The sequence below is a fragment of the Tachyglossus aculeatus genome, chromosome 22, assembly GCF_015852505.1.
Source record: "Tachyglossus aculeatus isolate mTacAcu1 chromosome 22, mTacAcu1.pri, whole genome shotgun sequence".
Classification (NCBI taxonomy): Eukaryota; Metazoa; Chordata; class Mammalia; order Monotremata; family Tachyglossidae; genus Tachyglossus; species Tachyglossus aculeatus.
In genome coordinates, this window is record NC_052087.1 from 9,998,741 (window position 1) to 10,070,829 (window position 72,089).

A 72,089-nucleotide genomic window follows, 5' to 3' on the forward strand; every position below is an offset into this window, starting at 1 on the left:
AATCCCCATTTTGTAGATGAATAAAAAAAAACAGAGTAGTATTTGTTAATCAATCAATCAATAGTATTTATTGAGCGCTTACTGTGTGCAGAGCACTGTACTAAGTGCTTGGGAAGTACAAGTTAGCAACATATAGAGACAGTCCCTACTGTCTCTACAGTTAAGTGTTTACTATATGCTAGGCACTGTACTAAGCACTGGGGTGGATACAAGCAAATCAGGTTGGATGCAGTCCCTGTCCCTCATGGGGCTCACAGTCTTTAACCTCATTTTACAGATGAGAGAACTGAGGCACTGACTAAGTGACCTGACCAACGTCACGCGGCAGACAAGTGGCAGAGCCGGAATTAGAACCCTTGACCTTCTGACTCCCGGGCTCCTGCTCAATCAACTATGCAACTGAAGCCCAGAGAAATTAAGTGACTTACCCAAGTTCACAGAGCTTATATACTTGGTAGTCACTTTCACTGCCCACCCATAACGAGCTCGAGAAGAGGTTTACGAGAGCAGGCACACAGGCCTGAAGACATCCCACCGAAGGAAGCCAGATTCCAGCAGGTCACCCTGGCAGCCGGGAAAGGCAACCCTCAGAAGCCCCCCGAGGTCCCAGAAAGTTGAATGGAATTGAGGAGCCCCGACAGGAAAAGGAGGACGCACCCTCCAAATGCAGCCTGACCTAAAGGACACCCGGGTTCTAATCCCAGATCCACCATACACCTGCAGTGTGACCTTGGGCAGGTCACTTCACTCCCCTGGGCCTCAGTTTCCTCATCTGCAAAACGGGGATAAAACACCTGTTGTCCCTCCCCGTTAGACTGCGAGCCTTGGGTGGGACGAAGACTGGGTCCGATCTGATCATCTCGTAGCTCCCACATGCTTCGCCCAGTGCTCGGCACGCGCTAAACGCCCATCGAATGCTGGTGTCATTGTACGCACATGGAGGGTTGAGGTGCTGACGGATCCAGTCGGTGAACAGGGCGACGTTGGTATACACTCCCGGAGAGCGAGAGTTTCCACAGCCAAAGCCCCAGCTGGTTATCCCGAAGACGGCGTAGAGCCCCGAGTCGTCGAGGAGGCACACGAGCGGACCCCCGGAGTCCCCCTAAACAGGAAGAACAGAAACTGCCTTAACAGCGAGCCAGAAGGACCTGGGTTCTAATCCCGGCTCCGCCCCTTGTCTGCTGTGGGATCTTGGGAAAGTCACTTCACTAATCCGGGCCTCAGTTGCCTCATCTGTAAAATGAGGATTAAGACTTTGGGCCCCACAGGGGACATGGACTGTGTCCAATCTGATTACTTTGTATCTACCCCAGCGCTTAGGTCAGTGCCTGGCACGTAGAAAGCGCTTAACAAGTACCACAGAAAAAAAATGCTGATGAGAGGGTCTGTATCTAAGAGCTGGGGAAGAGTGAACGGCCACCCTGCTCTCCCCTAATGCTGATGTTCTCAATATACCGTGATCTCACCTATCTCACTGCCAACCTCTCCCCCATGTCCTGCCTCTGGCCCGGAATGGCCTCCCTCCTCAGATCCAACAAATAATTACTCTCCACCCCTTCAAAGCCTTATTTGAAGTCATATCTTCTCAAAGAGGCCTTCCCTGACTAAGCTCTCCTTTTCTCTTCTCCCATTTTCTTCAGTGTCCCCCTGACTAGCTCCCTTTATTCACAGTCATACCCCTACCGCCCCCCGCATCCCATGGCACATGTGTACATAGATGTAATTTATTTATTTAGTCATACAGTCTGTCTTCCCCTCTAGACTGTAAGCTCGTTGTGGGCAGGGAATGTGTCTGTTGTTATATTGCACTTTGCACACAGCAAGCGCTCAATGAATCCGATTAATGAATGAGTGAATGAATGAACTGTCTGCTGTGTGACGCCAGGCTAGCCACTTCACTTCTCTGGGCTTCAGTTCCCTCTGTAAAGTGGGAATTAAGACCATGTGCCCCATGTGAGATCCGGACTCTGTCCAACCTGATTAACTTGGATCTACCCCAGTGCTTAGTACAGTGTCTGGAACATAGCAGCAGCTTAACAAATAGCGTGGCTCAGCGGAAAAGAGCACGGGAGTCAGGGGTCATGGGTTCAAATCCCATCTCCGCCACTTGTCAGCTGTGTGACTTTGGGCAAGTCACTCAATGGAAAGAGCACGGGCTTTGGAGTCAGAGGTCACGGGTTCGAATTCTGGCTCCGCCACATGTCTGCTGTGTGACCTTGGGGAAGTCACTTAACTTCTCTGAGCCTCAGTTACCTCATCTGTCAAATGGGGATTAAGACCGTGAGCCCCACGTGGGACAACCTAATCACCTTGTACCCTCCCCAGCGCTTGGAAAAGTGCTTTGCACATAGTAAGCGCTTAAAAAATGCCATTATTATTATTATTATTATTACTTAACTTCTCTGTGCCACAGTTCCCTCATCTGTAAAATGGGGATGAAGACTGTGAGCTCCATGTGGGACAACCTGATCACCTTGTATTCCCCCAGTGCTTAGAACAGTGCTTTGCACATAGTAAGCACTTAATAAATGCCATCATTACTATTATTATTATTATCTACCCCAGAGCCTAGTACAGTGCCTGCAACATAGCAGCGGCTTAACAAATACCATAAAAAAGTAAAACTTACTGTGCAGGAATCCTTGCCTCCCTGGACGGGGGATCCGGCACAGAGCATGTGCCGGGAAAGCTCTGCTGAAAGGTTGCGGTAATATTCCCAGCAGGTGCCACGGGCAAGGATGGGCACCTGCACCTGCTGCAGTTGGCTGGTCTTCTCTCCACCTTAAAAGCCAAGCACATTTTTTGTTAGAGCAGTTTGTAGCCAGGACTCAAGCAAGTCTAGTGGATACAGCACAGGCCTGAGAGTCACAAAGAATGGGTTCTAATCCCAGCTCTCCCACTTGTCTGCTCTGTGACCTTGGACAAGTCACTTCAGTTCCCTGTGCCTCGTCTGTAAAATGGGGATTAAGACTGTGAGCCCCATAAGACAGGGATCGTGTCCAACCCTATTTAACTGTACCCACCGCAGCACGTAATACAGTGCCTGGCACGTAGCAGGCCCTTAACAAATATCTCAATTATTATTATTATTATTATTATTGTCTGTCCTGACAGGCCCCTGGGCCTCGGAGAGAAATGAAAAATGGCATCCCTTATCCCTGCTGACCAGACCCAGGATCAATTGAACTCTCTTGTTGGCTTCGAACTGATTCAATTTTCTGGAGCCCCTAACTGAAGACAGAATAATCAGTGTGGTTTAGTGGAAAGAGCCCGAGCTTGGGAGTCAGAGGTCGTGGCTTCTAATCCAAGCCCCGCCACTTGTCATCTGGGTGACTTTGGGCAAGTCACTTCACTTCTCTGGGCCTCAGTGACCTCATCTGTAAATTGGGGATAAAGACTGTGAGCCCCACGTGGGACAACTGGATTACCTTGTGTCTACCCCAATGCTTAGAACAGCGCTTGGCACATAGTAAACAGTTAACAAATACCATTATTATTATTACAATTCTGGCATCAAGGCTAAGACCACTCTACTAACCTCTAACTCTACCCATTAGTGTAAGGCCAATTCCGTGGCTTGATTTCAGTCTTAAAACACGTAGACTATAACTTTAATTCAAAATAACCTACTTCTTGTCTGAGATTAGCGGTTAGGGTAGTTTCTTCCGGGTCTTCAGGACTGAGAAATCAAACCCTTACATAGATGCAATAGCAAACGGCCCGTGATTGGATTTTAATCACATGATACTTATGATCAGAAAGTAGTTTTAAGAATATGTGTTGGAAAATCGTGGCCTTGTGGGTCTAGGAGTCAGAAGGACCTGGGTTCTAGCCCCAGCTCCACCACTTTTCTGCTGTGTGACCTTGGGCAAATCACTTCACTTCTCTGGGCCTCAGTTCCCCATCTGTAAAAGGGGGATTAAGACTGAGAGCCCCATGTGGGACAGGGACTATGTTTAACCCGAGTAACTTGTACCTACCCCAGTGCTTAGTAGAGTGCCTGGCACAGAGTAATCTTTCAATAAATACCAATTTAAAAAAATAGATTTGTTGTACTCCATATTTTGTCTTATATATTGAGTCAAGTATACAATTATGGATTTGGGGGATTTGGAGGAGTGCCTTGAGGAGGCAGGGAGAGCCCTTGGGTCTGAGACCTTGGGCTGCAGGCCCTTAAACTCCTGAAGTAATTTGGTACAGATCAGAAATGACTTGGAGATTTCCCAGTTTCCAGACAAGGACCCAAAGTCCCATTCCATTCCCAACTAAGTTGTGGTTCCCTTGACGGGTGGGGACTTGAGAAAGATCAAACCTTGAGTGAGAAGGGTCTGCCCACAATCAAAGATAATTGGAGATAGGGCTATTATCAAATTGCTTATTAATCTACAGTTCAAGCCTGCCCTTGGACTCTCTCAGTTCTTCAGAGAGCCATCTGGGTGGCCTTCTTATCAAATGCGAATATTCACTAGGAAGCCTGGGCAGAGATGGGCATGCATCTGGGAACAAAGATCAACAAATCCCCTGAATCCCCTGGTATTCAAGGGCAAAAATAGTGCAGGACGTTCTCAAAGATTTTGAGATTTTCTCTGTTTTGGCAGTCTCAGGATAGTACCATTTCAAGATGGTTCTTAGCCATTTGAGAAGCAGCATGGCCTAGCAGAAAGAGCATGAACTTGGGAGTCAGAAGGACCTGGATTCTACTCCCAGTTCTCCCACTTGTCTGCTGAGTGACCTTGGGTAAGAGGCTTTCCCAGAATAAGCCCCACTTTTCCTTTTCTCCCACTCTCTTCTGCATCGCCCTGACTCGCTCCGTTTGTTCTTCCTCCCTCCCAGCCCCAATGCATGTACATATCTGTAATTTTATTTATTGCATTGATGTCTGTCTCCCTGACTCTAGACTGTAAGCTCATTATGGGCAGGGAATGTCACTGTTTATTGTGGTATTGTACTTTCCCAAGCACTTATAGTACAGTGCTGTGCACATAGTAAGTGCTCAGTAAAATGATTGAATGAATGAAAAGTCACTTCACTTCTCTGGGCCTCAGTTACCTCATCCTTGAGAAAAGGATTAAGAGTGTGAGCCCCATGTGGGACAAGGACTGTGCCCAACCTGATTAGCTTGTACCTACCCCAGCGCTTAGTACATAGTAAGTGCTTAACAAATATCATTAAAAAAAAGAAAATTTTCAAAAACATATTTATGGTCAAGCAGATATTTGCCATGGTTCTAGAATGAACTAAAATGAATCTGAATCAGTCGCCCCCTTGGAAATTCTGTTTGGTCCAAATGCAGGTGACAGGTAGAGGTATCCCTGGAAACACAGAGGAGTCTGAGGTCCAGAAGCCCAAAGAGAACACAGTTTTAAATCATCCAAGAAGCATCTTGTTTAGGAATGGGGTGGTGGAGAAAGAAGGGGACTCATAGAAAAGAGAATTCTTCTTTCTCTAGACTGAAAGCTCATTGTGGGCAGAAAAAGTGTTACCAACTCTGCTTTTTTAGCTGTGGGCAGGGAATGTGTCTACCAACTCTGTTGTACTGTACTCTCCCAAGTGCTGATTACAGTGCTCTGCAAACTGTAAGCACTCAATAAATACCACTGATTGACTGATTCGAAGCTAATGGTAAAAGCTGTTAAGCTGGTGGAGCCCATCCAATCAGCACCAATAATAATTTTAAAAGGCCTTAAGTTCTTACTTGGTGCCAAACATCATACTAAACACAGGGGTAGATACAAGATAATCAGGTTGGGCACAAGTCCTGTCCCACATGGGGCCCACAGTCTAAGTAGGAGGGAAAGCAGGTGCTTAGTCCTCAATTGACAGGCGAGGAAACTGAGGTCCAGAGAAGTGAAGCGACTTGCCAAAGGTCACATGGCAGACGAGTGGCAGAGCCAAGATTAGAACTCAGGTCCTTCTGACTCTTAGGTCCATTCACTTTCCACAAGGCCTTGCTGTTTCTCTGGAATTTTGCTTTCCATTACCCTGGCACCTCTGGCATTGGCGGTTCATAGCCTTGGCACCTCTGGGATTGACAGTTCATTGCCCTGACGCCTCCGGACCTGACAGACATTTCACTTATGAAACTAAAAATAGAATCCGTATTTTAGATTTGTAAGCATTTTTGATGAAGACTGTAAACTCTCCCCTTAGATTATGAACCCTAAAAGAGCAAAGACTGTCCCTTACTTCTCTTGTAGTCTGCCAAGTGCTTAGTACAGTGCCCAGCCCATAGCAAGTGCTCAGTAAATACTGTTGAATGGATGAATGAAGATCTGACCTTCATAGAGGACTATACAAGCAGACTGCTCTTTCAAACCAGCTTGCTAAAAAGGAATGCCCAATGGGTTAGGTAAAAATGGTGATCCTGCCTTACCTCCTTCCCCTCCCCACAGCACCTGTATATATGTTTGTACATATTTATTACTCCATTTATTTATTTATTTTATTTGTATATATTTATTCTATTTATTTTATTTTGTTAATATGTTTTGTTTGTTGTCTGTCTCCCCCTCCTAGACTGTGAACCTGCTGTTGGGGAGGGACCGTCTCTATATGTTGCCAACTTGTACTTCCCCAGCGCTTGGTACGGTGCTCTGCACATAGTAAGCGCTCAATAAATACGATTGAATGAATGAATCTCTCAGCCCGCTCAGGGTCATTTCAAGTTTAAAAGTAAAGTCGTTTGAAGATGGGAACCACTTCCATTGCAAATTAAACTTGGGGTGGCTGGGGCGGGGGAGGTTTTGGGGCTCCTTTGTGATTGCAAGAAAAAGCTGACAGAGGGGTTGCGTACAGTACCTGGGTGGTGACTCCCCCATCCTGTGACTATGCATACACTAGAAGCACGTATCTCCTGGTTTTGCTCGGGGAGACACACTGGACGGACATAGCGATTGAACCGAAGGGGCTCAGCTAGCTGTAAGAGCCCAATATCATAATCCATGGTGATCCTGTCAAATGCTGGATGAAGGAAAATGCGCTTGACGGCACGTTTCTAGAAGGAAGGAAGAAGCAAAGTGGGAATTCAATGAGAGTTTGACGCCTGGTGATCAAACACAGTGTAATGGCCTACAAAACCTAAGAGAAGCAGTGCGTCCTAACGGAAACAGTCCTGGCCTGGAAGTAAGAGGGAGCTGGGTTCTAATCTTGGAATTACTATAATTCTAATCTTGGAATTGCTATTACTAGCAATCTGCAAGTATAGTCCTCTATGAAGGTCAGATCTTCATTCATCCATTCAACAGTATTTACTGAGCACTTGCTATGGGCTGGGCACTGTACTAAGCACTTGGCAGACTACAAGAGAAGTAAGGGACAGTCTTTGCTCTTTTAGGGTTCATAATCTAAGGGGAGAGTTTGCAATCTTCATCTAAAATGCTTACAAATCTAAAATACGGATTCTATTTTTAGTTTCATAAGTGAAATCTAGTCACCCACTTGTCGGCTGGGTGACCCCTGGGCAAGTCATTTCACTTTTCTGGGCCTCAGTAACCTCATCTGAAAAATAGAGATTAAATCCTCCTCCCTCCAATTTAGACTGTGAGCCCCATCCGGGACACGGACTTTGTCCAACCTGATAAAATTGTAACTACCCTAATCTATCAATCAAAGGTATTTATTGAGCGCTTCCTGTGAGCAGAGCACTACTCTGAACTAAGCATTTGGGAGAGTACAATATAACAGATTTAGTAGACGTGTTCCCTCATTCATTCAATCGTATTTATTGAGCACTTACTGTGTGCAGAGCACTGTACTAAGCACTTGGGAAGTACAAGTTGGCAATATATAGAGACGGTCCCTACCCAACAGTGGGCTCACAGTCTAGAAGTTCCCTGCCCTGTAGGAGCTTACAGTCTAGAGGGGGAGACAGACATTAAAATAAATCATGGATATGTACATAATACTTTGGGGCTGAGTGTGGGGTGACTATCGAGAGCTTTGGAGAATACAACAGAGTTGGTAGACACTTTCCCTGCCCACAATGGGCTTACAATCTAGAGGGAGAGACCAACTCGGATTCTAATGTTCTAATGCCAGCTCTGCCACGTGCCTGTTGTATGAACTTGGGCAAGTCACTTAACTTCTCTAGTCCTCAGTTTCCTCATCTGTAAAATGGGGATAAAACACCTGCCCTCCCTCCTAGTTAGAGACCATGAGCCCCAAATGGGATGGAAACTGTTTCCAACCTGATAATTTTGTACCTACCCCATGGCTTGGCCCATAGTGAGCACTGAACAAAGAGCATTATTATTATTATTATTATTATTATTATTGTTATTATTATTATTATTATTATTATTATTATTATTATTAAATCCTACCACGGGGGCCTGATGTGACAATGTGCTGTTCACGGGGAGGTGGGAAAGAGCAAGGCGTTTTAAACAGTGGCAGATGGGGAGATTTCAGCTAGACTCTCTGTCCAGGTCAGCTGGGAGGAGCCCACAGGTTTCCTGGGGAAGGCTGGAGGCCGTGTCCCCAGGAAACAGCACGTCCTAGTGGCTACAGCCCAGGCCTGGGAGTCCGAAGGACCTGGGTTCTAATCCTGGCCCTACCACTTGTCTGCTGGGTGACCTTGGGCAAGTCACTTCACTTCCCTGGGCCTTAGTTCCCTCATCTGGAAAATAGGGATGAAGACTGGGAGCCCCATGTGGGACGGGGACTGCGTCCAACCTGATTACCTTGTATCTACCCCAGGGCTTAGAACAGTGCTAGAGACATAATAAGTGCTTAACAAATACGAACATCATCATCATCATCGCTCTCCCAGCTGAGAGTGCAGCAGCAATGGCAGGCTCTCTCCACCCCATCCGGAAGGCTTTCCTGACTAAACCCCCCTTTCCTCTCCTCCCATTCCCTTCTGTGTCACCTTGACTTGCTCTCTTTGCTCTTCCCCCATCCCAGCCCCAAGGCAATTCATTCATTCATTCATTCAATCATATTTATTGAGCGCTTACTGTGTGCAGAGCATTGCATTAAGCGCTTGAGAGGTACAAGGTGGCAACATATAGAGAAGGTCCCTTCCCAACAGCGGGCTCACAGTCTAGAAGGGGGAGACAGAGAACAAAACAAAACATGTGGACAGGTGTCAAGTCATCAGAATAAATAGAAATAAAGCTAGATGCACATCATTAACAAAATAAATAGAATAGTAAATATGTACAAGTAAAATAAATAGAGTAATAGATCTGTACAAACATATATGGGGAGGGGAGGGGACGGAGGTAGGGCTGGGGGGGTGGGGAGAAGGAGAGGAAGAAGGGGGTCAATTTGGGAAGGCATCCTGGAGGAAGTGAGCTCTCGGTAGGGCTTTGAAGGGAGGAAGAGAGATAGCTTGGATTATGTTCATATCTGTCATTTATTTATTTATATTAATATCTGTCTCCCCTTCTAGAGTGTTAGTTCGTTGTGGGCAGGGAATGTGTGCACTTATTGTTGTATCGTACTTTCCCAAGCACTTAGTACAGTTCTCTGCACCACAGTAAGCGCTCAATACGATTTACTGAATGCATGAATTAGCCAGCTGGGACCACTGAGGGAGCCACAGCGTGCTCTTAGCTGACTAGGCCTGCACTGCAGCCTCATACGGAGGGTTTCTCCTCAAGAACCTCCAGCGGTTGCCCATCCTCCTCACCATCAAAAGGAAACTCTGCACGTTTTGCTTTAAAGCACTCAGCCCCCTTACCCCCTCCGACCTCAACTTGCTACTCTTCTACTCCAACCCAGCCCGCACACTTTGCTCCTTTAATGCTAACCTTCTCTCCGTATCTCGATCTCGTCCAGCTCGCCCCCGACCCCTCACCCACGTCCTCCCTCTGGCCTGGAATGCCCTCCCTCCTCAAAACCAGTTGATCGTTTCTCTCCCTCCCTTCAAAGCCTTATTGAAGGCATATCTCCTCCCAGAGGCCTTCCCTGAGTCCACCTCTCTTCTTCCCCCACTCTCTTCTGCACCTGCCTGACTTGTTCCCTTTCTTCCTCCCCCCCCCCGGCCCCGCCCCCCAGCCCCACAGCACTTATGTCCACATCTGGTAATTTATTTGTTTCCCTGCTCTCTGTGGGCAGGGAATGTGTCCGTTAATTGTTGTATTTTACTCTCCCAAGCGTTTAGCATAGTGCTCTGCACACAATAGATGCTCAATAAATACGACTGAATGAAAGAATGAGTGAATGAATGAGTCAGGCCAGACAGCTAAGGGGGCCTCAGGGCACCCCATGCTACTCAGGCCCTGTACTCCAGCCTCATACAGGGGGTGTCCCAGCCTGGAAGCAAGAGTTGAGGAGGGGGTACCTCACCCCTATGCCACCCACTCCTCATAATCCCCAGGCACCCTGCACCCATCTGGTGGACTCTGTTCATCGACACAAATCTAGACCCTTCACAAAGAGGAAAACGGAAACAGATTTCTCCCCAGTGTGGCGGGAAATGGGGTGTCTTACCTGACGGTGCCCTCGCTGACTCAGGTCATGGATTCCAGCAATCACGACCCACGAACCAGCGGGATGTTCCCTAGAAGATCACGATAGGACACTTTTCAGGAACGGTTTTAATTTTCCAGGGCTTCAAAACTGAAAGGATTTTTTGGAAGAGGCAAAGGGATATTGATTGATTACGGGCTTAGTTGTATTTTCTTCTTCCAAGCTCTTAGTACAGCGCTCCGCACACAGTATGCCCTCAATAAATGCCACCGATCGATAATGACGGCCTAAGACACCCTCAGTCGGCCGTCTTGGAGACGTATTAAATCTGAAAATATATTTTATATTCTACTATTTTCATGTAATTGATTTTCATGTCGGTCTCTACCCCTGCAGTTTGTAAGTTCCTTGTGGGAACACACTGCATCTACCAACTACTTTATTTTTACATTTTCAAGAGCTTAGCACAGTGCCCTGCACACAGTAAGTGCTCAGTAAATACCAATGATGGATTGATACTAGGAAAAAGTGAAAGCCAATCTGAATCTTCTGTTCTCACTGGTCATTTATTTGCAGTGTAACAGTGAGTGTCTACAGACTGTAAGCTCACTGTGGGCAGGGACCATGTCTACCAACTATGTCATGTTGTATTCATTAAGTCGTATTTACTGAGCTCTTACTGTGTACAGAGCACTTGGGAGAGAAGCAGCATCGCTCAGTGGAAAGAGCACGGGCTTTGGAGTCAGAGGTCATGGGTTCAAACCCTGGCTCTGCCAATTGTCAGCTGTGTGACTTTGGGCAAGTCACTTAACTTCTCTGTGCCTCAGTTACCTCATCTGTAAAATGGGGATTAAGACTGTGAGCCCCCAGTGGGACAACCTAACCTCCCCAGTGCTTAGAACAGTGCTTTGCACATAGTAAGTGCTTAATAAATGCCATTATAATAATTATTATTATTACAATACAACAATAAAAACACATTTCCTGCCTACAGTGAGGTTACAGTCTAGAGGGGGGAGATAGACATCAATACAAATAAATAAATTACTCATATGTACATAAGTGCTGTAGGGCTGGGAGGGGGGAAGGAAAAAGGGAGCAAGTCTGGGTGAAGCAGAAGAGAGTGGGAGAAGAAGAAAGCGGGGGGCTTAGTCAGGTAAGGCCTCTTGGAGGAGATGTGCCTTCAATAAGGCTTTGAAGTGGGGTGAAAGTGGTTGTCTGTCGGATTAGAGGAGGGAGGCTGTTCCAGGCCAGAGGCAGGACGTTGCTCTGCACACAGTAAGCACTCAATAAATACGATTGAATGAATGAAAGAGGGCTAGGGGCCGAAGGCGAGATAGGCAATAGAGGCACAGTGAGAAGGTTAACACTAAAGGAGCCAAGGTTGCAAGCTGGGTTGTAGTAGAAGGAGGTGAGGTTGAAAGGGACAAGGTGGTGGAGCATTTTATAGCCAATGGTGAGGAGTTTTTGTTTGATGCAGAGGTGGATGGGCAAGGACTGGAGTTCTTTGAGGAGTGGGGTGACATGTTCTGAACATTTCTGTAGAAAAATGATCCGGGCAGCAGAGTGAAGTATGGACTAGAGTGGGGAGGGGCAGGAGGCTGGGAGGTCAGCAAGGAGGCTGATGAAGTAATTCAGGAAGGCTAGGCTGAGTGACTGTATTAATGTGGTAGCAGTTTGGTTGGAGAGGAAAGAGAGGATTTTAGCGATGCGGTGAAGGTCTAACCAACAAGATGGAGCGATGGATTGAATACCCAGATGAGGCCCGCATCCACCTGAGAAGGTCCCTGCCGCCCTCCCCATACCTGACCTGACCTGTCCTGAAGGCAGTGAGCGGCGGTGAGCACCCAGCTCCTCCCCACGATGCTGCCGCCGCACACGGGCTCGGTGGCGATCTGCAGGCTGACCTGCCAGGGCCAGGAGCCGGGCGGTGCCTCTTCCCCTCCCACGATCCTGCTGAAGACAATCCCGGGAGGGTGGGCGGCAGCCCCGCAGCCATCCGCTGGGATAGACAGAAAGGGGAAAGCCACCTTCAGTGCCCCTCAAAGGGGAAGCTCTGTAGATAGAGCCCAGTCCTGGGAGGCAGAAGGATCTGGGTTCTCATCCTGCCTCTGCCACTTGGCTGCTGTGTGACCTTGGATAAGTCACTTCACTTCTCTTTTAGACTGTGAGCCCACTGTTGGGTAGGGACTGTCTCTATATGTTGCCAACTTGTACTTCCCAAGCGCTTAGTACAGTGCTCTGCACACAGTAAGCACTCGATAAATACGATCGATTGATTGATTGATTGATTCTCTGTACCCCAGTTACCTCATCTGAAAAATGGGGGTGAAGATTGTCAGCTCCATGTGGGACAGGGACTGTGTCCAACCCGATTTGCTTGTAATAATAATAATGATGGTATTTGTAAAGCGCTTACTATGTGCAAAGCAATGTTCTAAGCGCTGGGGATGTTACAAGGTGACCAGGTTGTCCCACGGGGCGTTCAAAATCTTAATCCCCATTTTTTACAGATGAGGTAGCTGAGGCACAGAGAAGTGAAGTGACTCACCCAAAGTCACACAGCTGACAAGTGGTGGAGCTGGGATTTGAACACATGACCTCTGACTCCAAAGCCCGGGTTCTTTCCACTAAGCCACGCTGCTTCTCTGCTTGTAGACACCCCAGTGCTTAGTACAGTGCCTAGTTCATACTAAGCGCATAACAAATACCACAGTTACTGTTATTATTTTAGAGCACAGGCCTGAGAGTCAGAAGGATCTGGGTTCTACTCCTGACTCTACAACTTGTCTGCTGTGTGACCTCGGGCAAGTCACTTCACTTCTCTGGACTTCAGTTACAGCCTCTGTAAAAGGGGATTAAGACCGTGAGCCCCAAGTGGGACATGAACTGCGTCCAGCTTGTAACTACCCCAGTGCTTAGAACAGTGCCTGCTTAACAAACACCACAAAACAAAATAGCATGAGTTCTAGGAATCAAAGAACGTAGATTCTTATCCCAGTTCCCAGAGGTGTGACTTGGGGAATGTCACTTAACTTCTCTGGGCCTCAGTTTCCTCAGTTGCACAATGGGGATTCATTACCTGTGATCCCTCCTACTTAGACTGTAAGCTCCAGGCAGGACAGGGACTCTGTAACTCATATCCACCCCAGTGCTTAGTACGGTGTTCGATGTGCATAATAAATATCATAGAAACAGACAGAGAAATAAACAAAAAAATGGGTCCAGTGTTTGGGAGTGGAAGCAGAGCTTGGCAGAGGGCCTGAGACTTGAGGGCTGCCATGTTCAAAAATCTCCCATGCCCTGTCAGACCATGTCCTATTCCTCAGTCTCCCTCTGTGCACCTTCCACCCCCTCCTCTCCCTTCAGTCCTACGCTCTTCACCCACCCCTCACCCCCCACCCTGGTCCTGCCCAAGACTACCAGAGGTCTGGTTCCTTAAGTAAGGAGCTCTCTGTACCAATCTTCCTGATGGTGGCCAAATCGAAATGGCTACCACGCTTCTCAGGAACCCCAGGCACGGGCAGAAGGGTAGTGGCCGTGACCGAGATGACCCACCCGAGTAATAATAATAATCATAACGATATTTGTTAAGTGCTTACTCTGTGCCAGGAACTGTACTAAGCACTGGGATGGATGCAAGCAAATCAAGTTGGACATAGTTCTTGTCCCCTGTGGGGCTCACAGTCTCAATCGCCGTTTTACAGATGAGGTAACTGAGGCCTGGAGAAGTGAAGTGACTTGCTCAGGGTCACACGGCGGACAGGTGATGGAGCTGGAATTAGAATCCATGACCTCTTGACTCCCAGGACCCTGTTCTCTCCGCTATAACACACAGGTGGCTGAGGAGGTTCTCAGGAAAGAGAAATCCTCAAGATTTCGGGGCCCAACCCACTGGCCCCGAAGCATTCCTCATTTGTTCCAGAATCCATCTCATGTCCCCTGGGAACAAGACCTCTCTAGAGGCCAATTCAGACGGAGCAAGTGGCAAGAGCCTGGCTCCGGTCCACCTGGATTAGCTGGAGGGGATGGTCTTTACAGTTCCCAAAGCAGCATGCTCGGGAGCTCTCTGCTCCAGAAAATTGGAACACGCCACACCTCTGATTCAAGACTCAAAGTTCAAGCCGCCATGGAGCACTGCCCTTCTCCCAGTCATCTTTTAGACCCCAGGATGCCACTGCATTTTCCAGGATTGCTCTATCTCTCTGCCTACATAATAAATACTAACAACAATAATAATCATGGCATTTGTTAAGTGCTTATTCTGTGTCAAGCACTGTTCTAAGTGCTGGGGTAGATGCCGGCTAATCAGGTTGGACACAGTCCCTGTCCCGCAGTAGGGCTCACAGTCTCAATCCCCATTTGACAGATGAGGTAACTGAGGCCCAGAGAAATTAAGTGACCTGCCCAAGGTCACGCAGCAGACAAGGAGCGGAGGCGGGATTAGAATCCAGGTCCTTCTTACTGCCAGGCTCATGCTCTTTCCAGGAGGCCATGGTGCTTCTCAAAACCAGAGTGTCTCAGAAAGAGCCCGGGTTGGGAGTCAGAGGTCGTGCGTTCTAATACCGACTCCGCCACATGTCTGCTGTGTGACCTTGGGCAAGTCACTTAACTTCTCTGAGCCTCAGTTCCCTCATCTGTAAAATGGGGATTAAGACTGTGAGCCCCACAAGGGACAACCTGATCACCTTGTATCCCCCCAGCGCTTAGAACAGTGCTTCGCACATAGTAAGCGCTTAACAAATGCCATTATTATTATTATTTTTAAAACCAATCCCAAACCTAAAGTTTCTTCATGGTGCAAACAGAAGCTACTCATATTCAGGTGTTCACATGGAAGAACTCTGAAACTCATTGTTTCTGTCATAACGTGTTCCCATTACACAGTTTGAGTAGAGTGGGATGAAAGAATAGGGGAATTCATTCATTCAGTCAATCGTATTTATTGAGTGCTTACTTTGTACAGAGCACTGTACTAAGCGCTTGGGAAGTACAAGTCGGCAACATATAGAGACGGTCCCTACCCATCAACGGGCTCACAGTCTAGAAGGGGGAGACGGACAACAAAACAAAACATGTAGACAGGTGTCAAATGCTGTCAGAGTGGGCCTGTGAATTTAATAATTTGAGGGCCCTGTTTTGGGGTAAGGGACAGGATCCTGTGAGAACAGACTAATCAGTCCTTTATTAGCATTTCAAACGGAACTAATTACAAGTATTTAAGTCAGGCTCCCTGACTCCCAGTCCCCGCTTTTCCAACTAGGACTAAGTGTTGGGAAGGATACAACAAATCGGGTTGGACATGGGGCTCAGAGTCTCAATCCCCATTTTACAGATGAGTGAGCTGAGGCCTTTAGAACTGAATTGACTTGCCCAAGGTCACACAGAAGACAAGTGGCAGAGCTGGAATTAGAACCCATCACCTTCTGACTCCTGGAGCCGTGTTCGATCCACTACGCTTTGTAGAGTTGGTAGAAATGATCCCTGCCCACAAGGGGCTTACAATCTAGTGAAAGTTGGCAGAGAGAAGTTGAAAAGTGGAAGTTGGAAAGAGAAAAGAGTTACCTAGAGGGTGACCTCTTTTGTCTATAGGAAAGAGCAAGTCTTGGTCCTTTAGCACTATTCAACAGAAGGTGAGCATTCTTTAAAGTTGTAAATAAAACTCACCTCCCTACCACCTCATGGATAGATGAGGTGAATGTCTCCTGAGGCTATGCTATTAGGAAATGAAGTCTTCTGATTGAAGAACCCATAACAGTAATGATAATAATAATAATACAATAATATTGTGGTTTTGTTAACTGTGCTTACTACATGCCAGACATCGTACTAAGTGTAGATACAAGATAATCGGGTTGGACATAGTCCCTGTCCTATAGAAGGCTCACAGTCTTAATCCCTATTTTATGAATGAGGCAACTGAGGCACAGCAAAGTTAAGTGACTTGCCCAAACTCACACAGCAGGCAAGTGGCAGAGCCAAGATTAGAACCCATAATGAGCAGGCTCAACAGGAATTCTGAAAATAGATGGCTAACGTGAGTCGTGAGATCCCGGTGACTACGAGCTTACAGTTTAGGGGAAGACAGATGTTAAAGGAAAGGGAGTCCTTGACTGATCAATCGATGGTATATACTGTGAAGTTACTTGCCCAGGGTCATACAGCAGGCAAGTGGCAGAGACAGGATTAGAACCCAAGTCTTCCAACTTCCAGACCCAAACTCTTTCCACTAAGTCATGCTGCTTCTCTACTCTAAGAGAAGCAGTGTGGCTCAGTGGAAAGAGCATGGGCTTTGGAGTCAGAGGTCATGGGTTCAAATCCCAGCTCCACCAACTGTCAGCTGTGTGACTTTGGGCAAGTCACTTCACTTCTCTGTGCCTCAGTTACCTCATCTGTAAAATGGGGATTAAGACTGTGAGCTCCCCGTGGGGCAACCTGATCACCTTGTAACCTCCCCAGCGCTTAGAACAGTGCTTTGCACATAGTAAGTGCTTAATAAATGCCATTATTATTATTATTATTATCCTGGCCACTGCGTGCTCCTCTATGATGTTAGGGGCCCATGATCACTCTGGACACTAGCGGTCTTGTTGGAAATACTATCACATGCACTTCATGACAAGAAACATCCACACCCTGATCACTCTGGACACTAGCGGTCTTGTTGGAAATACTATCACATGCACTTCATGACGAGAAACATCCACACCCTCCTTTTCACTTTTGTACCCACTGCAGACGAGAAAAGGATTTTTCCATTTTACAATCTCTTTCTGAAATAATCCTGCTGTAGGGAGACAGCAGCTCTGTGAGAATTCCATCCTCATCGCCCTCAGGAGAGACTTACCAGGAACCTGTGTTTCATTCGCCACCTCGCTCAGCGCTTCAGGGAGCCTCTCCTCATCCTCCGACCCCAAGGCGATGAGATCTAAGAGGGAAAAATGACCAATCATCCTGCAGGTCAGTGGCGATTTCCCTTCCTCCTCCCCGATTCCATTCTGGGGCTCGGGATTGGGCGGGGCAGATTCCTTCCTGACGGACAGTGGGTAGCACCATGAGATACAGAACCATTCTAGCAATTGTGGGTGCTTTGCAATATTCTTGGGAGATCCACTTTCCAAAATCAATTACTTTTGCCTTGAACTCCCGGAAAGAACGGAAGAAAACGTTGTGGTTAGTCGCGCCAGAACGTGTGTTTTCACTATGCATTTTGGGTTAGAACGCCATCGTGGAATCAAGGAGCGTTCTTCCGACAAAGAACATCCGTCTGGGTAGAACTCAAGGCGGCGTGGAAAGACCTGGTTTTGGACTTGCCCACGGCTTCGGAATACTAAACTGTGTGTTTTCCTTGTCCTGGGGTTTGTCGAGAACGCTACGATCGCATGATAGGGACTAAGGGACCAAGAGAAGCAATGTGGCCTAGTGGAAAGAGCTTGGGCACGGGAGTCAGAAGGAAATACGATTGAATGAGTGAATGAACAGAGTTCAGTCAATCAATTTTATTTATTGAACGCCTACCATGTGTAGAGCACTGTACTAAGCACCTGGGAGAGTACAATACAGCAGAATTAACAGATATGCTCCCTGTATAGAAGCTCCCCTGAGGGAGTACCTCTGACTCCTCTGGCCTACTTTCCTTTGGGAAGCATCATGGTCTAGAGGACAGAGCACGGACCCGGGAGTGAAAGGACATGGGTTCTAATCCCGGCTCTGCTTCACATCTGCCGTGAGACCTGGGGTAAGTCACTTCGCTTCTCTGGTCCTCAGTTACTTCATCTGGAAAACGGAGGTTAAGACTGTGAACCCCACATGGGACATGGACTGCATCCAAACTGATGATCTTGTATCTACCCCAGCACACAGAACAGTACCCAGCACGTAGTAAGCACTGAACAAATACCATAAAAACATAAAAGAAGCAGAAGAGTTCAAACCTTTCCGGGTGTTGCGGATGAAAGAGATCGTGGCCCGGAAGTGGCCGTGACTCCCACCGGGCGTGAAGATGACCAACATCACGCTGGAAGAGCTGAACACGGGCGCCGGCACGACGAAACCACACAACCTAGCTAGTCGCATCCCAAAACAAGGAAGGAAACGGAAATCACCAGGGAACCAGGCCGGTACAGAGGCAGTTTAGAGAAGGAACGTGGACAAGTGGAAAGAGCCCAGGCCCGGGAATTAAACTCAGTCAGTCAATCGTATTTACTGAGCGCTTACTGTGTGCAGAGCACTGTACTAAGCGCTTAGGAGAATACGATATAACAACAGACAGAAGCCTTTCCTACCCACAATGCGGTTACAGTCTAGAGGAACTGGGTTCTAATCCAAGCTCCTCCGCTTTTCTGCTGGTGACCTAGGGCAAGTCACTTCACTTCTCTGGGTCCTCTTCTGTAAAATGGGGATTAACCAATCGATCAATGGTATTTATTGAGCACTCACTATATGCACAGCTCTTGGGAGAGTACAACAGAATTAGCAGACTTGTTCTCTGCCCTGTCTAGAGGCGGGGACAGAAATTAATATGAATAAATCATTTATAATATATAATTTAAAGATTTTATATAAGGGCTTTGGGGTTGGGGGGAGGGTGAATAGCAAATGTCCAAAGGTCACAGTTTCAAATACACAAACGAAGCAGAAGGGAGAGTGAGCCAGGGAAAAGAGGGCTTAACTGGGGAAGGCCTCTTGGAGGAGATAATAATAATAATAATAATAATAATAATAGCATTTATTAAGCGCTTACTATGTGCAAAGCACTGTTCTAAGCACTGGGGAGGTTACAAAGTGATCAGGTTGTCCCACGGGGGGCTCACAGTCTTAATCCCCATTTTCCAAATGAGATAAATGAGGCCCAGAGAAGTTAAGTGACTTGCCCAAAGTCACACAGCTAACAGTTGGCAGAGCTGGGCTTTGAACCCATGACCTCTGACTCCAAAGCCCGTGCTCTTTCCACTGAGCCACACTGCTTCTCTTAAGATGTGACCTTAATGATGTTTGAAAGGTAGAAAGAGGGGTGGGATAGGTGAAGGGAGAGGGAATTCCAAGCTAGCAGGGAGGACTTGGGATAGGGGTCGGGGTGAGACAGATGAGATCGGGGCACAGTGAGTAAGCTGGCGCTAGAGGAACGGAGTGTATGGGCTGCGCTATAATAGGAGATTAGTGAGGTAAGGCAGGATGGGGAGAGCTGATCGACTACTTTAAAGCTGTTGGTGTGAAGTTTCTGTTGGATTCGGAGGTTGATGGATAGCCAATGGAGGTTCTTGAGGAGTGGGGAGATGTGGACTGAACATTTCTGTTGATAGATGATCTGTTCAGCGGAGTGAAGTATGGATTGAAATGGGGAAAGATAGGAGGCAGGGAAGCCAGCAAGGAGGCAGACACAATAGTTAAGGTGGGTTAGGATAAGTGCTTGGATCAACATGGTAGCAGTTTGGATGGGGAAGAAAGGGCAGATTTTAGCTATGTTGTGGAGGTAGAACCAGTGGGATTGGGTGACTGATTGAATACGTGGGTGGGAATGAGAGAGATTAAAACTACGAGCCCTACGTGGGACAGGGACTGTGTCTGTTCCTATCATCTTGTAGCTACTCCAGGGTTTAGAACAGGGCCTGTCACATAGTAAGTGCTAAACAAATACCATTATTATTATTCATTCATTCATTCAATCGTGTTTATTGAGTGCTTACTGTGTGCAGAGCACTGTACTAAGCGCTTTATATATTATTATATAAAGAGAGCAAAGGGAGAAAAATGGTGGTATCCTTTCCCCTAATGCTGATGCTAAAATGGGTCTACTGATCCGTTTGGGAAAAAGTTCTTGGTGGGACCAAAATTAATGCCAAATTGGTGAACTCAACATCAGAGGTGTTTCCTTCAAATAGGATTGACAGATCTCCTAATTAACTCACACATACCATATTTAGTCACACAATTGTCCCTACCTTTTGCATAGTCCTGGCAACCCCAAAACAAGGGAAGAGTTAAACAGAGAATTAAGTGTAGCAATAAGGGGGGGAGGGCAGGAGAAAAAGGAGAAGAAAAGGAAGATGAGCAGAGGGGAGAAGGAATCGAATAAGAGGGCACTTATTTCTATTAAATGTTGAATGCTGATTGTTGCGAACAGTAGCCATCTAATAAATTAGGGTTATCATTCCTCCCTTCTCATCCTACTCAGGCAAATACCGCAATCACTGCTTTCACTTCAGGTAGATGGTACACATAAAAACATTTTCTTTCCTCTTCAAAAATCAGAGGTAGACTTGTAAGGAGGTTATATATTATCGATGTATAATATACATATGTGTATATTTATGTACATACACATTTAATCCTATTATAGACTCAGCATTTGTTCTGTCAGAATGTTTGTTAGGCTCTTCCACCCCGAGGGAAAAAAATTTCACATTCCTTCGATGGATGGATACCTCCAAATTCAGGCCTCGTCTTCCCTGCCACCCCAAGATCCCTAATTAGAGAAACGTCCCAGGAGAGAGATCACCCACCTATTTCCTCCTCTCCCACTGTATCGTCATACATTGCCAGAGAGCCCAGGGAGCATCCTTCACTTTCTTCTACCTCCAAGCTCTGAAAGTCAAGCTGAAAACATTTTCACATCACACTCAGGGACTCCCTGATGAACCAGTTAATTCCAGTGCCACTTGAGCCGAGACTCATTCCCAGTGGCTTCAGCAGCTAGAAGCAGAGAAGCAGGTGTGACCTAGTGGATAGAAAACAGGCCTGGGAAACAGAGGACCTGGGCTCCATCCCCAGCTCTGCCACTTATCTGCTGCGTGACTTTGGGCAAGTCACTTAACTTTGTACCCAGTTCCCTCTTTGGCAAAATGGGAACTCAATACCTGTTTTTCCTCCTACTTAGACTGTAGCTCCATTTGGAACCTGATTATCTTGTATCTACTCCAGCATCTAGTACAGTGCTTGACACGTGGTGAGCGTTTAAATGTTGTTGTCGTCTTATGCTGTCGAGTCATGCCCGACCCATAGCGATGCGACGGACACGTCTCTCCCAGAACGCCCCACCTCCACCTGCCATTGTTCCGGTAGTGGATCCACAAAGTTTTCTTGGTAAAAATGTGGAAGTGGCTTACCATTGCCTCCTTCCGCTTGTAAAGTACAATTGGGAAAAAGTTCTTGTTGGGACCAAAATTAACGCCAAATTGGTGAATTCACCACCAGAGATGTTTTCTTCAAATAGGATCTTCTAATTAACTCAAACACACCATATTTAGTCACATAATTGCCCCCCACCTTTTGCAGTAAACCTGAATCTTCGCCCTCGACTCTCTCCCATGCCGCTGAATACCACAAAAATAATAATGAGTTGGTATGGAAACTTCTGCCCTTTCCTTGCCTCTATGACAAACTTGCTGTGTGACCTTGGACTAGTCAGTGACCCTCTCTGTGCCTTAGCGGAGAATCTCCACAGATTCAGGCTGTGGGAGAATATTTCCTTCCTCACATCATCCTCATAGAGAAATCTTGTTGGTTAAATCATGGCTCAAGCGTCTTTAAGGAAAAAGGCTACAGGTTAAATCAGTCAGCCCCATGTGGGACGGGGGCTGTGTCTGACTATATTAACTTGTATCTACCTCAGCTCTTAGCACAGTAAGTGCTTAACAAATACCATGATAATAATAGGGAAACAGCATGGCCTAGTAGAAAGAGCACGGGATTGGGAGTCAGAGGACCTGGGTTCTAATCCCAGCTCTGCCAATTGCTTGCTGTGTGACCTTGGGCAAGTCACTTAACTTCTCTGAGCCTCATATTCCTCAACTATAAAACGTAACCATGTTGGCCTAGTGTATAGAATACAGGCCTGGGAATCAGAAAGACCTGGATTCAATCCCATCTGCGCCACTTGTCTGCTGTGTGATCTTGGGCAGCTTAACTTCTCTTAGCCTCAATTACCTCATCTGTCAAATGGGGATTGAGACTGTGAGCCCCATGTGTGACGGTGACTGTGTCCAACCTAATTAGCCTGTCTACTTGTTTTGTTTTGTTGTCTGTCTCCCCCGCTTCTAGACTGTGAGACCATTGTTGGGTAGGGATTGTCTCTATTTGTTGCCTAATTTTACCTTCTAAGTGCTTAGTACAGTGCTCTGCACACAGTAAGTGCTCAATAAATATGATTGAATGAATGAATGAATCTTCCCCAGCATATAGTACAGTGCCTGGCACATAGTAAGTGCTTAACAAATACCACAATAACTATTATTCTTCCTCGTGCATTCATTCATTCATTCAATCGTATTTATTGAGCGCTTACTGTGTGCAGAGCACTGGACTAAGCGCTTGGGAAGTACAAGTTGGCAACATATAGAGACGGTCTCTACCCAACAGCAGGCTCACAGTCTAGAAGGGTGAGACAGACAACAAAACAAAACATATCAACAAAATAAAATAAATAGAAAAAATATGTACAAATAAAATAGAGTAATAAATACATACAAACATATATACATATATACAATTGCTGTGGGGAGGGGAAGGAGGTAAGCCGGGGGGGATGGGGAGGGGGAGGAGGGGGTTCTAATCCCAGCTCTGCCACTTAATAATAATAATGATGGCATTTATTAAGCGCTTACTATGTGCAAAGCACTGTTCCAAGTACTTAAACTGTGATCCCCATAAGCGACAGGGATATGTCTGACCTAGTTAACCTGTACTTACCCCAGTGCTTGACGAACAGTGTTTGACACATAGTGAGAGTTTAACAAATATCACTTTAAAAATCAGGACATTCAGCGTGGCTCAGTGGAAAGAGAGCAGGCTTGGGAGTCAGAGGTCGTGGGTTCTAATCCCAGCTCCGCCACTTGTCTGCTGTGTGACCTTGGGCAAGTCACTTAACTTTTCTGGGCCTCAGTGACCTCATCTCTAAAATGGGGATTAGGACTGTGATCCCCTTTTGGGACAACCTGATTACCTTGTATCTACCCCAGTGCTTTGAACAGTGCTTGGCACGTGGTAAGCGCTTAACAAATGTCATCATTATAGTTTGTGCAGATTTATTACTCTATTTTACTTGTACATATTTACTATTCTATTTATTTTGCTCATGATGTGCATTTAGCTTTAATTCTATTTATTCTGACGACTTGACAGCTGTCCACACGTTTTGTTTTGTTGTCTGTCTCCCCCTTCTAGACTGTGAGCCCGTTGTTGGGTAGAGACCGTCTCTATATGTCGCCAACTTGTACTTCCCAAGCGCTTAGTACAGTGCTCTGCATACAGTAGGCGCTCAATAAATACGATTGAATGAGTGAATTATTATTATTAACATCAAGTGCCTGCGGAAGTCTCATTTACTCCTATAGACCACCAGGGGGCGATAGGGTTCACCAAAGCAGGAATTTACAGATGACCGTTTCCCAAAGCATTCATTCATTCAATCGTATTTATTGAGCGCTTACTGTGTGCAGAGCACTGTACTAAGCGCTTGGGAAGTCCAAGTTGGCAACATATAGAGATGGCCCCTACCCAACAACAGGCTCACAGTCTAGAAAGCATCTAATTCCAGCTCCAGAGAGAAAGTATCCGGGACACTCAATGCTGTCAAAATTCTGGCTGGACGTATTCCATCCTTGGGAATTTGTTTCTCATCAAGAAGTGTGGCCTAGTGAGTAAACCATGGGTTTGAGTTCTAATTCCGTCTCCACCACTTGCCCGAGTGACGTCGGGGAAGTCACTGCACCTCTCTGGGCCTCGGTTTCCTCAACTGTAAAACGGGGATTTAATACCTGCTATGTCTCCTACTTGGACTGTGAGCCCCATATCTAACCTGATTAACTGGTATCTGCTCCATTGAAAATAAAAACAAAAGCAAGATCATTTAAAAATAGGTTTAAAATTCCTGAAGGTTTCTGGGATTTGTGAGCCCGTTGTTGGGTAGGGACCATCTCTATATGTTGCCGACTTGAACTTCCCAAGTGCTTAGTACAGTGCTCTGCACACAGTAAGCGCTCAAGAAATACAAATGAATGAATGAATGAACTTAAAAATTGGTTTAAAATTCCCGAAGCTTTCTGGGATTTGTGAGCCCGTTGTTGGGTAGGGACGGTCTCTATATGATGCCGACTTGTACTTCCCAAGTGCCTAGTACAGTGCTCTGCACACAGTACGCGCTCAATAAATAGGATTGAATGAATGAATGCATGAACTTAAAAATTGGTTTAAAATTCCTGAAGTCTTCTGGGATTTGTGAGCCCGTTGTTGGGTAGGTACCGTCTCTATATTTTGCTGACTTGTACTTCCCAAGCACTTAGTACAGTGCTCTGCACACAGTAAGTGCTCAATAAATACGATTGAATGAATTTACTTTGGAAGCTATGATCCCTGATTCACGTGAAAATCCAACCAGGAGTCATCAGGGCTCTGAGAAGCAGCGTAGCTTAGTGGCAAGCACATGGGCTTGGGAGTCAGAGGACGTGGGTTCTAATCCCAGCTCTGCCACTTGTCTGCTGTGCGACCTTGGGCAAGTCACTTCACTTTTCTGTGCATCAGTTCCCTCATTTGTAAAATGGGGATTAAAAGTGTGAGCCCCAAGTGGGACAACCTGATTACCCTGTATCCAACCCAGCACTTAGAACAGTACTTGGCACAGAGTAAGCGCTTAACAAATACCACAATTATTATTATTATTATTAACTGGTCCATCCTTAACCTCAAAGTGAATTTTTGGGCAGGGCAACTGTCACACAGCTCCTCCAAACATCCTGGGACCCCTGGAAGACCAGAGTCAGTCTGTCGATCATTTTTATTGAGCACTTACTGCATGTAGAGCACTGCATTAAGCGCTGGGGAGAGTACAATATAACAATAAACAGACACATTCCGTGCCCCAAAACGAGCTTACTGTCTAGAGTGGGGAAGACAGACAATAACATAAATAAATGAATTCTGCTTAGGCTGAAGGAATGGAAAAGGGGAAGGAGAAAGAGGAACCAAAGGAGGAGAAGGAGGAGGAGGAGGAAGAGGAAAAGAAAGGAGAGGAGAAAGAGCAAGAGAATAAAGGAGGAGAATAAAGAGGAAAAGTATAGTTACAATAATAATTTTGGTATTTGTTAAGCATGTACTGTGTGCCAATCACTAAATTAAGTGCTGAGGGAGATATAAGATAATAATAATAAGGATAATAATATTTCTTAAGTATTTACTATATGCCAAGCACTGTACTAAGCACTGGGGTAGATAAAAGGTAGAAGATCCCACATAATAATAATCTTTGTATTTGTTAAGTGCTTACTATGTGCCAAGCACAAGTTTAAGTGGAGGGAATATAGATATTGAATCCCCATTTTGCAGATGAGGGAACTGAGGCACAGAGAAGTGAAGTGAATTGTCCAATGTCACACAGCAGGTACATGGCAGAACCAGGTTTAGAACCTAGCTCCTCTGATTCCCAGGCCTGTGCTCTTTCCTCTAGACCACTTGGGACACAGTTCCCGTTCCACATGGAGCTCACAGTCTAGGAAGAGAAAGAAGAGGAAGAATTGTACATAGGCAGTGAGTCCCATATGGGATCAGACAACCCTGTATCTACCCTTGTGTCTGGTACGGTAGTGGACACATCGTAAGTGTTTAACGGATGCCATTATTATTATTATCATTATTATTACGGTTATGAGAAGGAGGAGGTAGAGGGAAGTAAGGGGAGGAGGAGCAGGAAGAAAAGGAGGAAAAGGTATTTGAGGAGCAGGAAAAGAAGGAGAAGGTAAAGGAGAAGCAGGAAGATAAGAGAGAGAAGGGTTGTCTCTGTTGCTGAATTGTACTTCCCAAGTGCTTAGTACAGTGCTCTGCACCCAGTAAGAGTTCAATAAATATGAATGAATGAATGAAGGGTATAGGAGGAACAGAAAGAGGAGGAGGAGGTAAAGTTGGAGCAGGAAGAAAAGGAGGAGAAGGTATAGGAGGAACAGGAAGAGAAGAAGGAGAAAGTATAGGAGAAACAGGGAGAGAAGGAGGGAGGTGTAGGAGGAGCAGGAAGAGGAGGAGAAGTACAGAAGGAGAAGGTATAGAGGAAGAGCAAGAAGAGAAGGAAGTGAAGGCATAGGGGAAGAGCAGGAAGAGAAGGAGAAGGTATAGAAGGATCAGGAAGAGACAGAGGAGGAAGATGAATGGAAAAGGTTGGCAGCTCTCTTCCACTCCTCCCCCTCTCTGCTGCTGCCCCAGTGAATCAAACACTTAAATCCCCCTCCCAGGTTGCTGCTCCGGCCCTCAGGTCCCCAACTGCCCCCCACCCTCCAGCCGACAGCGGGCTGGATCCCGTCAGAGGTTGGAGTAGGACCCAACCCTCCCGGGCCTACCTTCACGACGTGGTCTTCTGGCGCATGGATAATCCAGCGGCAGTCGGGCGAGCGTCCCGAGGCCCCAGGAGAGTGCTCGCTTCGGAGGGTTCCTTCCTCAAGAAGGACGGTGAGAGGCCCACATCCAGAACCTGAAATGCAGAGACAGACCAGAACCACCACCAAGCCAAGGGGCTCTACTTCCCATCCAGCTCAGAGTACACCACTGGAGGTGGAACCGACGGGAGAAGGAGGGAAGGAGAGCGTCCTGGTTTCCTCGGGACCCATCCGTCTCTTTCGTTGTGCTGAGCGACACCCAGCTCTCCCAGTCGCCTTAAATGGGATGTATACGGAGCTCAGAGAGGGACAAAGAAGGTCCTTGACCATAACCTTGGCATCATCCTTGACTCCTCTCTCTAATTCCACCCACATATTCAATCCATCACTAAATGCTGTGCATATAGCTATAACTCTAGTTACTCTGACAGTTTTGACACCCGTCTACATGTTTTGTTGTGTTGTCTGTCTCCCCCTTCTAGACTGTGAACCCATTGTTGGATAGGGACCATCTCTATATGTTGCCGATTTGTACTTCTGAAGCAATTAGTCCAGTACTTTGCACACATTAAGCGCTCAATAAATACGATTGAATGAATGAATGAATAAATCCTATCGGTTCCACCTTCACAACATCACTAAAACACACCCTTTCCTCTCCATCCAAACTGCTACCACGTGAATATGTTCACTTATCCTATCCCACCTTGATTACTGTATCAGCCTCCTTGCTGACCTCCCAGCCTCCTATCTCTCCCCACTCCAGTCCACACTTCGCTCTGCTGCCTAGATCATTTCTCTACAAAAACGTTCAGGACGTGTTTCACCATTCCTCAAGAAACTCCAGTGGTTGCCCGTCCACCTCCACATCAAACAGAAACTCCTCATCATTGGCTTTAAAGCATTCAATCACCTTGCCCCCTCCTACCTCACCTCCTTACTCTCCTGAACACTTTGCTCCTCTAATGCTAACCTTCCCACTGTACCTCAGTCTCGTCTATCTTGCTGCCGACCTCTTACCCACATCCTGCCTCTGGCCTGAAAAGTCCTTCCTCCTCAAATCCAACAGATACTTACTCTCCCCCACTTCAAAGCTTTATTGAAGGCACATCTCCTCCAAGACGCCTTCCCTAGCTAAAATCTCCTTTCTTCTTCTCCCACTCTCTTCTGCTTCACCCAGATTTGCTCCCTTTGTTAATAATAATAATAATGATGGCATTTATTAAGTACTTACTATGTGCAAAGCACTGTTCTAAGCTCTGGGGAGGTTACAAGGTGATCAGGTTGTCAGGGGGCTCACAGTCTCAATCCCCATTTTACAGATGAGGTAACTGAGGCACAGAGAAGTTAAGTGACTTGCTCAAAGCCACACAGCTGACGTTGGTGGAGCTGGGATTTGAACCTATGACCTCTGACTCCAAAGCCCGGGCTCTTTCCACTGAGCCATTCTGCTTCTCTTATTCATCTCCACTCCCAGCCCCACAGCACTTATGTACAAAACTGTAATTTATTTACTTACATTAATGTCTGTCTCTCCCATCTAGAATGTAAGCTCACTGTGGGCAGGGAATGTATCTATTGTTATAATGTGCTCTCCCAAGTGCTTCGTACAGCGCTATGCACACAGTAAGCACACAATAAATATGATTGATTGAATGAATGAATGAATGACCTCTTGTGGGGCACGGGGTGACAGAAACCCATTCAGTATCCCTTGGGCTTGGGGGTAGGGGGAGGCTCCTGTCTCTCAATCCCAAAACTGTGGTGTTATTCTTGACTCCTCCCTCTCTCTCGGCCCCCATATTCACCCTGTTGTCATATTGGCTTTTCTTCTAGAACAATTCTGAAATCCGTTCCTTCCTCTTGCTCAGACTCCCACCATGCTGGTCCAGGGACTTGTCAAATTCCTTTACTGACCTCCCTGCCTCCAGCTTCTCCCCTCTCCAGCCCACTTCTCATGCTGCTTCCATTTTTTTCCAAAGCATCATTTTGCAAAGATCTCCCTATTCTCCATAGACCTTCAGTGGTCATCCGTTCTTCTGTGTATCAAGCCAAAACTCCTGACCACTGTCTTCAAAGCAATTAATCGTCTCTCTCCCTCCTACTTAACAATTCTCTGCTCCACTACTCCCCAGCTCATAATCTTCATTTTTCTCAGACCGATCTACTGACTGTGCCTCTTCTTGCTGACCTCTGGCTAACGCCCTCTCCACTTTCAGGAAGTCCTTCCTACTTCAAATCTGAGAGAACAACACTGCTCTGCCCATCTTCAAAAAGCTTCGGAGATAACATCTCCTCCAGAAGGTCTTCCTTGATTAATTTCCCATCTCCGTAACCTATTTCCCCTTCAACTGCCTTTTCAGCCCTTCTTCATCGCTTAAGATTCAGGGACTCATATGTCTGCCCCTGTGGCCTGTACCTGCAGACCTTCACACCCTAGCAATTTATTTTAGTGTTTTCCTCTCCAACTACTACACTTCCTGAGGGCAGGGATCATATCTACTAACTATTGTACTCTCCCAAGTGCTTAGTACAGTGCTCTGCACACAGTAGGTGTTCAATAAATACTACTGAGAAGCAGCATGGCTCAAGGGAAATCAAAGGAAGGAGCACAGGCTGGGGAGCCAAAGGTCATGGGTTCTAATCCCAGCTCCGCTACTTGTCAGCTATGTGACCTTGGGCAAGTCACTTAACTTCTCTGGGCCTCAGTTCCCTCATCTGTAAAATGGGGATGAAGACTGTGAGCCCCACGTGGGACAATCTCTTAACCTTGTATCTACCCCAGTGCTTAGAACAGTGCTTGGCACATAGTAAGTGCTTAACAAATACTAACATTATTATTATTACTGGATTGAAGGTAGCATGGCATAGTGGATAGAGCACGGGCCTGGGCGTCAGACGGACTTGGGTTCTAATCCCAGTTCTGCCACCTGTCCGCTGTGCGATTTAGGGCAAGTCACTTAACTTCTCTGTGCCTCAGTTACCTCATCTATAAAATGGGAATTAAGATTGTGAACTCTATGTGGGACAGGGACTATGTCCAACCCCATTAGCTTGTATCTATCCCAGGCCTGGCACAAAGTAAGCACTTGACAAATATCATAATTACTATTATTATTATTCATATTATTATTACTATAGATCGATTACCTCCTCAGTCCACCGTGCCATCAAAATGCTTTATATTACTACAGCCCTCTGTAACACTTAGGTCCATAAATTTTATATGTTATTATTTCCCCTGTCTGTAATGTATTTAAGTGCCTGTCTCCCCTACTGGGTGATAAACTCCCTGACAGCAGGGATTGTGTCTAGTAACTCTTGTACTCTCCCAACTGCTTAGTACAGAGCTCTGCATGCAGGAGGCACTCAGTAAATGCTATTGGTGATGATGATGATGATGATACCATAAGCTATTATTTCCCTTGTCTGTAATGTATTTAAGTGTCTGTCTCCCCTGCTAGATAATAAACTCCCTGACATCAGGAAATGTGTCTACTAACTCCTGTAATAATAATAATAACTGTGGTATTTGTTAAGCACGGTACTAAACGCTGGGGTGGATAAAGCAAATTGGGTTGGGTGCAGTCCCTGTCCCACATGGGGCCCACTGTCTTAATCCCCATTATATAGATGAGGTAACTGAGGCCCAGAGAAGTAAAGTGACTTGCCCAAGGCCACACAACAGACAAGTGAGGGAGCTGGGATTAGAACCCAGATCCTTCGGTCTCCCAGGCCTGTGCTTTATCCTCTAGGCCATGGTGCTTCTTGTTCTCTCCCAAGCACTTAAGACACAGTTCTGCATAGAGTGGGCACTCAGCAAATGCTGTTCATTCATTCATTCATTCATTCAAGCGTATTTATTGAGCGCTTACTGTGTGCAGAGCACTGTACTAAGTGCTTGGGAAGTACAAGTTGGCAACGTAGAGAGACGGTCCCTACCCAACAACAGGCTCACAGTCTAGAAGGGGGAGACAGACAACAAAACGAAACATGTGGACAGGTGTCAAGTCATCAGAATAAATAGAAGTAAAGCTAGATGCACATCATTAACAAAATAAATAGAATAGTAAATATGAACAAGTAAAATAAATAACAATAAATAAATATAAATAAAGAAAGTAAAATGTTGGTGATGATGAGGATGATGATGATGAGGCTACCTATTCCGTTACCTTAGCTCCTGGGCCACCCCGGAATGAGGATGCAGTTGAGCTGGCCCTGTTTCCTCTTGCTCAAACAGAAACTCCTCAGCACTGGCTTTAAAACACTCAGTAACCTCGCTCCCTCCTACCTCACCTCGCTACTCTCTTATCACAACAAAGCCCACACACTTTGCCGCCGACCTCTGTTGGCCCGGTTTCCTCTTGCTCCCTTCTTGGAGGGCAAATTAAGCCCAGCGTTTCTATTCCACCCAATTGTTCCTGTTCCCAGCTGACCTGCCCAGCTCAAAACGGGGCCAGCTGGAAAATGGGGACAGAGACAGTTGGATGGTTTGCTGAGGTGACACCCAGCAAACTGGGGAAACGGAAGGCCCTGCTGGGATGTGAGGTGAGAAAGATTAACAGACTCCCGCAGATGCTGAGGTGACACCCATAGACCCAGGGAAATGGAAGGCCAGGCTCCACCCCGTGAAATTACCGAGGAGACGGCTTGGTTCCACAGCTTTGTAGGTGAGAGAAAATCCAGTTCCCGAATCCGTGGAATCGGAGACAAACTTCAGCCTGACAGAACTGGAGCCGATCAGAATGGGCCGCGGGAAAACCGTGCCGCAGAATTTCCCTGAAATATAAGGCGAGGGCTTCTGTGAGCACAACCCAGGGATCAGTCAGTCACTAAGTCAGTCAAGTGAATATACTGAGGACTTACTGTGTACAGAGTACTGTACTAAGTGCTTGGGAGAGTACAATATAACAACAGAACAGACATAGTCCCTGCCCACAATAAGTTAAGTGCTTAGTACAGTGCTCTGCACACAGTAAGCGCTCAATAAATACGATTGATGATAAGTTTACAGTCTAGAAGAGGGGAGAAACATTAATGTAAATAAATAAATTACAGATATGTACATTAAGTGCTGTGGGGCTGAGGAGGGGATGAATAAATTGAGCAAGTCTGGGTGACACAGAAGGGAATGGGAGAAGAGGAAAGGAGGGCTCAGCCAGGGAAGGCCTCTTGGAGGAGATGTGTCTTCAATAAGGCTTTGAAGCAGGGAGAGTAAGTGTCAAATATTCATTCAGTTCATTCACTTAGTTGTATTCATTGAGTGCTAACTGTGCAGAGCACTTTACTAAGTGCTTGGGAGAGTACAATAGAATGATAAATGGAGACATTCCCTGCCCACAGTGAGTTTACAGTCTAGGAGGGAGAGCATTACAGGCCAGAGGTAGGACATGGGTGAGAGGTCGGCGGCGAGATAGACGAGATCGAGGTACAGTGAGAAGACTGGCATTAGAGAAGCTAAGTGTGTTGGCCAGGCTGTAGAAGGAGCATAATCAGGTGAGGTAAGAGCTTAGGACATTTCTCTGCACGTAGTAAGTACTCAATAAATACCAATGATTGACTGAGAGGAATAGGCAGCCATTGGAGGATTTTGAGGACTGGAAATGCAGGCTTCCAAGGAGTCCCCCTCACTTGAGCAGTGCCCCTCAAAATAACACTCCTCCCTCAAAAGTCCAGGCCGAGTCCCACCCTACACTGAGGGAACAATCGACCCTTATGCACAAGGCAGTGGAAGGGAGAGTCCCACTCACCGACAAATCTGTCTCCTGGTGCCAGAACGGACAGGGAATCGTGGCGGCAGAACTCCTCAAACTCCGTGTCCATGTGGGAAAAACTGAGCAGGACGTGCTTCCCGGAGGGGACTCGCACGGTCCAGAGACACAACCTGAAATGATGCACACCGGGGGGGCTGATGGGGGACGGTAGGTGCCTCCCTACCCCCCACCAGGCAGAAAAGGGGCAGTGGGAGGTGGACAGAGATACAATTTGCACAGTGTACTCACTGGTTGTCCTGGTAGGAGGGTCGGGACGGCCCTGGGAAACGCAGGCTCCCCTGGGGTCCGGAGAGCAGGCCGTCTCTCCCGCTGCAGGGTGCTGCCCGGACCGGAGGGAAGCGGAGAAGGACCTGGGCTGGTTTTTCCCTCCATCTCCTCCACAAGGACCCCCGCCACCCCAAGCCCCTCCCGGCTACAGCCCTCCAGAAGCCTGCGCTTACCTGTTCCTACGGCCAACCCACCCTTGGTCCTCTCAGGAAAGGGACCATCTCTTCAGGGGTTCCACGAGGGACAGGGGGTAGGGCTTCCATGAGGGTGGAGCTTCCATGAGGGGCAGAGCACGTGGCCCCAAAATGAGTAGGGTGGGGGAGGGGAAAGGCAGGAAAGAGAGTCCAAATAAAGACAGAGATAGACAAGGAGAGACAGAGAGATGGGGAAGGGGTTGGGGGGGCAGATAGGGGTCTCACAGACATACACGCACACACACACACACATAAACAGACACCCTCACATAAACAATCTTTGCTTCTTGGGGGCAGGGAATGTATCATTTATTTCTATTAATAATAATAATGGCATTTATTAAGCACTTACTCTGTGCAAAGCACTGTTCTAAGCGTTGGGGAGGATACAAGATTATCAGGTTGTCCCTCGTGGGGCTCTTAATCCCCATTTTACAGAGGAGGGAACTGAGGCACAGAGAAGTCAAGTGCCTTGCCCAAGGTCACACAGCTGACAAGCGTCGGAGCTGGGATTAGAACCCATGACCTCTGATTCCCAAGCCTGGGCTCGTCCCACTGAGCCACGCTGCTTCTCACATGTTCCATGTCCCATAGATACTCAGTAGGTACTGTTGACTTGTGATGGTATTACACAAACATGCATGCATGCACACACACACACATAGACACACCCTCAGAAGTCTTTGACTTTAAGGGGAAGCCACTGCCCTCTCCGTCCCTCTCACCCTCCCCCATTCCCCATCACCACTGTGGTCACTACAATTGTTTCTGATAATACTAACTGTGGTATTTGTTAAGTGCTTACTATGTGCCAAACACTGTACTAAGCGCTGATGTCACTGCTGCAGGCCGCTCCCTGGGCATCTCCCCAAACCACCCCTTCTGTTCCCACCCCTCCACCTCCAGTTCTAGCCATGTTAGAAGCCCCAGGGAGAGACAGAGGCAGATGACAGTACCAGCAGAAGCCATGGACATTTTGAAGGGGTGGGATTTTACTCTCTCTGTCTCTCTCTGTCTCTCCCACTCTGTCCCCCAACTTACCAGCTGCTGCTGGGCACCGAGGCCCCCTAACACTGCTGCCCCATCTCCCTGCCCAGAGCTGCAATTTTGAGGGTCCCACTTCATTTTTGGGGTTGGGGGACAGACCAGTGCCAGACTGCTGGTCCCTAAGTGCGTATGTTTGTTTTATTCATTCACTCAATCGTATTTATTAAGCACTTATTGTATGCAGAGCACTGTACTAAGCGCGTAGGAAGTACAAATCAGCATGGTACTTGTTAAGCGCTTACTAGATGTCAAACTGTTCTAAGCACTGAGTACTTGCACCTACAGGTGAATTATTATTATTAATAATTTTAGTAATTATGATAGTTGTTAAGCACTTACTATGTGTCAAGCACTGTTCTAATCCCTAGGGTGATACAAGGTAATCAGGTTGGATACAGTCCCTGGCCCACATGGTGCTTACGCTCTTAATCCCCATTTTACAGATGAGGTAACTGAGGCCAAGAGAAGTGAAGTGACTTGCCCAAGGTCACACAACAGACATGTGGCAGAGCCGGGATTAGAATCCACATCCTCTGTCTCCCAGGCCCATGTTCTATCCACCAGGCCATGCTGCTTCTCCGGGGCTGGACTGTAAGCTCATTGTTGGCAAGGAATATATCTACTAATTCTCTTATAGAGTAGAGAAGCAGTGTGGCTCAGTGGAAAGAGCACAGGCTTGGGAGTCACAGGTCATGGGTTCTAATCTCAACTCCGCCACTTGTCAGCTGTGGGACTTTGGGCAAGTCACTTAACTTCTCTGGGCCTCAGTTACCTCATCTGGAAAATGGGGATGAAGACTGTGAGCCCCACAGGGGACAACCTGATCACCTTGTAAACCCCCCAGCGCTTAGAACAGTGCTTCGCACATAGTAAGTGCTTAAGAAATACCATAATTATTATTAATTATTACTACTATCCCGAGTGCTTAGTACAGTGCTCTGCACACAGTAAGTGCTCAATAAATATGATTGAGTAGCAAGCGCAGAAGAGTGGGGGCAGACAGGCTCAAACACTCCCGCTCCTCCCAGCAGGCAGGATGGTGGATTGGTTAGTGATGGCATCCTTCCCCAGGACAGGAATTTGTTTCCTCACGGCTGGTGAATGAGGGTCCGCAGGTTCTCATTGCCCCGAAGCCCCCAGTCCGGCCTCTGCCTGCACCGGACTCTCACTGGCCCAGAACCCCGAGGGGGAGTCACCGAGGCAGAATTTTCAAAGCACTCACCCGCTGCACTCTTCGGTCTCAGTTCTGAAAAAGGAAGGAGAAAGCGTGTTGGTCAGCGGTTCGGCCACCTCGGTCTGCCCCAGCTACCGGACGCTGCCCTGACCCCTGGGGCCTGACCCTCGGCTGGACTCTGAGTGGGCTTGAGCCTATCAAATCCCAAGCCCGTGGGACCTGAAACCGATTGTCCATTTTCAATCAATCGTATTTATTGAGTGTTTCCCGTCTGCAGAGCATAGAGAGAAGCAGCGTGACTCAGTGGAATGAACCTGGGCTTGGGAGTCGGAAGTCGTGGGTTCTAATTCTGGCTCCGTCACTTGTCAGCTGTGTGACTTCGGGCAAGTCATGTCATTTCTCTGTGCCTCAGTTCCCTCATCAGTTAAATGGGGGTGAAGACTGTGAGCCCCATGTGGGACAACCTGATTATCTTGTATCTGTCCCAGTGCTTAGAACAGTGCTTGGCACATAGTTCTTCTAGACTGCGAGCCTGTTGTTGGGTAGGGACCGTCTCTATATGCTGCCGACTTGTACTTCCCAAGCACTTAGTACAGTGCTCTGCACACAGTAAGTGCTCAATAAATACGATTGATTGAATGAATGAACATAGTAAGTGCTTAACAAATGCCATCATCTTTATTATTATTATTATCATTACTAAGCACTTAGGAGAGTACAATATAACAATATAACCGAGTTGGTAGACACATCCCCTGCCCACGATGAGCTTCCATCCCATTTGTAGGTGGACAGCTATGTTGGACAGTCAGGAAGGTAGGATTTGGGTGGGATTCATCTCCCTCCCTCCAGTGTCCATAACAACAATGGACATTTTTTAAGATATTTGTTAAGCACTTGCAATGTGCTGGGCACTGTTCTAAGCACTGGGGTAGATATGAGGTAATCAGGTTGGACATAGTCCCTGTCCCACATAGGACCCACAGCCTTAATCCCCCTTTCACGGATGAGGTAACTGAGGTCCAGAGAAGTTAAGTGACTTGCCCAAGGTCACACAGAAGACAAGTGGAGGAGCCAGGATTAGAATCCGGGTTTATCCACTAGGCCAAATTGCTTCTCTTTGATCCCTTTCAATGGACTGGAATCACCCCTAGCAGTGTGGCCTAATGGAAAGAGCACTGGCTTGGGAGTCAGAAGGACCTGAGTTGTGCTGGGTGACCTTAGGTAAGTCACTTTACTTCTCTGGGCCTCAATTCCCTCATCTGTAAAATGGGGATCAAGACTGTGAGCCCCATGTGGGACAGGGACTGTGTCCAACGTGATTAGCTTGTGTCTACCCCAGTGCTTAGTATTCATTCATTCATTCAATTGTACTTATTGAGCCTTTACTGTGTGCAGCGCACTGTACTAGGATCTAGATCTAGGATTAACAAACCATTCTCACTCCAATGAAAGGACAGGAATAAACCATTTAATGTCATGCTGGCATTAAACCAGGATGTGAATTGGCGCTTTGTGCTACGTTGAGCAAATCCTCTGTGCTGAGTGCTTGGGAAAGTACAATACAACAATAAACAAACACATTCCCTGCCCACAACAAGCTTAGAATCTAGGTGGGGGAAGACAGTCATCAATATAAGTAAATAACAGATAGGTACACAAGAAGCAGCGTGGCTCAGTGGAAAGAGCACAGGCTTTGGAGTCAGAGGTCATGGGTTCAAATCCCGGCTCCGCCAATTGTCAGCTGTGTGACTTTGGGCAAGTCACTTAATTTCTCTGTGCCTCAGTTACCTCATCTGGAAAGTGGGGATGAAGACTGTGAGCCCCACGTGGGACAACCTGATGACCTTGTATCCCCCCCCAGCACTTAGAACAGTGCTTTGCACATAGTAAGCGCTTAATAAATGCCATCATTATTATTATTATATTATAAGTGTAGGGGGGCTGGGAGTGGGGACGAAAAAAGGGAGCAAGTCAGGGCAATTCAGAAGGAAGTGGGAGAGGAAAGGGGGGCTTAGTCAGGGAAGGTCTCTTGGAGAAGACGTGCCTTCAATAATGCCTTGAACAGGGGGAAAGAAATTGACTGTTGGATTTGAGAAGTGAGGGCATTCCAAACCAGAGGCTGAACTTGGTAGAGGGATCGGCAGAGAGGTAGATGAGATGGAGGCACAGTGAGAAGGTTAGCATTAGAGGAGCGAAGTGTGCAGGCTGGGTTGTAGCAAGGTGAGGTAGGAGGGGGTAAGTTGATTGAGTGTTTTAAAGCCAAAAATGAGGAGTTTTCGTTTGATATGGTGATGGGTGGGCAACCACTGGAGTTTCTAGAGGAGTGGGGAAACATGTCCTAAGCATTTTTGTAGAAAAGGGATCCAGGCAGCAGAGTGAAGTATGGACTTAAGTGGGGAGAGACAGGAGGCTGGGACGTCAGCAAGGAGGCTGATGCAGTAATCCAGGCGGGATAGGATGAGTGATTGCATTAATGTGGTGGCAGTTTGGATGGAGAGGAAAGGGCGGAATTTAGCGATGTTGTGAAGGTGGGACCAACAGGATTTAGTGATGGATTGAATATGTGGGTTGAATGACCGAGAGGAGTCAAGGATAACACCAAGGTTACAGGCTTCTGAGACAGAAAGGGTGGCGGTGCCAACTTGTACTTCCCAAGCACTTAGTACAGTGCTCTGCACACAGTAAGCGCTCAATAGATACGATTGAATGAATGAATGAATGGTGCCTTCTGCAGGGATGGGAAAGTTGGGGGAGGACGGGGTTTGGGTGGGAAAACAAGGAGCTCCATTTGGACATGTTAAGCTTGAGGTAGCGAGGTGAAGTAGGAGGGGGTAAGGTGATTGAGTGCTTTAAAGCCAATAATGAGGAGTTTTTGTTTGATACAGAAATGCCAGACTGCAGAGAGGGAGAAAGATAAGGGCTGGAGCTGTAGATTTGTGTATTATCTGCATAAAAGTGGTAATCGGAGCAGTGAAAGCAGAAGAGTTCTCCAAGGGAATGAGTGTAGAAGGAGAATAGAAGGGGACCCAGAACTGAACCTTGAGGGAGCCCCACAGTTAGGGGGTGGGAGGCAGAGGAGGAGCCCATGAAGGAGACTGAGAATGAGCAGCCAGAGATAAGAGGAGAACCAGGAGAGGACAGTGTCAGTGAAGCCAAGGTTGGATCATGTTTCCAGGAGAAGGGAGTGGTCCACAGTGTCAAAAGCAGCTGAGAGGTGGAGGAGGATCAGGATGGAGTAGAGGCCACTGGATTTGGCAAGAAGGAGATCTTTGGTGACCTTTGAGGGGGTGGTTTCTGTGGGGAGTGAAAAAGCCTGGAAGACAGACTGGAGGAGGTCAAGAAGAGAATTGGAGGAGAGGAATTTGAGACAACGGGTACAGACAACTCACTCCAGGAGTTTGGAAAGGAATGGTAGGAAGGAAAAGGGGTAATAACTGGAGGGAGCCGTAGGATCAAAGGAGGGATTTTTTGGATAGGGGAGACATGGGCATGTTTGAAAGCAGTGGGGAAGAAGCCATTGGAGAGTGAGCAGTTGAAGATGGCTGTAAGGGAGGGAAGAAAGAAGAGGACGAGTGTTTCAATAAATTGTGAAGCAATGGGGTCAGGTTTTACTAAGAATGGGGTGGATTTTGAAAGAAGGCAGGAGATCTCCTGTAGAGATATTGCAGGGAAAGATGGAAGAGTTGATGAGGGGGTAGAAGCGAGGTAGGACTGAGGAGGGGCAGGGGAGATTACAGGGAGATCACTTCTGATAGCACCAATTTTCTTAATAAAGTAGTGGCTAGGTCATTGGGGACAAGGGATGGGGAAGGCAAGGAGACAGAGGGCCTGAGAAGGGAGTTCCTCTACAGTGCCTCACACAAAATAAGCACTTAACAAACACCATTTTTAAGAAAGGAGCTGCTACTATTACTACGATTAGAACTGCAACTACTGTAACGGGAAGCAGCATGGTCTAACGGCAAGAGCGAGAACTTGGGAGTCAGAGGACGTGGATTCCAGTCCCGGCTCCTCCACTGGTTTGCTGTGTGACTTTGGGCAAGTCACTTCACTTCTCTGGGCCTCCGTTACCTCACCTGTAAAATGGGGATTATGACTGTGAGCCCCACGTGGGACAACCTGATTACCTTGTATCTACTTCAGCGCTTAGAACAGTGCTTGGCACGTAGTAAGTGCTTAACAAATGCCATCATCATCAACTGCAAGTATTGTTATTCCTGTAATTACTACTTCTGCTGCTATCACTGCAACTACTGCTTCTACCGTTACTTGGTGTAATGGATAGAGCACGGGCCTGGGAATCAAAAGGATCTTAGTTCTCATCCCGGCTCCACTACTTGTCTGCTCTGTGGCCCTGGGCAAGTCGCTTTGCTTCTCTGTGCCTCAGTTCCCTCATCTGGAAAATGAGACTGAGACTTTGAGCCCCACGTGGGACAGGGATGTGACCAACCCAATTTGGGTGTGTCCACCCCGGCATTTAGTATAGCCTGATGTAGTGGATACAGCATAAGCCTGGGGGTCAAAAGGTCATGGGTTCTAATCCTAGCTCTGCCTCTTGTCTGTTGTGTGACCTTATGCAAGTCACTTCACTTCTCTGTGCTTCAGTTCCCTCATCTGTAAAATGGGGATTAAGACTGTGAGACTTCAAGTGGGACAGGGACTGTGTCCAACCTGATTTTCTTGTATCCACCCCAGGGCTTAGTATAGTGCCTGGCATATGGTAAGCGCTTAACAAATACCACAATTATTATTATTATTGTTATCATTATTGTTACAGTGCCTAGCACATAGTAAGCACTTAACACAATTATTATTATTTTTATTGTTATTACTATGACTACTGCTACTAATGTTACTACTACTTAATGAATACCAAATTATTATTATTACTATGACTTTCATTCCTTCAATCATATTTATTGAGCGCTTACTGTGTGCAGAGCACTGTACTAAGTGCTTGGAAAGTACTATTTAGCAACAAATAAAGACAATCCCTACACAGCAACGGGCTCACAGTCTAGAAGGGGGGAGACAGACATCAAAACAAAACAAGTAAACAGGTATCAATAGCATCAATATAAATAAATAGAATTATAGATCTAAACACATCATTAATAAAATAAATAGAATAATAAATATGTACATATATACACAAGTGCTGTGGGGCGGCGGGGGAGAGCAGAGGGAGGGAGTCAGGATGAGGGGGAGGGGAGGAGAAGCAGAGCAGTGTGGCTCAGTGGAAAGAGCCCAGGTTTGGGAGTCAGAGGTCATGGGTTCTAATCCCAGCTCTGCCACTTATCGGCTGTGTGACTTTGGGCAAGTCACTTCACTTCTCTGTGCCTCAGTTACCTCATCTGTAAAATGGGGATTAAGATTGTAAACCCCACATGGGACAACCTGATCACCTTGTATCCCCCCAGTGTTTAGAACAGTGGTTTGCACATAGTAGGTGCTTAACAAATGACATTATTATTATTATTATTATTACTGCTACAACTATTGAACCCACTACTCCCACCCTACAGTTAGGTCGGGAGCGCAGGACTGCCTCACCAGAGCTCAGGCCTGGCAGCTCAGGGCAAGGATCAGTCAGTCAGTCAGTCAGTCAGTTGTATTTATTGAGCGCTTACTCTGTGCAAAGCACTGTGCTAAGCGCTTGGGTTCCGTGCCTCGTTCTCACCTGTCCCGCCATCGACCCCCAGCCCATGTCATCCCCAGGACCTGGAATGCCCTCCCTCTGCCCATCTGCCAAGCTAGCTCTCTTCCTCCCTTCAAGGCCCTACTGAGAGCTCACCTCCTCCAGGAGGCCTTCCCAGACTGAGCACCTTCCCTCCTCTCCCCCTCGTCCCCCTCTCCATCCCCTCCATCTTATCTCCTTCCCTTCCCCACAGCACCTGTATATATGTATATATGTTTGTACACATTTATTACTCTATTTATTTTACTTGTACATATCTATTCTATTTATTTTATTTTGTTAGTATGTTTGGTTTTGTTCTCTGTCTCCCCCTTTTAGACTGTGAGCCCACTGTTGGGCAGGGACTGTCTCTATATGCTGCCAGTTTGTACTTCCCAAGCGCTTAGTACAGTGCTCTGCACACAGTAAGCGCTCAATAAATACGATTGATGATGATGATGATTACCAGAACTGATGGTTTGGTGAATCCAGGAAAGCACCTTGCTAGTGTCCGTGAACAGCCCAGGGGAGCCCCTCAGGCTCGAGCTCTTCCTCAAGTTATTTCTCCAGGGGCGAGCGCACCCCATTCCCCACGACGTGACCCCGGCCAGGGTCCAGGCCCCCGGCCTGCTCTTGCAAAGCAGGGCGCCTCCTGAGTCCCCCTTAAGGAGAGAAAGCTTTCTTTCAGCGCTCCATCCATGGCGGGCCTCCAATCTCCTCTCTCCCACCCAGTGCCATCCTCGATCCCCCCCTCCCGAGAGCCGTCGGTTGGCGGGATTCCTCCAGATACCCGAGACTCCTAAGCCGGACTCTCAGGCCTGCCCTCGCCAAGTCTCCCACGAGACTAAGCATCTCCAAACAGGGCTGCAAAGACCCTACAGAGACGAGCTACTCTGGACTGTAAATTCGTTGTAGGCAGGGACTGTGTCTGTTGCATTGTTGTATCGTACTCTCCCAATAATAATAATAATAATAACAGTGATGGCATTTGTTAAGTGCTTACTATGTGCAAAGCACTGTTCTAAGTGCTGGGGAGGTTACAAGGTGATCAGATTGCCCCACGGGGGGCTCACAGTTTTAATCCCCTTTTTACAGATGAGGTAACTGAGGCACAGAGAAGGTAAATGACTTGCCCAAAGTCACACAGCTGACAGCTGGCGGAGCCGGGATTTGAACCCATGACCTCCGACTCCAAAGCCCAGACTCTTTCCACTGAGCAAGCGCTTAGTACAGTGCTCTGCAACTGTTAAGTGCACAATAAATGCGATTGACTGACTGACCCACAAATGGGACCTATCTGGGGCTCTTAGAAGTCGGCCTGGGTCTCCCCAACCCTTCCCGACTGGCTCCCCCCATCAGAACCCTGCCACCCGCCCCCAGCTTCCTTTCAGTCCTCCCAGTCAACAGGTGACTCCTCTGATGATGAGAGGAATTTGATATGACAAAATTGGGGGCCACTGGAGATCTGGGGCCCTGCCCGATCTCCTAGCTGCCCTCCCCCAAGCTGGACCTGCTGAGATCAATCGATGGTATTTATTGAGCGCTGACTATGTGCAGAGGAGAGTACAGTACAACAGAATCAGCAGACACGGGGATGTGGGATGTCCCAAGTTCGGGGTCCCCTCGGACTCAACCCAGACCCCGAAGGGCTCCTTGGAGGATGGTAAAGCCAAGCTGATGCTAAGCCTTTCTTCCCAGCCCCCCGCCCCCCGATCCACGGCCCCCAGAGGACCTGGCAGGCATCCTTCCCTCCATCAGGGAACCCAGCGCAGAGCACAGTGTCTCCGCTCACGGGCTTCTTGAGCGTCAGCAGGGCCGCCCCGCAGTCTCGCTGGTGCAGAATGGGCAGGTGGACCTGTTGCAGTCGCTGAGGGAGGGCTCCGTCTGCAAACACAACCAGCCCGCGGGGGCCCGGCAGAGCTCACCTCCTCCTGGAGGCCTTCCCAGACTGAGCCCCCTTTTTCCTCTCCTCCCCCCGCACCGTACCCCCTTCCCCTCCCAACAGCACCTGTATATATATTTGTACAGATTTATTACTCTATTTATTACTTGTACATATTTACTGTTTATTTTGTTAACGATGTGCAGATAGCTTTAATTCTATTCGTTCTGATGATTTTGACACCCGTCTACCTGTTTTGTTTTGTTGTCTGTTCCCCCCTTCTAGACTGTGAGCCTGTTGTTGGGTAGGGACCGTCTTTATATGTTACCGACTTGTACTACCCAAGCCCTTAGTACGGTGCTCCGCACACAGTAAGCACTCAATAAATATGATTGGATGAATGAGTGAATGATCCTGGAGCCGACGTGGACCCTGCAGCCCCTTTTCATTCATTCACTCCTTCGATCGTCTTTTCTGAGCGCTCACTGTGTGCGGAGCCCTGGGCTGAGCATGTGGGAGAGTACGATAGAACAATAAACAGACACGTTCCCTGCCCACAGTGAGCGGGCAGTCTAGAGGGCCTGCTGAAACCCAACAGTCCCCCGTAATAATAATAATAATGATGGCATTTATTAAGCGCTTACGATGTGCAAAGCACTGTTCTAAGTGCTGGGGAGGTTACAAGGTGGCAGGCAGTCCTCCGGCTGGGCCTCAGTTGGCTTCTACCCTCTCAGGGCCAGAGTCCAATGGACTGGGGGTGGGGAATCGGGCCACATGCTTCCAGGGCACAGGGTGGGCTTGGTGGGGGAAGCTCTGCTCCCCAAAGATGACAGGGATGGGAGCAGTCGCCTCATGGCTCAGGGCACACAGTAAAACCCCACAGGGAAGCTCGGGAACCCAAAGGGAAGCAGCTTTAGAGGCAGCGTGGCCTGGTGGAGACAGCACAGGCCTAGGGATCAGAAGGACGTGGGTTCTAATCCCGGCACCACCCTGTGCCTGCCGTGTCACCGAACTTCTCTGGGCCTCAGTTACCTCACCTGTCAAACGAGGGTGAAGACGGTGTGCCTCATGTGGGACAGGGACTGTATCCAATCTGATTAGCTTGGATCTGCCCCAGTGCTTATTAATCAATCAATCAATCAATCAATCAATCATATTTATTGAGCGCTTACTATGTGCAGAGCACTGTACTAAGCGCTTGGGAAGTACAAATTGGCAACATATAGAGACAGTCCCTACCCAACAGTGGGCTCACAGTCTAAAAGGGGGAGACAGAGAACAAAACCAAACATACTAACAAAATAAAATAAATAGGACAGATATGTACAAGTAAAATAAATAAATAAATAGAGTAATAAATATGTACAAACATATATTCATATATACAGGTGCTGTGGGGAAGGGAAGGAGGTAAGATGGGGGGGATGGAGAGGGGGATGAGGGGGAGAGGAAGGAAGGGGCTCAGTCTCGGAAGGCCTCCTGGAGGAGGTGAGCTCTCAGCAGGGCCTTGAAGGGAAGCAGGGCCTTGAAGGGCCTTATTACAGTGACGCATGCTTGCCCAAGGCCATACGGCAGACAAGCGGTGCAGCCGGGATGAGAACGCACACGTCCTTCTGACGCCCAGGCCCGTGCTCTGTCCATTACGTCAAGTAACGGCAGTAGCAGTAGTCGCAGGGACAGAAGCAGAAGTAGTCATCGCAGTAGTAACAGTACTTGCAGTAGTAGTAGTAATTGATGATGATGGTATTTGTTAAGCGCTTACTATGTGCCAAGCACTGTTCTAAGCGCCGAAGTAGATACCGGGTAAACAGGTTGCCCCACGTGGGGCTCACAGTCGTAATCCCCATTTTACAGGTGAGGTAACGGAGGCCCAGAGAAGTGAAGTGGGCTAGCTTAGTGGATAGAGCACGGGCCTGGGAATCAGAAGGACCTGGGTTCTAATCCCAGCTCCACCACTTGTCTGCTGTGGGACCTTGGGCAAGTCACTTAACTCCCCTGTGGCTCAGTTACCTCATCTGTCAATTGGGGGTGACGACTGTGAGCCTCATCAGGGACATGGATGTGTCCAACCTGATTAGCTTTTATCTGTCCCCAGGCTTAGTGCAGTGCCTGGTGTATTAATAAGCACTTAGCAAATAACATAAAAAAGACTAGTAGCCATGTGCGTGGGCATTGGCTGTTTTAGTCTCCAGGAAATGTGGATTCAGTTGAAACCCACTGACTGTCATCTCCTTGAGGGCAGGGATTGTGTTTACTGACTCCATGGCGCTGTCTTCTCCCCAGACACTTAGTACGTGGGCTTTGGAGTCAGAGGTCAATCAATCAATCAATCAATCAATTGTATTTATTGAGCGCTTACTGTGTGCAGAGCACTGTACTAAGCGCTTGGGAAGTACAAGTTGGCAACACATAGAGACAGTCCCTACCCAACAGTGGGCTCACAGTCTAAAGGGGAGATGGGTTCAAATCCCAGCTCCGCCAACTGTCAGCTGTGTGACTTTGGGCAGGTCACTTCACTTCTCTGAGCCTCAGTGACCTTATCTGTAAAATGGGGATTAAGACTGTGTGTGGGACAACCTGATCACCTTGTAACCTCCCCAGTGCTTAGAACAGTGCTTTGCACATAGTAAGCGCTTAACAAATACCATTATTATTATTATGATAGTAAGCGCTCAACAAAGGCCAATGGTGGAGTAATCCATTGGGCGATTAAGCGAGACACTCAGTGCCAGATCTCCAGGGGTGATGGACCCCTGGGGGTCCAGATGGGGGGACGGGGTCAGTCCCGCTCACCCTGGGTCTCTGACACGATTGGACAAGTCCCAAGTGTGGATGGAAATAGCCTCAAAGTGCATCTCAACCGTCCAAAGCCCCACCCTGCCTGTTCCTCCTCCTCCTCTTCCCCTACAGTCCCAATGGACAGTTGGCACTGGTGGTGGTTTGACCACGAGTGCAGACGGATGTCTCCTATCACTGACCCTTTCCACCCACCTCCAGTGTTGAAGAGGGGGGAGACTGACAGTGCCAAGAGTGGTGAGAGTGTACGTGCGTGTGTGTTTGTGTGTACACGCATGTATGTGCGTGCATGTGTGCACATAGGGAAGCAGCCTGGCCCAGGAGTCAGAATTATAATAATAATAATAACAATAATAATAATAATGGTATTTGTTAAGTGCTTACTATGCACCGGGCACTGTACTAAGCGCCGGGGTGGATACAAGCAAATCGGGTTGGACACAGTCCCTGTCCCATGTGGGGCTCACAGTCTTAGTCCCCATTATAGAGAAGAGGTAACTGAGGCCCAGAGAAGTGAAGTGACTTGCCCCAAATCACCCAGCAGACAAGTGGCAGAGGCAGGATTAGAACCCATGACTTTCAGACTCCCAGGCCTGTGCTCAATCCACTGCGTCAAAGAGCTTAGTACAGTGTTCTGCACATAGGAAGCGCTCAATAAATACGATTGAATGAATGAATGAATGCTTCTCAGAAGGATCTGGGTTCTTATCCTGGCTCTTCCACTTTTGTCCTCTGTGTGACTCTGGGCAAGTCACTTCACTTCTCAGTTGCCTCATCTATAAAATGGGGATGAAGACTGTGAGCCCCATGTGGGACAGGGACTGTGTCCAACACGATTACCATGTATCTACCCAGGAGCTTAGTATGGTGCCTGGCACATAGTAAGCGCTTAACGAAGACCACTGTGATGATGATGGTGATGATGATGATGATGATGTGTGTGTGTGTGTGTGTGTGTGTGTGTGTGTGTGTGTGTGTGTGTGTGTGTGTGTGTGTGTTGTGGATGGGGCTTACTCTCTGCCAGGCGGCCCCAGCCAGTGGTGGTGCACAGCGTTCCCGGAGCGAACGTCTCTCCCGGTTCTGGAAGGCAGACTGGCCAAACCACCGGCCCTGGGGGGAAAAAAAAGATCAAAAATAAAAAAAAAATGGAATTTGTTAAGCGCTTCCTAGGGGCCACGCATTGTACTAAGCCCTGGCGTGGACACAAACAAATTGGGTTGGACACAGTCCCTGTCCACGTGGGGCTCACAGTCTCAATCCCCATTTTATAGATGAGGTCACTGAGGTTTAGAGAAGTGAAGTGACTTGTCCAAGGTCACACAGCATCATCATCATCATCAATCGTATTTATTGAGCGCTTACTATGTGCAGAGCACTGTACTAAGCGCTTGGGAAGTACAAATTGGCGACATATAGAGACAGTCCCTACCCAACAGTGGGCTCACAGTCTAACAGGGGGAGACAGAGAACAAAACCAAACATACTACCAAAATAAAATAAATAGAATAGATATGTACAAATAAATTAAATAAATAAATAAATAGTGTAAAAAAATATGTACAAACATACATACATATATACAGGTGCTGTGGGGAAGGGAGGGAGGTAAGATGGGGGGATGGAGAGGGGGACGAGGGGGAGAGGAAGGAAGGGGCTCAGTCTGGGAAGGCCTCCTGGAGGAGGTGAGCTCTCAGCAGGGCCTTGAAGGGAGGAAGAGAGCTAGCTTGGCGGATGGGCAGAGGGAGGGCATTCCAGGCCCGGGGGAGGACGTGAGCCGGGGGTCGATGGCGGGACAGGCGAGAACGAGGTACGGTAAGGAGATTAGCAGCAGAGGAGCGGAGCTGGGCTGTAGAAGGAGAGAAGGAAGGTGAGGTAGGAGGGGGCAAGGTGATGGACAGCCTTGAAGCCCAGGGTGAGGAGTTTCTGCCTGATGCGCAGATTGATTGGTAGCCACTGGAGATTTTTGAGGAGGGGAGTGATATGCCCAGAGCGTTTCTGGACAAAGATAATCCGGGCAGCAGCATGAAGTATGGATTGAAGTGGAGAGAGACACGAGGATGGGAGATCAGAGAGAAGGCTGATGCAGTAAGACAAGTGGAGACAAGTGGAGGGCCGGAATTGGAACCCATGACCTTCTGACTCTCAGGCCCGGGCTCTATCCACTAGGCCATGTTCTTTCTCAATGTGAGGGGCTCATCCTCCCCAAAGACCTCAAACCGGGTGGGGCTGGACGAGAGGAAACAAGCTGCACAATGTCCCCCACCCCCACCCCCATTCGCATCTTCTCTCCCACCAAAATGGACTCGTGTTGGTCAGGGAATGTGTTCTACTGTTATATTGTACTCTTCCAAGCCCTCAGTACAGTGCTCTGCACACGATAAGTGCTCAATAAATACCCCCGAATGATTGAATGACAAGCACCACTGTGTTCCACTACCGATCATAACACCAGTGATGACCACAATCATGATCATTGTAGGACGTGCCTTCGGGGTTTTGGGGACAACTACACAGCCTGGGGCAAAGTGACGAGAGCTATGCCCGTGTGACCTTGGGCAAGTCACAACTTCTCTGCAGTCTCCTCATCGTTGCTGAGTTGTACTTTCCGAGTGCTTAATACAGTGCTCTGCACACAGTAAGCGCCCAATAAATACGATTGAATGAAGCTGTAAAATGGGGATGAAATTCTACTCCCTCAAATTTCGACTGTGAGCCACACATCAGACAGGGACTGTGTCCAACCTAATTATCTACTTAGTGCAGTGCTTGGCACTTGTCTCCCCCTTTTAGACTGTGAGCCCACTGTTGGGTAGGGACTGTCTCTATATGTTGCAAATTTGTACTTCCCAAGCGCTTAGTACAGTGCTCTGCACATAGTAAGCGCTCAATAAATATGATTGATGATGATGATGGTGATAGTAAGTCCTTAACAGAAACGATCTCATCATCATCATCACATTACAACTACTTCTACTACCGCTGTTGCTGTTACTATCACGGTAATAATAATGGTATTTGTTAAGCGCTTGCTATGTGCCAGGCACTCTTCTAAGTGCTGGGGTGAATACAAGCAAATTGATCTGGACACAGTCCCTGTCCCACGTGGGGCTCACAGCCTCAATCCCCATTTTACAGATGAGACAACTGAGGCACAGAGAAATTAAGTGACTTGCCCAAAGTCACACTGCTGATAAGTGGTGGAGCTAGGATTAGAACCCACAACCTCGGACTCCCAAGCCTGTGCTCTTTCCACTGAGCCGTGCTGTTTCTACTTCTGCCATTACTGCAACTATGCTACTACTACTACTACTACTACTATTACTACCACTACTACTACTAGTACTAGTACTAGTACTAGTAGTAGTAGTAGTAGTAGCGTGGCTCAGTGGAAAAGAGCACGGGCTTTGGAGTCAGAGGTCATGGGTTCAAATCCCGACTCCACCACTTGTCAGCTGTGTGACTTTGGGCAAGTCACTTCACTTCTCTGTGCCTCAGTTCCCTCATCTGTAAAATGGGGATTAAGACTGTGAGCCCCCCGTGGGACAACCTGATCACCTTGTAAACTCCCCAGTGCCTAGAACAGTGCATTGCACATAGTAAGTGCTTAATAAATGCCACCATTATTATTATTCTTATTATTCTTGTTATTATTATTATTATTATTAGTAGTAGTAGTAGTAGTAGTAGTAGTGGTAGTAATAATGGTGGTATTTGTTAAGCGCTTACTATGAGCCAAGCACTGTTCTAAGCACTGGGGTAGATCCACGTAATCAGGTTATCCCATATGGGGCTCACAGTCTTAATCCTCATTTTACAGATGAGGCAACTGAGGGAGAGTGAAGTAAAGTGACTTGAGCAAGGTCACACAGCAGACAAGTGGCGGAGCACGATTAGAACCCACAACCCCTGACTCCCAAGCCCAGGCTCTTTCCACTATTACTACTACTTCAACCACTGCTTTGCAGTCCCCTTCTTCTTGCTGGTGTGGAGATCCCTTAAGGAGAGAATGCACCTAGAAAGAGCTTAATTAGAGAATTCTCAATCAAAATGTTCTAGTTCAAGGTTAGTAAATCATTCCTTCCCACTTAGGGATTACGCGTACAGAGTGTTTGACATGTTGGGGCATTGTGCATTTTCAAATATGGCACTGGCCCCGCATACATATGTACTTTGTACTTCCCAATTTGTACTTCCCAAGCGCTTAGTACAGTGCTCTGCACATAGTAAGCGCTCAATAAATACGATTGATGATGATGATGATACATATACCGCACTAGGAAGAAAAAAAAACTCGAAAGGAATATTTCAGTCCCACTTTTAGGTTTTTTTTTTCTTTTCAATATCAGACTTCCTTTAGAGAAGCAGCGTGGCTCAGTGGAAAGAGCCCGGGCTTTGGAGTCAGAGGTCCTGGGTTCAAATCCCGGCTCCACCAGTTGTCAGCTGGGTGACTTTGGGCAAGTCACTTCACTTCTCTGGGCCTCAGTTACCTCATCTGAAAAATGGGGATGAAGACTGTGAGCCCTCCGAGGGACAACCTGATCACCTTGTAACATCCTCAGCGCTTAGAACAGTGCTCTGCACATAGTAAGTGCTTAATAAATTCCACATCCCAAGCGCTTAGTACAGTGCTCTGCACACAGTAAGCGCTCAATAACTACGATTGAATGAATGAATCATTTTTATTATTATTATTTTTGCTTTTGTTAATTAGTTTCTTTTCTCAATGAGCTTGTGATAAGAAGTTCAATAGTTACAGTGATCATCTATTGTAAGGTGGTAAATGATTTTGGCTCTTGGGCAGGGTTATCGCCCTACAATTGGGTAGGGACCGTCTCTATATGTTGCCGACTTGTACTTCCCAAGCGCTTAGTACAGTGCTCTGCACACAGTAAGCGCTCAATAAATACGATTGAATGAATGAATGAATGTTTCTACTCTTACTACTATTACTGCTAATACTAATTGCTATTACTGCAGCTGCTGCTACTACTACTGTCATTACTATCCCGGCTTCGACACTTATCTGCTGTATGACCTTGGGCAAATCACTTCTCTGTGCCTCAGTTACCTCATCTGCAAAATGGACATTGAGACTGTGAGCCCCACATGAGGCAGGGACTGTGTCCAACTCGATTTTCTTGTGTCCACCCCAGCTCTAAGTACAGTGCCTGGCACATAATAAGTGCATAACAAATACCATCATTATTATTAACTACTGTTACTCCTGTGACTACTATCATTATTACTATTTCTGCGGCTACTGCTACTACTGTTACAGGAAAGCAGTGTGGCCTAGTGGAAAGTGCACGGACTTGGGAGTCAGAGGACGTGGGTTCTAATCCCGGCTCTGAGACTTGTCTGCTGTGTGACCTTGGGCAAGCCACTTAACTTCTTTGTGCCGCAGTTACCTCATCTGTAAAATGGGGATTGGGTCCCAAGTGGGATAACCTTGTATCTTTTAGACTGTGAGCCCACTGTTGGGTAGGGACTGTCTCTATGTGTTGCCAACTTGTACTTCCCAAGCGCTTAGTACAGTGCTCTGCACACAGTAAGCGCTCAATAAATACGATTGATTAATCTACCGCAGCATTTAGAACAGTGCTTGGCACATAGTAAGCTCTTAACAAATACCATTATTATTATTAATATTACTGCAGCTACTGCTACTACCGCTACCACTGTTACTTCAACTAACGTTACTACCACTACTACTACTAATGATATTTGTTAAGTGTTTACTATGTGCTAGGCACTGTACTAAGCACCGAGGTACTGTACTACTACAACTACAACTATTACTGCAGCTACTGCTACTATTTTACTCCTCTTCCTCCTTCTACTGCTGCTACTACTGCTGCGCTTACAAGTTACGATGATGATATTCGTTAGTTTGTTAATTATTGTTATGCCCAGGCTTGGGAGTCAGAAGGCCCCGAGTTTTAATCCCGGCTCCGCCACTCATCTGCTGTGTGGCCTTGAGCAAGTCACTTAACTTCTCTGTGCCTCAGTTACCTTATTTGTACAATGGGGATTAAGACTGTGAGCCCTACGCAGGACAGGGAGTGTGTCCAACCTGATTTGTTTGTATCCGCCCCAGTGCTCAGCATAGTGCCTGAGATGTAGTAAGCACTTAATACCATAGTCATTAATTAATATTATTTGTTTTAATTCAAGTCCAAGGCCAAAGAATCTCTGCCTTTGCCCCCTCCTCAGTCCTGCCTCTCCCTAACCCCCGCCCCAGCCCTGCTCAGATCCCCAACCTCGCCGGGGCCCAGCCAAGCCCCCAGGGTGCCCGGACTTAAGTGGGCCATGGGAGGCAGGGGTGGAGGGGTCACTTTGGGACCACCCAGCTGCCCTAGCATCACTGCCCCACTGTGATAGACGGAGTCCTCCATTACCAAACCTGAGGTGTCCGTCCAGCTTGAGCAAAGCGATGTCATAGTTCATGGGCATCTTGGGATTGAATTTGGGGTGTTTGACGATGGATTTCACCGCCAGCGTCTGCTCCCCCGGCTCGGCGAGGGACAGGTCGTACTTTCCGGCCGTTACGTTCAGGTAAGTCCGCAGATACCTAGGGGGACAGGGAAATCAAGGAGGGGGACGGAGGGGAGGAAAGCATCCTGAAGCTGCGTGCCTTGGTGGATAGAGTGTGGGCCTGGGAGTTAGAAGAACCTGGGGTTCTAATCCTGGCTCGGCCACTCGTCTACTGTGTGACCTTAGTCAAGTCACTTCTCTGTGCCTCACTTCCCTTACCTGAAAATGAATATTAAGACTGTGAGCCTGATGAAGGACATGGACTGTGTCCAACCTGATTAGCTGCTCTCTATCATCATCATCATCATCAATCGTATTTATTGAGTTTATTTAAACTAAATATTTATTTATTTATATTATTTATATTATTTATTTTTTATTATATAATAAATATAATAAATAACTATAATAAATATTTATTTATTAAGCTCTCTACCCCAGAGCTTGACACATAGTAAGCGCTTTACAAAATACTATTATTACTATTAGGAGAGGAAAGCGGCGTGAAGCAGTACAGCCTAGTGGAAAGAGGGCCGGCCTGAGAGTCAGAAGGACCTGGGGTCTAATCCCGGCTCTGCCGTGTATGACCTTGGACAAGTCACTTCCCTTCTCCAGGCCTCAGTTACCTTATCGGTAAAATGGAGATTAAGTCTGGGAGCCCCAGGTGGGACATGGACTGGGTCCAGCCTAATTAGCTTTTATCTACCCCAGTGGTTGGAGCAGTGCCTGGAAGACAGTAAGCACTTAACAAAAACCATTCAAAAAAAAGAAAAGAAAGAAAGAAATGGACAGATATCACATCCAGTAGGATGTAAGCGTCTTCAGGGCAGGGAGTTTGTCTTTTTACTCTCATTTCACTCTCCCAAGCCTCCAGTTCAGTGCTCTGAACTGATACCACCCCACAGATACTCACTAAATACTGTTGGGTGAATCAAACAACCAATGCAAATGACCCCTTTCACGAATATTAACGAGGACAGAGATTAATCGCCGAAAGATGTGATAATTTTCCATCTATCAGCATTCAAGAATACAGTAGTAATAAAATACAGAATTACAGCAATCAATGGTATTTATTGAGGGCATACTGTGTGCAGAGTGCTATGCTAGGCACTTGGGAGAGTACAATACAATAGAGTTGATAGACATTTTCCCTGCCCACAAGGAGCTTATAGTCCACATGGGGAGACAGACATCAAAATAAATGATGGATATGCATATATGTGTGGTGGGGTTGAGGGTGGGTGAATATCAACTGCTTAAAGGGTATAGATCCAAGTGCACAGGCGAGCAGAAGGGAGAAGAAATAGGGAAAAATAAGGGGAAGGTATCTTGGAGCAGATGTGATTTTAATAGGGCTTTGAAGGTGGAGAGAGTGATCATCTGTTAGATATTGAGGAGGGATTTCTAGGCCAAAGGCAGTATTTGGGCCGGGGTCTGTGGCAAGATAGATGAGATGGAAATGCAGTGAGTAGATTGATGTTAAAAGATTGAAGTGAGGGTGCTGGATGGTAGTGGGGAATCAGCCATCCAAACTAGGAGGAGGCGAGCTGATTGAGTGCTTTAAAGCTGATGGTAAGGAGTTTCTGTTTGATGCAGAGGAGGATGGGCAACCATTGTAGGTTCTTGCAGAAAGGAGGGATGTGGACTGAACATTTTTTTAGAAAAATGATCAGGGCAGCACAGTGAAGTATGGTCTAGAGTGGAGAGAGACAGGGAGCAGTTTTACTAAATCTCATGGAAAGTTAAACCACAAATGCTCGCACCACTTTAGTCATTCTAGTGGCAAAAAAAGCCTCCATAATCTATCAAAGGCATTGACTGAGTGATTACTATGTGCAGGGCACTGTACTAAGCTCTTGCAAGAGTACAATGAAAAAGAATTAACAGACACATTCCCTGCCCATAAGGAGCTTACATAATGCTCCATTCCCTGCCAATTGAATTGAAATTTTTTCTATATCAAAAATCAAGTGTTGTCTGTGGCACTCTGCTGAGCTGTCTTGGTGGAAAGGAGAAGAGAGGAGAGGGGCACAGGGTCTGTCCCTAAGGAGAGCACCAGGCTGCAGAGGAAGCAGGGGCAGGGAAGCATCTGGGTGTAAATGGAGGCTTATGCTAGGTAACCAACAATACTGAATTTCCACAATGTCACAATTGCAGAGGTGAGGTTTCTTGAGTGCCCCAGCAAACTAATCAATCAATCAATCAATCGTATTTATTGAGCGCTTACTGTGTGCAGAGCACTGTACTAAGCGCTTGGGAAGTACAAGCTGGCAACATATACAGTCCCTACCCAACAGTGGGCTCACAGTCTAGAAGGGGGAGACAGAGAACAAAACGAAACATACTAACAAAATAAAATAAATAGAATAGATATGTACAAGTAAAATAAATAAATAAATAAACAAATAGAGTAATAAATATGTACAAACATATATACATATATACAGGTGCTGTGGGGAAGGGAAGGAGGTAAGGTGCGGGTGATGGAGAGGGGGATGAGGGTGAGAGGAAGGAAGGGGCTCAGTCTGGGAAGGCCTCCTGGAGGAGATGAGCTCTCAGTAGGGCCTTGAAGGGAGGAAGAGAGCTAGCTTCTAATCTAATCAATCAGTGGTATTTATTGAGCACTGACTGTGTACAGGTCTGTGGGCTCTAGAAAGTGAGCCCACTGTTGGGTAGGGACCGTCTCTATATGTTGCCAACTTGTACTTCCCACGCGCTTAGTACAGTAAGTGCTCAATAAATACTATTGAATGAATACAGGTCACTGGACAGAACATTTGGGAAGGTACACTAGAATTAGTAGAAATGACCAGTATGCCTGGGAGTCAGAAGGACCTGGGTTCTAATCCCAGCTCTGCCACTTGTCTGCTGTGGGACCTCGGGCAAATCACTTCACTTCTCTGTACCTCAGTTACCTCATCTGTAAAATGGGGATTTAGACTGTGAGTCCCATGTAGGACAGGGACTGTGTCTAATTCAGTTTGCTTGTATCCACCCCAGCGCTTAGCATGGTGCCTGACACATAGTAAGTGCTTAATAAATATGACAGTTACTATTATTATTAATGCCCAAGGTGGAAACTGGGTTGTTTGGTGTGTGCGCACATGTGATTTGGGGGAGGCATGTTGCAGTCAGCTCCCGCAGCGCCCCATAGGCTTAACCTTCCCCTGCTCACGTGGCCCTGAGAGTGGACGGGTGGTGGGCTGGCCAGCGGAAAACAGGAATGCCCCCTGCACCCTCACCTACAGGTGGTCTCCATTCCACAGGCAAGGTCCCTGTCCCCCTGTGGCATTTGCTGTGGCAACCTCCCTGCCCTGCCCACCGTCTCCAAGGCTCCTTCCCCTCCTCCTCCGACGCCCGACCCTACCTGTCCATGACACAGTGGGCAGCAGTGACCACCCACTGGGCAGAAATGATCGTCCCGCCACAGAAATGAGTCTGCCTCCGCTTCAGGGACACCTGTGTTGATGAGAACAAAGATCTGTGTCTGTTCGCGGTTGCATTGTACTCTCCCATTCGCTTAGTACAGTGCTCGGCTCTGTTCTGCTCTCCCCCAACCCAGGCATATTTCTGCCCCCACCAGACCGAGGACCAGCCAGGGTTCTGCCTGGCTTGGTTTTATGAAAAGCAGTATGGCATAGGGGATAGAGCACAGGCCTGGGCATGAGAAGGTCATGGGTTTTAATCCCAGATCCTCCACTTGTCTGCTGTGTGATCTTGTGTAAGTCACTTCACTTCTCTGGGCCTCAGTTACCTCATTTATTAAATGAGGCAGGGACTGTGTCCAACTTGATTTGCTTGTATCCTCCCTAGCGCTTTGTACAGTGCCTGGCACATAGTAAATGCTTAACAAAAATCATTATAATTATTGTTGTTGTTATTATAATTATTATTATTATGCCCCCTCAAGTGTCCCTTCCTGACTCTCTGCTCTCTTTCTCTTGTCCTCAGCAAAAGAATAATAATAATAAAAATAATAATGATAATAACAGTAATTGTAGCACTTCTTAAGCTCTTGCTATGTGCCAGGCACTGTTCTAAGCACTAGAGTAGACATAAGAAAATCAGGTTGAACACAGCCCCTGACCTACATAGGGCTCAAGGTCATCATCCTCATTTTACAGATGGGGGAACTGCGGCCCAAGGTCACACGGCAGACAAATGACAGAGCCAGGATTAGAACCCAGGTCCTTCTTACCCTCAGGCCAGTGCTTTTTCCATTAGGCCATGCTGCTTCCCAGGCTACTTCCACTCTTGGGGTGAAAGGCCCCTCTCCTCTCCCCCCCACTCAACAAGTTGCCCTCTCAGTTCCAGTGATAAGGTCACTTGATAAAGTCCCATGACTGTAGTAGGGGCCCCACTGCCCACAGGGCAGCACCTCCAAGACCCCCTGGTGGACCTGCTTCTGACATCCCCTGCAAATTAACCTGCCCAAAACCAAACTCCTAATCTTCCTACCCAAACCCTATCCTCCCCAAGACTTTCCCATCACTGTAAACAGAACCACTACCCTTCCTGTCTCACAAGCCCTTAACCTTGGCACTATTTTTGACTCATCTCTCTCATTCAACCAACATATTCAATCTGCCACTATTCCTGCCAATTTAACTTTCACAAAACCAGTAAAATCCTCTCCATACAACCTACTACCATGCTAATCCAAGCATATCCTGCCTTGTCTTACCCTTGGCAGCCTTCTTGCTGACCTTCCAGCCTCCTTTGTCTCCCCAGTCCAGTTCATACTTCAGTCTGCTTCCCGGATCATTTTTCTACAAAAACATTCTGCCCATATTTCCTCACTCCTCAAGAACCTCCAGTGGTTATCCATTCACTTCCGCATCAAACAGAAACTCTTTACCATAGGTTTTAAAGCTCACAATCACCTTGCCCCCACTTACCCCACGTCACTACTCTCATACTACAACTCAGCCTGCACCTTCGCTAACCTTCTTACTGTACCTTGATTTCTCCTGTCTCGCTGCCGACCTCCCACCCCGTCCTGTCTCTGTCCTGAAACATCCTCCTTATTCATATCCTAAGGCAATTAATCTCTCCACCTTCAAAGTATTACTGAAGGCACAACTCCTTCAAGAGGCCTTCCCTGACTAAGTACTCATTTCCTCTTCCCCTGCTCCCTTCTCTGTTGCCCTGACTTGCCTCCTCATTCACCCCTCCTTCAGGCCCACAGCACTTCTGTACATAGCCAAAATGTGTCTGTCTCTCCCTCTGGACTGTAAGCTCAATGTGGGCAGGGAATGTGTCTGTTCAACTATTCTATCGTACTCTCCCATGAGCTTTGAACAGTGCTCTGCACACAGCAAGCACTCAATAAATACGACTGATTGATGTTTCACCATCCACATCCCGAACCCAGCGTCCTTGCCCTACCTGGGGCCCAGAGTCCTCAGCCTTTTTAACCCAGATCACTCATCCTCATCTAGCAGCCAGTTCACTCCTCACTGGGGGGTGAGAGCAAGGATCTGGGAGTCAAAAGGACCTGGGTTCTAATCCTGACTCGTCCACATGCCTGCTGCGTGACCTTGGGAAAGTCGTTTCACCTCTCTGGGCCTCAGTTACCTCATCTGTAAAATAAGGATGAGAGTGAGCTCCATGAGGGACAAGGACTGTGTCCAACCTGCTTAACTTGGATCTACCCCATCACTTAGACAAGCGCTTGGCACATAGTAACAACAATTACTATAAAAATAACAACGTTAATAGCATCTTCCTCCCCGCCACTTGACTCCCCCAGGCCCCTCAGAGCCCCTCTGACCTGGTCAGACACCTCCCTCCCCAGGCTCACCTGCCACGGGTGAGTGCCTCGCTCCACCTGGCTTCCACCGACGATTCGACTGAGGAGGCTGAGCCAACTCGGCTCCTGGCGTCTGGCCGCACTCTGCCCACAGAGGGACCCTGGGAAAGCCGGGCCCAAAGGCGCGGTGAGCGGGACCTCCCCCATCACCCGAGGCTCCGCTCTGGAGGATGACCATTTCATGGAGACCTTCATGGGTCAGGGGAGGGAGCGGATGGAAAACGAGGACCAGGCCATGTTTGGATAGAAGGGGAGAGGCGGTTCCCGTGGCGTCCCTCTGGGGCAGGGTTCCGTAGTGAAGCCACAGTGCCAAGCCAATCTTCTCCAGCCTTGGAGGCCAGAGCTCTTTCCAGTCAGGGGTCTGCTTGACTTGAGGGGCTCCTTTTTCTCTGCTTTGGGGGACGGGCATTTCATCAGAGTGGTTAGGGAAGGGGGTATGGAGAACCTGGGTCAAATTGGGCCTTGAAAGTTCCATTCCTTCCCTATCGGACCAAGTCAGTCTGTCAGTCATTTGTATTTATTGAACGCTTACTATGTGCAGAGCATTGTACTAAGCGCTTGGGAGAGAACAATATACAAGATGCATTCTCTGCCCACATCGAGCTTACAGTCTAGAGCAGGGGAGACAGATGTTACTACAAATAAATTACGGATACGTACTTAAGTGCCGTGGGTCTGAGACGGGGGATGAATAATGAGAGCAAGTCAGGCCGACACAGAAAGGAGTGGGAGAAGAGGAAAATAGGGTTTAGTCAGGGAAGACTTCTTGAAGGAGATGTGGCACTCCCTCATTCTCATGCTCCTGGCTCTGGTCTGCTCCAGAGATGAAAACACCCCGCTTTGGCGTCCAACGGCTCTGGACACGGCAGTGGTGAGCTACTATAGTCGGCTGTCCTTGCTCTCCTCCTCATCTCCTTCCCTGATTCACAGATAATCAATCAATCAGTCAATGGCATTTATTGAGCACTTGCTGTTTGCAGAGCACTGTACTAAGCTCCCAGGAGAGTACAATTTAATAGTGCTCACCTACTCCCAAACCTCCCTGTGTTTAAGGGTCATTCATTTGTTTGCCCATCTGATCCATGTTTATCTATGTGGCCTTCTTCCAATTAATCAATCAGTCACTCAGTGGTATTTATTAAGCACTTACTATGTGCAGAGCACTGTACTAAGAACTTCGGAGAGTGTAGTGTAACAGAGTTGGCAGACACAGTTCCTGACCACAACCCAGAGTTTACAGTCTAGAGGGGGAGACAGACATCAACATGAATAAGTATTTTATTACCTATAATATAAAATAAAAACAGAGGCAGACACTGTTCTGACACAGTTAATCCCATGTCCGTGTGTGTGTGCATTTGTGTCTCATTCTCTTTCTGCTGCAAAAATGATAATAATAAAAATAATAATAGTATTTTTGTTAAGCACTTGCTATGTGCCAGGCACTATACTAAATGCTGAGACAGAAACAAACAAACTGGTTGGACAGTCTCTGTTTTACATGGGGCTCACAATCTTAATCCTCATTTAACAGATGAGGTAAATGAAGCCCAGAGAAGTGAAATGACTTGTCCAAGGTCACACAGCAGACAAGTGGCGGAGCCAAGAATAGAACCTTCTGACTCCCAAGCCCATGCTCTATCCACTAAGCCATGCAGCAAAATATCTTTTTGCTGACCGAAATCCCAAACAAGGTCTGAAGCCACAAAGAAGCAGTCGGCTTCAAAGGGAGGCCCGGAAGCAGGAAAAAAGCTATTTGCTACCCAATCAGCTGGGTTTTCCGTTCATTGCCCGATCACTTGGGTTTTCCATTTGTTGCCCAATCAGCTGGGTTCTCCATTCCTGTGCCTTTGGGCTGCCTTGGAAGGCAAGAGAAGCCCTGGGGGCTACTGGGGGTTGGGACTGCGGAGGGATTGGGATTGGGATTGGGGGAAGAAAGGAGCATGCTCAGTGAAACCAAGGGACTCACTGTCCTGAAGGAATAATAAATCACTAAGGAAGTCGTCAGACTTACTCCTGAAGCTGAACCCGGAGAATCATATTCCAAAACGGAACCCCTCATCTTCCCACCCAAACCCTGTCCTTCCCCAGCTTTCTCATCACTGTAGACAGCTTCACTATCCTCCCTGTCTCACGTACCTGATAGCTTGGCCTTATCCATGACTCATCCCTCTCACTCAACCCACATATTCAATCTGTCACCAAATCCTGTCAGTTCAACCTTCTCAACATTGCTAAAATCCACCCTTTCTTCTCCATCCAAACTGTTACCACGCTAATCCAAGCACTTATCCTGCGAAGGCTTGATTACTGCCCTCAGCTTCCTGGCTGACCTCCCTGCTTCCTTTCTCTTCCCACTCTAGCCCATGCTTCACTCTGCTGCTGGGATCATTTTTCTACGTGACCATTCAGTCCATGTTGCCCCACTCTTCAAGAACCTCCAGTGATTGCCCATCCTCCTCTGCATCAAACAGAAACTCCTTACGGTTGGCTTTAAAGCACCCAGTCACCTTGCCCCCTCCTACCTCACCTCACTACAACCCAGCCCCCACACTCTGCTCTTCTAAAGCCAACCTACTCACTGTACCTCAATCTCATCTACCTCACCACCGATCCCTCGCCCACATCCTGCCCCTGGTCTGGAACTCCTTCTACCTTTAAATCCAACAGACGATCACTCTTCCCACCTTCAAAGCCTTAATAAAAGTACATCTCCTCCAAGAGGCCTTCCTCGGCTAAACCCTCAGCTTCTCTTCTCCCTCTCCCTTCAGTGTTGACTTGTAACTGGATTATCTCCCTTTATTCACCCCTCCCTCAGCCCCACAGCCCTTATGTACATCTCCATAATTCATTTATGTATATTAATTGCCTGTCTCCCTCTCCAGGCTATAAGCTTCTTAGTAACAAGAATAATATTGGTATTTGTTAAGTACTTACTATGTGCCAAGCCATGTTGTAAGCACTGGGGGGGATACAAGGTAATCAGGTTGTTCCACATGGGGCTCACAGTCTTCATCCTCATTTTACAGATGAGGTAACTGAGGCCCTGAGAAGTTAAGTGACTTGACCAAGGCCCCACAGCTGTCAAGTGGCAGAGCCAGGATTAGAACCCACGACCTCTGACTCTCAAGCCCATGCTCTTTCCATTAAGCCATGCTGCTTCTTGTGAGCAGAAAATGTGTCTTCCCACCTCTGTTGTATTCTCCCAGTGTGCTCTCTGCACACAGTAAGCGCTCAAAAAATACCTATGATGGATTGATTGATGGAATCAAAGTCAAGATGCTCAGCAGAGATGGAGATATAAGCTCGTTGAAGGCAGTAATGTGCCTGTTTATTGTTCCAGTGTACTTCCCAAGCGCTTAATACAGTGCTTTGCACACAGTAAGCGGTCAATAAATATGACTGAATGAATGAGTGGGGGCTGCAGGAGAGAGGGATGATTGGTGGAAACTCGGACCAAACCATGTTCGGGACTGGAGGTTGGCCTTCTTTGTGGAATGAGGGCTTTGGATGACGGGTTGGCAAAGATTGGGTGAGAAAGCTCAACCCTGCCGAGGGTAGTCCTGTGGTCGCAGGGCAAGTCAATGAGAGAAACAGGATGGTTTAGGGAGGCAAGGTGAGGCCGTGGAGGTCATCGCAGTATGCCCTGGACAGCTCTTTCCATTCCCCCTCCTCCCACCGATGGTCAAGCCGCCATCCGGGGTTGGAACGGGACATGAAAAACCACCGGAGAGCATCCAAGCTTGCATCCTTGGGCAGTGGGAATCCCCAGAAAGTGGCGGGGGGAGGTCAGAGAGTAGAGAAGCAGCACAGCTTAGTGGATAGAGGACAGACCTGGGCGTCAGAATAACCTGCTCTGCCACTTGTCTGCTGTGTGGCCCTGGGCAAATCACTTCATTCATTCATTCAGGTGTATTTATTGAGTGCTTACTGTGTGCAGAGCACTATACTAAGAGCTTGAGAGAGTGCAACAAAACAATAAACAGACTTCACTTCTCTGGGCCTCATTTTCCTCATCTGTGAAATGGGTATTAAGACTGTGAGGCCCCATGAGGGACAGAGACTGAATCCAACCCAATTAGCTTATAATACTAACAATGATGGTGTTTGTTAAGTGCTCACTATGGGCCTGACACTGTACTAAGTGCTGGGGTGGATACAAGCAAATCGAGTTGGACACAGTCCCTGTCCCATGTGGGGCTTCCAATCTCAATCCCCATTTTACAGCTGAGGTAACTGAGGCACAGAAAAGGGACGTGATTTGCCCAGGGTCACACAGTAAATAAGTAGGGGAGCCAGGATTAGTACCCACGACCTTCTGACGCCCAGGCTCGTGCTCTATCCAGCACGCCATGCTGCTTTTCAGCTTGTAACTACCCCAGCGCTTAGTACAGGGCCTGGCACACAATAAGCGCTTAACAAATACCACAATCATTATTATCATTGAGTGGGAGCTGGAAGGGTGGCAGAGTCCGAGCCTACCTTTTGGAAGGGAGGGGGGTGGCCGGCTTCCTTTCTCAGAGCAGACCAGTCCCACCAGCAGAATCAGCTCACCAACCACCACGGGCATCTTGAAGATGAGCGGAGAAGCAGGTGTGGAAGGGAGGAAGACGTTCCCTGTGGGAAGAACAGAGACCAGCCCATAAAATGGAGGTTACTTATTAATCCGGCTATAAAACCTCTACCGATTCTCCACTATTTTTCTACATTTAGCCAAGCATGAGACCTTCTCTCTCCACCTGCACATATCCTTCCCCGCCAACCACAGACCAAAGCGTTCTCTGGCATGCCCAACCCGTCCGAGACAAAGGGCAGAATTTCCACGCTCCATCGACTCAGCAGCATCGCGTTGGCTGCCCTGCAGTTGCCTTGGCATTCGTGGGTGAGCCGTCCTGATGCCGAGAAGCAGCGTAGCTCAGTGGAAGGAGCCCGGGCTTTGGAGTCAGAGGTCATGGGTTCTAATCCCAGCTCCGCCACTTGTCAGCTGTGTGACTTTGGGCAAGTCACTTCACTTCTCAGGGCCTCAGTTACCTCATCTGTAAAATGGGGATGAAGACTGTGAGCCCCATGTGGGACAACCTGATCACCCTGTAACCTCCCCAGCGCTTAGAACAGTGTTTTGCACATAGTAAGTGCTTAATAAATGCCATCATTAACCCCACTGACAACCTGAAAATGAGGCTGGTGGGCGGAGGAAAGACTGGTGTTTACTCGTGGGAGAAGTAGTGTGGTCTAGTGGAATGAGCACGGGTCTGGGGGTCAGAGGACCTGGGTTCTACTTCCTGCGGTGTGACCTTGAGCAAGTCACTTAACTTCTCTTCACCTCAGTTCCCTCATCTGCTGTCTCCCTCCTACTTAGATCGGAAGCCCTATATGGGACCTGATTTTCTTTTGCCTACCTCAGCGCTTAGTATAGCTCTTGGCACAAAATAAGCCCTTAACAAATACCACAAAATCATTACTATTTTAATCATCAAATGGTTTTTCATAACGTGAGTAGACATTTAACAAATACCACGATCTTCATTATTTTTATTATCAAAGTGATTTTTCGGAACCTGGGACTGAATTGTCCGGTTGGTTTTCTCTTGTAGCTACAGGAATAGAATAGGGTTGGGTTGTGTCTACTTCATTCAATCAGTCAGTGGTATTTATTGCATGTTTACTTTGGGCAGAGCATTGTACTAAGCACTTGGGAGAGCACGATACAGTTGGTAGGTGAGGTCCCTGCCCTCAAGAAGCTTACAGTCTAACTTCATTCATTAGATAGGATCTTAAACGTGTCTGTCTCTCCCTGCTAGATTGTAAACTCCACGAAGGCAGGGTTCACGTCTACTTACTCTATCGTACTCTCTCAGTGCCTCGGATGGTCACAATAAATGCTACTGATTGAATAATTTATTTACCATCCTCTCAGCAGGCAGGGATGGGTCTTGGTTGGCTGGGGCTGGAGCTGAGGAGAGGGGGAAGCAGCATGGCCTAGCAGGAAGAGCACAGGCTTGGGAGTCAGAGGACCTGGGTTCTAATCCCGGCTCCGTTGCGTGTCTGCCTTGTGACCTCGGGCAAGTTACTTCACTGAGCCTCAGTTCTCCTGTTCTCCCTTCTATTTAGACTGCGAGCCCCATGCGGGACAGGGACCGTTTCTGACCTAATGGACTAGTATCTATCGCATTTCTTAGAGCAGTGTTTGACACATATTAAGCACTTAAATACCATTAGAAAATCAGCTTTGGGATAAGTGCACCCTGGGTTATAGAGAAGTTTGGCCCTCAGGGCTAGCAATGTAGGATTTCTTTCAGTTTGGTAACATCTCCCTTGGCTAGCAATATAGGGTTTCTTTTGGTTTGGTAACATCTCCTTTGGCTTCCAACCAGGCTGACTCCCCACAGCCCAGGGAGAAAGACCATGTTTACCCCTGTGACTTTGCTTCCTCTCCTCCAACTATGATTTTTTTTATTAATTGTATTTATTGAGCGCTTACTGTGTGCAAAGCACTTGGGAGAGTATAATATAACATCAGACACATTCGCTGCCCAAAACGAGCTGACAGTCAAGAGGATCTCCTTGGTCCCCCATTTCTGTCTTCTATCCCTTCACTCCATGGAAACAGCCTCTCCAAAGACACTGATGACCTCCTTCCTGCTTATTCTGATGAGCTCTACCTCATCCTAATCCTCCTTGACCTCTCTGCTGCCTCAGTGCCGTGGACCAACCCCTTCTGCTGGAAACATTATCCAACCTCGGCTTCACCGACTTGTCCTCTCTTGGTTCTCTTTCTATTCTCTGGCTGCTCATTCTCCGTCCCTTTTGTGGGCTCCTCCTCTGCTTCCCACCCCCTGAAATGCGGAAGCCCCTCAAGGTTCAGCTTTGGGCCTCCTATTCCCCATCGACATCCGTTCTGGGAATGTCCAGGTTACCAAATGATGTGGAGGGAAGTTCCCTGCCTTGTTCTGTCCCGGGGCTGCGGAGGTCGTGGGAGGACACGGTACACAGTGGCTATGGCCACTACCTGCAGCAGACAATGTCCAGCTGACCGGACAGAAAGATCAGGAAGCCACTTCCTCTTCCTGGCTCTTGCTCCGCTTGTCCGCCGGATGCTAGAGGGAGAAAACAAGAAGTCAGTCAGTCAGTTGTATTTATTGAGCATTTACTGAGTGCAGAGCATTGTATTAAGCGTTTGGGAGAGTGCAACACAACAATAAACAGACACATTCCCTGCCCACGACGAGCATACAGCCTAGCGGGAAGAGTGGGTGGGGGGAGAGTCTGGGATACCTCAGCAAAGGGTCATTCTCTTCAATCAATCGGTCAATCAACCAATGGTATCTATTGAGCATATATTCTGTGCAGAGCACTGTACTAAGTGCTCGGGAGAGTACATTTAGAGTAAGTGAATGTGACTGCCCCCCTCTGAGAACTTACAGTCTAGCAGGGCAGACATAATAATTTAATGAAAATTGTGGTATTTGTTATTGAAGGCCCATCTCCTCCCAGAGATCTTCCCGGATTAAGCCCTCATTTCCATTTCTCCCACTCCCTTCTGTATTCCATTGACTTGATCCCTTTATTCATCCCCCCTCCCAGCCCCACAGTACTTAAGTCCGTACTTGTTTTGTTTTGTTGTCTGCCTCTCCCTTCTAGACTGTGAGCCCGTTGTTGGGTAGGGATTGTTTCTATCTGTTGCTGAATTGTACTTTCCAAGTGCTTAGTACAGTGCTTTGCACACAGTAAGTGCTCAATAAATACAATTGAATGAATAAATAAATAATTTTATTAATTTATATTAATGTCTGTCTCCCCCTCTAGACTGTAAGCTCAATGTGCACAGGGAATTGTCTGTTATATTTTTACTGTTTGCAGAGCATTATACTAAGCACTTGGGAGAGTACTATATAAAATATAGCAGACACATTCCCTGCCTATAATGTATGCTCAATAAATATGTTTGAACTGTTATGCGCTTACTACATGCCAGACACTGTACTAAGTGCTGCGGTAGTTACAAGCTAATCAAGTTGGACACAGTCCCTGTCCCACATGGGGCTCACAGTCTTCATTCCCATTTTATAGATGAGGTAAGTGAGGCACAGAGAAGTGAAGTGACTTGGCCAAGGTCACAAAGCAGAAAAGTTGCAGAGATGGGATTAGAACCCTAATCCTTCTGAGTCTCAGACCCGAGCTCTAGCCATTAGGCCATGCTGCTTCTCAGACAGTAAAACTAATTACAGGTAAGGAGAAGGAGCTGAGTAAGAATAGGGGCATAAAGGACTGTGGGGTGGCGACGGAGTGAGCACTTACGTGCATATCCGTAATTTATTTATTTACATTAATGTCTGTCTCCCCCTCTAGAATAATAATAATAATTGTTGTATTTGTTGAGTGCTTACTATGTGCCAAGCACTGTACTAAGCACTTGGGTAGCTACAGGATAATCAGGTTGGACACAGTCCCTGTCCCAAATTAGGCTCACAGTCTTAATCTCCCTTTTTCCAGATGAGGTAATTGAGGCACAGAGAAGTGAAGTGACTTGCCCAAGGTCACACAGCAGACAGGCTGTAGAGCTGGGATTAGAACCCAGATCCCTCTGACTCCCAGGCCTGAGCTCTAACCACTAAGCCACAATGAGCTGTCGACATTCATCTCCCTGGTAGAGTGGGAAAATATTTCTTTTCCCTTTAGCCCAGGGTGTGGAAAGTGAGTTTTTCCTCTAAGAACCATCCAACAGAGATTTTCCACACTGGGGTGGGCCTGACCCTTAGGACAGTGAGTCACCTAGGGGAGGAGGGGGAGGAGGGTGTCCAGTAGCAGTCACGGAATAGCTGGATGCCAAAACACGCATAGCTTCAAAGGTGGGATGTGATGATGTTTTATGGCCACCATTTTACAGAAATCTACCCAGTTGGGCCCAGATTGGCCCAGAACTAGATGGTTATTATTACTACTAACAATAATAATAGTGGTATTCTTTAAGCACTTACTATGAATCAGGAACCGTATTAAGCACTGTGGGAGATACAAGCAAAGCGCGTTAGACACAGTCCCTGTCCCCCATGGGTTTCTCAGTCTTAATCTCCATTTTACCGATGAGGGAACTGAGGCATGAAGTGACATGCCTAAGGTCACACAGCAGACAAGTGGAGGAGCCAGGATCAGAATTCAATTCAATTCAATCATATTTATTGAGTGCTTACTGTGGCAGAGCACTGTACTAAGTGCTTGGGAAGTACAATTCAGCAAAAAATAGAGAGAATCCCTGCCCTCAACAGGCTCACAGTCTAGAAGGGGAGAGCAGACATCAAAACAAGTAAACAGAACTCAGGTCCTTCTGACTCTCTGGCCTGTGCTATATCCACTAGGCCACTCTGCTTTTCTTGAGTTTCTCTAGGAGACCTAAGTCCCCTCTAATTGGCCCAAACTGCCACCACACTCTCCTCCGAGGTCTCGGGTGGATTTGGATCCAAGTCCAGGACCTCAGCAGTAGGAGTCGTGGTAGAGAGAGGTTTGGGAGCTGAAAGTAAGCCGGCTGCATCCGAAAGCATTTGGGAACATATCAGTACTAGGCAGGTGGCAGACCAGGTGAAAACCAGAAAAGGAGACACACCTTCCATCCCCAGCATTAAACTGGAGAGGCATGGTGTCACCCGTGAGAATTTCCCAAAGTATGTGGATTTCGCGTGACTTTAGACTATTCCTCCAGAGACTTGTTCTCCCTCCAACTAGACCGTGAGTCCCACGTGGGACCTGCATTTCTTGTCTCTATCCCAGGGCTTAGTAGAGTGGTTGGCGCATAGTAAGCATCAACAAATACCCGAGTTATCCTTATCATTATTATTATTAGAATCCTCCAACTCTCCCGCTTGCTCTATGTGCCCTCTCCTCTCCTCCCTGCTAAATGTAACCCTCCCACAGCTTTTGAGCCAGAGAACTGGACCCAAGAGCCACGGCCAAGGGAGATTCTGTGTTGAATATAGAAGAAAAACAGAAATAAGAGTGTCCAGTACTGGATCAGAAGCAGGTAGGGGCCGGGTCAGCTGAAGACTGGGGGACAACAAACCTAATTAACCATGCACCTCCATCCCTGTGGGATCCCTCTCTTTTGAGAGGGATTCATTTATTTATTTTATTTTATTTATTTATTCATTTATTTATTTTACTTGTACATATCTATTCTATTTATTTTATTTTGTTAATATGTTTGGTTTTGTTCTCTGTCTCCCCCTTCTAGACTGTGAGCCCACTGTTGGGTAGGGACTGTCTCTATATGTTGCCAACTTGCACTTCCCAAGCGCTTAGTACAGTGCTGTGCACACAGTAAGTGCTCAATAAATATGATTGATTGATTGATCCCTCTCTTTTTGAATTCAGATTTTTCAAGAAATAAATACAGCAAAAGACTTAGACAGGGAGGCATTCCCTGCCCTCTGAGCAGAGCACTGTACTAAGCATTTTGGAAAGTATAATACAACAGAATTAGCAGACACATTCCCTGTCTACAATAAGTTTACAGTCTAGAGAAGACATTGTTGGTCTTTAATGTCAGTTAATTTGTTTTAAATTATGGTTCTTGAAGTGGATAGAGCACGGGACCAGGGGTTAGAAAGATCTGAGTTCTAACCTCAGCTCCACCACTTGTCTGCTGTGTGACCTTGGGCAAGTCACTTCGCTTCTCCGTGCCTCAATTACCTCATCTGTAAAATGGGGGTTAAGACTGTGAGCCCCATGGGGGTTATGGACTGTGTCCAACCCGATTAGCTTGTATCTATTACAGAACGGGACCTGGCACTTAGTAAGCACTTAAATACCACAGTTGTTACTATTATTATTAGTAGTAGTAGTATTATTAAGTGCCCTGGCAGCAAGCACTGCAACGTACCTGCCTTCCTCTCTTCCCAGCAGCACTCAAACCTAAGAAACCATCTCCTCACAGACTTAATACTAAGAATAACAAGAATAATAACAATGGTATTTGTTAAGCGCTTCCTATGTACCAAGCACTGTACCAAGTGCTGTAGTAACTGCAAGATCATCATGTCACATACAGAGCCTGTCCAAAACAGTGCTCACAGCCTAAGAAGGAGGAAGAACAGGAATTTACTTCACCAAACTCTTCCCCTTCCCACCTCTTCCTCCCCACTCTGCCTCCCTCCTCCCCCTTCATCCCAACCCCGCCCGGCAGGTGTGCTCTGTGGGGATCCAGGTAAGAAGAGGAAATTTATAAAGGTCATTTTTCAGCCAAGAAAAGCTGGAAGCTGGAAAACACTCAACCGTATCGCCAGTGTTCTGGGAACACCCGAACAATGGAAGAAGTTAAAGAAGAGAGAAGAGAGCCTGAAGAAGGAAAAGGAAATCTTTCTGAGGATCTCCAGATTCTGGCTGACGTCGATTCTTAACCTCTGGCACTGGTCAACCCCAGAGCAGCAGAAATGGTTCTCGATCCACTTCCGCTCGAAATTGTCCAGGCCACTTCAATCCTAGACTGTAAGGTTCAGCGCTTTGCACACAGTAAGCTCTCGATAAACACGATTAAATGAATAAAGCGCTCTCAAGCGCATCGTACAGTGCTCTGCACAGCATACACATTAGAACAGTGCTTTGCACATAGTAAGCGCTTAATAAATGCCATCATTATAATAAACACCATCAATTAAATTATTGATATGGGTCATTTTGGCAGAAAGAGGTTGCTGAAGAATTAAACACTTGGTGGCAGTAAAACTCAAGCTGTTGTCCTGCAGTAATGTGGTAGTTAAGTGTCAAGCACTGTAGTATGCTGATTTTGGTGATGAAGGAACTGAGGCAAAGAAGTGAAGTGACCTGCCCAAAGTCACACAGCAGACAAGTGACCGAGTTGGGATTAGAACTCACGTCCTCTGACTTCCACTGGGTCCTCTGCTCTTTCCACTGGGCCACGCTTAGAAGTTGCAGTGGAATCGATTCAGTGCGTACAGTGTGCAGAGCACTTTACCAAGCACTGGGACAGAAGCTCCAGGCTTCAGGGAAGATGTGGGAAAGGGGGTTGGCGGCGAGACAAATGAGACTGGGGTACCGTGAGCAAGATGGAGCTACAAGACTGAAGTGTGAGGGTTGGGCTGAGGTAGATCGGTGAGATGAGGTGGGATTGGTGAGTCAGGGCATGGCCAGGGAATCAGAAGGATCTGGGTTCTAATTCCAGCTCTGCCACTTGTCTGCTGGGTGACCCTGGGCAAGTCGCTTCACTTCTCAGTTACCTCACCTGTAAAGTGGGGATGAAGACTGTGAGCCTCAATTGAGACAGGGGCTGTGTCCAACCCAATTATCTTGTATCTAGCTCTGTGCTTAGTATGGGGCCTGGAATATAGTAAGTGCTTAAAAATACCACAGTTATTATTATTTTTATGGAGGGCCAAGGGTATACAGTACCTGACACACAGTGAGTGCAGAACAAATACCCCAATTATTATTAGTAGGGAATTCCTGCCAAGCAGCACTTCCTATTGGCCAGTTTGCTTAAAGCTGTTATTTCATCAAGTAGCAGAGGTCCCTAGTTGCTAGAAGGAATGTTGGAATTGACGTAATATCGCTATATTTGATTATCAAAATCTGTCAAAATGATAGATTTGGTAGACAGGGACCTGTGACTTGGAATGATTCTACTGCAGCTAGGTGTTTCTAATCAATAACATCAATCAGTCAACTGCATTTATTCATTCATTCAATCACATTTATTAAGCACTTAGTGTGCACAGAGCACTGGACTAAGTGCTTGGGAAATTACAACAGAGTTTTTTTTTTTTTAAGTATCTGTTAAGTGCTTACTATGTGCCAGGCACCAAACTAAGCACTGGGGTAGATACAAGATAATATGGTTGGACACAGTCCTTGTCCCCACATGGGGCTCACAGTCTAATCTCCATTTTACAGATGAGATAACTGAGACGCAGAGAAGTTAAGTGACTTTCCCAAGGTCACACAGTGGCAGAGCCAGGATTAGAACCCAGGTCCTTCTGAGTCTCAGGCCAACGCTCCTTCCACTTGGCCATGAAGCTTCTCTATGTTTAGAACAGTGCTTTGCACATAGTAAGCGCTTAATAAATGGCAGCATTATTATTGTTTGTAGACACGTTCCCTGTCCACAACGAGTTTACTGCCTAGGGGATGAGCTTACAGTGGAGAGGCCATCAATCAATAACATCAATTGATAACGTCGATCAATCAGTAAACTCCATTCATCAAGGTGCAACCCTGCCCTGCAAGCTGGGTTGGATCATGTCAGCTCAGAGTGGGCTTCTGGTCTATCAGGGGAGGGGTGGAGGGGAAGAAGGGCAGGGTCAAGCAGCTTGGCTTAGTGGAAAAAGCACGGGCTTGGGAGTCAGAGGATGTGGGTTCTAATCCCACCTCTGCCACATGTCTGCTGTGTGACCTTGGACAAGCCACTTAACTTCTCTGTGCCTTAGTTACCTCACCTGTAAAATGGGAATTAAAAGTGCAAGCCCCACGTGGGACAACCTGATTACCCTTGGTCTACCCCAGCGCTTACAACAGTACTTGGCACATAGTAAGTGCTTGACAAATACCATTATTATTATTATTATTAAACAGAAACAGCTGGTCACTGTTTGTTTTTTGGTCTATGTTAAGGACTCACTATGTGACATTTACTATTCTAAGTACTGGGGTAGGTATAAGTTAATTAGGTCAGATACAGTTTCTTCTAGACTGTGAGCCCACTGTTGGGTAGGGGCCGTCTCTATATGTTGCCAACTTGTACTTCCCAAGTGCTTAGTACAGTGCTCTGCACACAGTAAGTGCTCAATAAATATGATTGAATGAATACAGTTCCTGTCCCGCATGGGGGCTCATAGTCTTAAGTAAGAGAGAGAACAGGTATTGAATCCTCATTTTACCATTGAGGAAACTGAGGCACAGAGAAGTTAAGTGACGTCTGCAAGGTCACATGGCAAGCAATCGGCAGAGCAATTGGCAGAAGCTGGAATTAGAACCCAGGTCCTCTGACTCCCAGGCCCGTGCTCTTTAATAATAATAATAATAATAATAATAATAATAATAATAATAACAATAGCATTTGTTAAGCGCTTACTATGTGTGAAGCACTGTTCTAAGCATTGGAGAGAAGCAGCGTGGCTCAGTGGAAAGAGCACGGGCTTTGGAGTCA

At 47.2% G+C, this 72,089-nt stretch overlaps 1 protein-coding gene and 1 long non-coding RNA gene across 2 annotated transcripts; both read right to left on the reverse strand.

Annotated features, from left to right (window-relative positions):
- Window positions 1-997: 997 nt before the first annotated feature.
- OVCH2 (ovochymase 2) lies at window positions 998-58,132 on the reverse strand (the record flags this gene model as incomplete). Its single annotated transcript, XM_038765210.1, has 23 exons — window positions 57,929-58,132; window positions 55,493-55,584; window positions 51,987-52,159; window positions 46,603-46,698; window positions 42,643-42,794; window positions 41,377-41,572; window positions 40,787-40,798; window positions 35,279-35,302; window positions 35,149-35,224; window positions 32,989-33,038; window positions 32,777-32,867; window positions 32,525-32,658; window positions 31,413-31,553; window positions 26,958-27,047; window positions 26,736-26,866; window positions 20,919-21,012; window positions 18,351-18,482; window positions 17,264-17,344; window positions 12,232-12,418; window positions 10,438-10,507; window positions 8,322-8,346; window positions 2,630-2,781; window positions 998-1,102 (listed from the first exon to the last, which is right to left on the reverse strand). Coding segments are annotated over exons 1-23 (2,508 nt in total), but the record flags the coding sequence as incomplete, so codon positions are not given.
- LOC119943938 lies at window positions 2,737-10,503 on the reverse strand. The gene is made up of 3 exons (XR_005455687.1): window positions 10,438-10,503; window positions 6,799-6,994; window positions 2,737-2,781 (listed from the first exon to the last, which is right to left on the reverse strand). It is a non-coding gene; the product is annotated as an uncharacterized LOC119943938 (long non-coding RNA).
- Window positions 58,133-72,089: the final 13,957 nt, after the last annotated feature.